General features: G+C 42.5%; 1 protein-coding gene across 2 annotated transcripts; it reads right to left on the reverse strand.

The window, feature by feature from the left end:
• Nucleotides 1-4,676: 4,676 nt before the first annotated feature.
• LOC142391639 (prospero homeobox protein 1-like) lies at nucleotides 4,677-50,210 on the reverse strand. 2 transcript variants are annotated; one of them, XM_075477561.1, is made up of 7 exons: nucleotides 49,826-50,210; nucleotides 46,307-46,718; nucleotides 45,481-46,086; nucleotides 43,985-45,211; nucleotides 38,553-38,660; nucleotides 24,546-24,740; nucleotides 4,677-7,418 (listed from the first exon to the last, which is right to left on the reverse strand). In XM_075477561.1, exons 2-7 carry the CDS (start codon nucleotides 46,655-46,657, stop codon nucleotides 7,233-7,235), a joined length of 2,673 nt encoding a protein of 890 aa, XP_075333676.1. In that variant the 5' UTR covers nucleotides 46,658-46,718; nucleotides 49,826-50,210; the 3' UTR covers nucleotides 4,677-7,232. The 2 variants fall into 2 exon arrangements, with proteins under 2 accessions (XP_075333676.1, XP_075333677.1); XM_075477562.1 differs by lacking the exon at nucleotides 49,826-50,210 and adding an exon at nucleotides 49,207-49,338.
• Nucleotides 50,211-72,089: the final 21,879 nt, after the last annotated feature.

Here is a 72,089-nt window from a genome sequence, read left to right on the forward strand (position 1 = left end):
TCACCGTTCTAGCATGTAATACAACCGGAAGAGCAAATATAAAAGCAGGCTAAGACATTTTTTTAATGTCAGACACTCTTGAGTGACTTGTTTATCTGAAGAAAGTTTTCACGTGAAAATAAAAGAGACGTTGTTTAACGTAACGACCAGCTCAAGTCATAAATGTGGTTTTTGCTTATAAATGTACATTTTATCTAACAGGTGCAGCCTAAAATTAGATAGACATGGGGTAAAAAAAATATATATATCTACTTCCTCTCTCATGGACTTGTTTTCTGCTAATTTCTGCTAGTTTTGTATTTTTGTGTCTCCCTCGTCCCAGGCCATTGTATTTATATATCAACACATCACAGTTCACTTTAGAAGCCATAATCACAGAGACGACTATTACAGCTATTAGAGTTACATTGAGGGAGATTTTCTTCATAATAAACTCTCTTCCTGCTCCATAACGGCGGCTATTACCCAAGATGCATCACTGTCATAGCATCCCTCTGGACAGTAAGTGTGTTTGTGTTTATGATGCGCTGATTGCGAATGAAACAATCATCAGGCCAACACAAACACAGCTGTTTTATTGTTGCACTGCTCAGATGTGCTTTCACAACCAGACGGCATGTGTGTGGGTGTGTACATGAGTGTGTGATCGTATAGAGCAAAGTGTGACCCCACCTCCTGTTCTAATGAAAAGCCTTGGCAGTGTAAGTTAATGCACAGCATACCCTTTGTCTCCTTTGCCATATATCAACGTTATGTTTTTTCAAAAGTTTTTTTTAAGCGTGATTTTGCAGTAGTCTTCCAATGCATCGTTATTAGAACCATCTGTGGGGCCATGTGCTGCATACCAGTAATAACTAAATTAGGCAACTTCACAATATCACACCAACTCTTCATCCTTCCAGCAGTAGCAGTGAATCTGCTGAAAGTTACATATTTCATTTCTAATATGTCAAATGTTCAGGCTGATGGCCATCGTCATCATCACCAACAGCTGAGCCCCTCGAGGTTGTATGATCAACCTCGTCATGTACACGCTGCACTCCTGATACTGTTAATTAGAGATGGGACCAAGTCACACATGTGCAAGTCTCAAGTAAGTCCCAAGTAATTTTTTCTTGGGCAAGTCAAGTCAAGTCAAGTCCTGTAATAGGTCAAGTCAAGTCAAAGTCAAGTCTCCTTATTATTGCAATTTTACCCGCAGAATCTGATCTTAATAAAGTGAAAACACAAAGATATAAGTAACTGTCAGTAAACATCATTGGCCAATGTGTCCAACCTGTCCACCCCGTATCATATCAAGCTAACGTTAGCTAACTACTGACTAGGCTAACAGGATGAAATTAGCTAATTTGACAACCACTGGTCAGAATGGATCTTCAAATGACAAACAAAGTTCGAAGTTGTCGTCTGGCTGTCTGAGATGTTGACGCCGCATGTCTTGCACTGTGCTGTTCGTCTTTTGCTGTCAAAATGGTAATTATGAAAGCCGAAGACAACGACTCTCGGTCCCCCTCCCGCTGACATGTTGATGCATATCTGATATATGAGTTTATTTTCTCCAATAAACACTTAAGGTATGTAGATGCGTCCAATGTAATCTGTGCAGATCGAAGAGCAGACCGAGCAGTCTCCTGCTTCCGAGCAGTAAACACCGTAACAGGTGCGGCTATCGCTAGGTGGCTTGACGCATTGATATCAAGGGAGGCAAAAATAGCGCCAAGCGAAGTGAGGTCTGACTTTTTCATCGAGAACGATTTTGTGATGCAAATGTATTACTCTTTTGAACGCATATTTTTTTGAGAAGCAAGACACTTTATTTTTCAAGCCCCAGCCAACTAGCCGGACTAGCTTCGTGGACGCCAAAAGTCAGCTGGAACTCGGCTCACAGGACGCAGCAGGGGGTAAGAAAATGTTCATAAATGATATTGCTAATATGGGATGTCATACAGCTTCATGTCAAAAGAGGCGAACTATCCCTTTAAGACACCGCATCGGTGTCGAAACTGCCTCTTAGTGTTTCACAGGCAATTCTGCTCTGGTTAATGGGTACATTTTGGACTGATATTTGGGTTTGACATTTAACCAAATACATCTAAGATTCTAGAGGAAAAGTGTTCTGTCCTCTCGAACCCCAGCCGGTCGAGGCGGATGGCCACCCTTCCTGAGTCGGTTTCTGCCAGAGGTTTCTTCCTGTTGAAAGGGAGTTTTTTCTTTCCACAGTCGTCTTGTACACGCTCAGGACGGGGGATTGGATCGAAGAGAAGTTTCCGTGCAATCTGTTGGTTTCCTTAGCCAGTCTACTTTTTTTTTAAATTGGCTTTGTATGTATGAATTGGACTAATTTAGAATTGAATGAATTTGATTGGATTGGATTCTAATTGGCCCGATTTGGATTGCATCTTCAAAGTGTGACGACATTTGTTGTAGTTTGGCGCTATATGAATACATCTTAACTGAATTGAATACCCAACACAAACGAAACCAATAAAAAAACAGACTGAAACAACACAACTTTAATTATGTAGCATTACTTTCAGTCTTTCAGAACATGCTTAGAACTATGTTCACTTGTGTAGAATCGCATGAATATGATATATATAGTGTTTATATTACTTATTACATATAAGCTTTGGATATACATAAGTGGGTCCACCATGTTTCTGCTGTGGCTGGAGCAGAAAAATCAATCACAGGTTTTTTTAGGGTCACAGTAGATTTTCAAACTTGAACTGGAAAGTGAGAGCAAGGTTTTTAAAGCTTTTATTCAGTGATCTGTCAAACTTCATTGATCATTTGCTTGGCTTTTTTTCACTTTGACCTCTTCCACTGGATTGTCACAGGAGGAATCACTTTACAGAACTGCAAACTTCTTCAGTTTCTCTTTTTGCAGGAATTCTGGCAGAAGTGTGATTGGGCCCATGAGAGAAGAGAAAAGTAGAGGCGTATTAAGAGTTGGCTGTGTCGTGGTCCTGCGAAAGTTGTCTGTGGTTCTAGGTGCTTTTCCTCCTCTGAGTCTGGGATGGGATGGGCAGGCTGTGGGAGTTTGGGTTCTGGCTCTCCAGCTGCCCCACCTGTTGCGCATCAGCCTCATCGCTGAGCAGCGCTTAAGGACCAGCTTCTGCATCCAGTCTCCTATGACTCCAGCACCCGTCAAAGACAACCAGCGGCTCCCCTCGAAGCACCCTCATCAATCACAACCAGTAATTCTACACCATCTACAAGCAACATTAGTTCTGGATCAATTCTTGGATTTCTTTTTTTCTATGCATCTATCATGGGTAACTTGCCTCTCTTCTGTTTCGGAGACTCAGACCCAGTGGCTGGACAACTTTCTGTAATGCATTGTTTCCCTGGACAATCTTGTCACATAAATAAACCAGTTACACTGATAAGTCTGTGTTGAGTCTTGCTTAAGACACCGCATTTCGTGGCCTCTTCTGGCCTTTGACAGGCACTTTATCCCATGTCAGTGACCATAGTTGGCATAATGAGATGCCAGTTAGTCTTTGTGCCAACACAAAGGGGACAAGTTATGCGTTTGTTCGTTTTAGAGAGGTATGTAATGTTAGAGGAGGACAGATAGAATAAAATCTTTGAGGCAGGAAGCAACAAGGAGACGGGGGGAGTAATATTAGTGATGGAGAGGGTAAGTAAAGGAGGGATAGAGGAGAAGGATTGTAGGGCAATGAGGGCAGGCCATGTCTTTTTGTCTAAGAGTGTGAGCCTCTACCTATGTCTTTTTGTGTGTGTCTGTCCCAGCGTCTTTGTGCTGGCTAATCTAGGCGTCAGCAGCTTTTTGAGGCTTTTGTGCTGACAATAATCACGCAGCGCTCCTCTTTTTCAATTCATCAGCAACAACAAGGGATCACATGTCCCCTCGACAGAATCCAGAGAGGGAGAGGCAATGGATGGAGTAAAAGTGGCCATCATGTTGCCTAGTTACAGCTTGGCGTGATGGTGAGTTAGTTGATGTGTGTGGGCACACACGGTCAACGCCCCGTGCACCTCTTCTGCACCGGAGAGAAAAGTACAATTGCATACATTTGAAACAACCCGGTCACCTCTATTTATTTATTTTTTTTCTCTTTTTTTTTTTCAAAGAATAATTTATTTCACGTTGCAGTGATGGATAAACAATGAGTAAACCACTGGTCAAATCTGTTTCAAGCATTAATGATCATCATCAGAATAACATTAATAGGAATAATTATTTCTGTTATAAATAACAATATCAGAGTAATTATTACATCTATACAAACTACAAAAGTCAGCATTTTGTTGTTGTCTTTTTCAGTTTTTTTTTCTGCTGTAAAAACCTTAACACACCACATGGCTGGTGATGCTGCCTCTCACGGCCAATAAGTAGCACAGAGAAATATTTAGCTTAGCTGTTATTGATCATTTTTCAGTACTCGAAGGTTCCAAGAATGAAAAGAGTTACGAGTGTTGAAATCCCGTGTACGTTATTGGTGTAAATTAAGCGCAGTTTTTTTATGCTAAAGTGACTTCAGAAAGCCCACGTTACATCGAAAATTAACCAAAACAATGATGTGAAGTCATTTCAAGCCTCTGTGAGACCGAAGAGACAACTGAAGTCTGTAACAAAAAATAAAATGAAAGGCGCAATAATGCCAAAATTGCTCCAGGCGCAGTCAACATTATTTTTTTTGCCAGTATGTTATACACCAGTGCTTTATTTTGAAAATATTACAATCACAATTTGTAAATTAGAAAAAAACAAAACAAATGGGTGTAAAGAAACGGCCAAACACAGCATTTCTAAGGCTGTATCATTGATGTCAGTCCACCAGAGGAAAAGTACGGAAGCCGAGAACGGCCATGGAATTTTTTTAATTATTTTTTATGCCCTGTTATTTCCTGATAACGACTTATTATTAAGTTGTGAAGAAAAAACAAAAAAACAACTTATTATTCCGTTATCTCGATATAAAAAAGATCGTTTTCTCGTGATAACGAATTAATTTATAATGTGTTCGTCTTGATTTCAACATACAAGAGCTGCCACGATCGGCTTCCGTACTTCTGCTAACCGGTAGCCCCTAAACAAACCCAGTCACGTACACAAACTTACGTAAAGTGTAACTTACCGGTAGGCTACAGCTACAGCCAGTGGCTACGGAAGCCGTTCGTGGCCGCTCTTGTAGGTTGAAATTAACGATCACGAGAAAACGATCTTTGTTGTATCGACATAACAGAATAATAAGTCGTTTTTTTTCCACAACTTAGAAATAATGATTCATTATCACGAGATAACAAAAAAAAAATCCATGGCCGCTCTCGGCTTCCGTAGAAAAGTCCTGCTTAACGTGTAACACATTTATACATTTTTCAAATTAGAAAAAGCGAAGGGGTCTTAAATATAGCAGAAAAGTTGTTACAATGGCTTTTAAAGGTCATTGTAAGTATTTTTTTTTTTAAATACAGAAGATACACAACGTGGCAAGGGAGATTAACACATTTTAGAAATTGTGAAGTTCTAAAAAAAAAAAAAACTTGGATATTCTCTGACGCAGAAGTGGTAGATGAACAAAAAAGAACATCTTCTCAGAGATCGTAAAGACATAAACATTTGTGGAATAGTGTAATCCTCTGTACTGGCCAGCTGTTGTACATTACAACATTGCACTGAAGTTCCTGATGTGCTAAGGTTATGCTTCATCCAGTTGTTGATTTAAAAAAAAACATTTTTTTTAAATAGATGCCATAAATGCTGCAAAAATATCCTCAAAGCTGGGATGCTTATGATAATGTATTGCTTCTGGACAACCATCATCAATATTTCCATTATGCTTAATCTGACTGCAATTTAACGTTTTATTTTCAGGGGGCTCCGGGCTAAATACAGAGCAAACAGCATGTGTGGTGTGATGAGATGAGATTGATCTGACCTCGGAAAGTGAAGTTATGGGGTTCTCTGATTAGAAAAAAAAAAGCCAAACATTTTACTGTCGCTTTAATTGTACATTTAATGGATTTTATCTGAGAGAAGATGCAAGTATTTTCTCAAAAACGTAGGATTTTAATCAGGGAAATTCAGTTGAAATGATGAGATCATCATTGTGTGTTGGTAACGGTGGAGCGTCGGGGGGGGGTTGTTGTATGCAACGGAATGAACAGAGGCCGTTTGCAGATTTAAACACTAGTATTTGCCTCAAGTGACCGGTAGTGATCTAAAATTATACAATAAATCTGAGTGGCATGCTAACTCACAACTGAAGATCACTGCTAATTTCGAAAATAAACCTTTCACCGACAACTTTTCTAAGTATACAGATTAGATGGACATGCCACCTTAATATTAGAGAAGTTCGACAAATCTAATGGCGAATATTTGCCTTTGACGCTCTGGATGCAAGAGACTAGATGGGAAGCCAAGGAGGGGTGGGTCAGGAGGAGGATTAGGAGGCACACAGTTAAAACAGACCATCTCGGTACAGTATGAGGAGAGTGAAGTAAAAAATAGGAGGGAAAATGAATGGGAATACACAAGTTTCTCTTTTTTCCAGCTTTCCTGGTTTAGGTCAGTATGAGGGAATGCTACTGTGCTTTCCTATTCAATAGTATAAGTGTGTGTGTGTGTGTGGGGGGGTGTATCTGGGGGGTTTTGAGGGTCCGTAGAAGATAAGATGTAAGCTTATACAAAGGAGAAAAATACAGAAACATCACTTTTTTTTTTTCCCAAAAAATGTCCAGGTAACTTAAAAACATTCACAATAAAAACATTTTATATATTATCTTCTTTATTTCAAGTTCTCTCCCGACCACAAGTCACAGGGGTTGAAGACGCATCCGCCATCCTCCGCGCACTTTCTTCTCCTTGAGAATGTCGAAGAGGAGACAGAAAGCCGGTTTTCGGCAAGGAGGAACCTTTCTGTAAGTGCAAGTAGGTTTCATTCCCCACCGTTTTGCTTTTTAATTCATAAAAGTCCCAACTAATGAATCAATTTGCACATCATCGGACTCTGAGTCGGAGCCCTTTGTCTCGTCGAAGAGGAAAATCATTTCATTGTAAAACTTGTCGAGGGGGCAGTGTTGTCTTTAAAAGATGAAAACTTATCAAGACCTCGTCATATAACACCCTCAAACCCATTTCATTCGACCTCAATCCAGACCTCAGTTTGGTCTGTCTCTGCACCTTTGAAGCCACCTTCACAGTCTCCTTACAGTCCTTGGGGGTTTACCCCCTTCTCCCGTTTCTTTACATGTCCTAGTCAGTCATGGAGGAGCTCTTGGAGACAGTTGGGGGATTTGAAAACCTCAGGAACCTCGCTGTCCAGTTTGCAAATCACCTTGTAGATGGCCTTCTTCCAGGATGGGTCCGCATCCTTTCCAGCAACGATGGCATTGAAGAACTCTCGGAGAGTCACCTGGGCCACCTCCAGAAATCGCTCAGGAACCTGAAGGAGGAGGAAAAAGGGAATGGGCAAAGAGAAAAAAGGTGACATTAATGCTTTGATAGCTGGCAGAGGAACTTTCCTCCTCCCACCTTCCCCTTTTTTGTCCTAAACTTAGCTATTTGTTCAGTATTATGGAGAATTTAGTTGCTTCTGTATGCGCAAACACTTTTGATATCAGAAACCTTTAGTTAGGCTCAAATTAAGCTTGAAACACCAACACAGTTACAGCCACAGTCATAGTTTGTGTGTATTGTCTAATTCTAAAAGCACGGGCAGTCACATCTTCCACTGTGCCGGGAAGCCTTTCCGCCAGATGCTGGAACCTGGCTGCTGCGATAGCCGCAACATGCATTCAGTCAGGTCCAACACAGCACGTTGTGAGAGATGCGTAGGGGTTTTTAATCTGTCGGTATCTGCCACTCCGAGACTGCGTTAGGGTGTTCCCCTGGAGCGAAACAGAGCAACACTTTCCTACCATGAATTACAGCACATGTGTATGAAACTGAATTGTACGACTGTGCAAACGGAAACCCATATTTGGACTTTTTTTTTTTTTTTTTTAAAGATACTGAAGCATGAAATGGAAATGGATCATCTCATTTCTTGGTATTTTACAAACAAATGGCTCATTTAATGAAGGCTGACAGTTTCTTTTTTTTTTTGTGTGTGTGTGTTTTATTTTTCTTCTTTTCAGCTCACCTCATCTAATTTCGGTGTCCATTGAATGACATTGCTCTGCGAGTAAGCCTTACCCAGAAACTCCCAACGTGTAAATTCACATGTGAAATCTTGCAAAAGACGTGAAGTATGGGAAAACAAATGCAATTAACCCTCTACGGTACGACGTTGCCATTTGGCAACAAACCCATTTTAAGCCTTCTACACATAGACAATACATACCCAGTTATGATGCAATGCATTAAAAGAGAGGTGGGGTTCTAAGTGAACCAATAACAGTGTTTAAATCTGTCACATGACTTTCTGGAGGCCATTTTGAACCCCTTTTCTGTAGACATCTTCACAGGGAGGAGCCTCAACATTTGACTCCTCAAAAACAGCCAAAAAAGTGACATTTAGGTAAAAATGGTACAAAAAATACTGGTAAAAATTTCAATAAAAGGTGAGTTAAGTTCATTATTCTGTAGTTTATTGCACTGTACTTGATCATTAAATAATAGAAAATGTTAAAATGTGTATGTTGCCATATGGCAACACCGTACCATTATGAATTGCTAGCCTGTTTGTGGATAAACGTGGATAAAAGGGTCCCGACAAGAGAGCCGACACAGAATATAAACAGAATTAAAACTCCTTAACAGGGATCGGGTGTTTAGATGGTAACTGTCTGCGTGACTGAAAGTGATAAGGAATTAAGTGTACATGTGTGTTTCAGGTGTCCATTTATTACTATTCCTGGAACAGGGTTCTTCAGAACTTCCCTTAAATGCACTTCCCTTTTCTTAACAGCTCCTGGCTGCTTATGTCTATTTGGTGTCACGGTTCCTTATGCGCACACAGAATTAATCGTGACGACAGATGACACACTCTTTGACGACGGCAGGTGAACAGCTGCCTGTAATCTGTCAGACTGTGTTTATGTGTGTAGGCAAGAAGGAAGGGATTGCGGGGATCCAATTGCCCTAATGATACAGTCATAAATATATTGTCATCAAAAGGCTTTGTGTGTGCTTATTAGTGTGTGTGTGTGGGTTTGTGATGCAGCATGTGTGTTCATAGCAATGTTTGACAGTAGAACAATGGCATACGCGCGCATTCCACACGTTTTTCACGCTTTATTCTGCCCTTCTCCCGGGGCAAGATCACCCAAAGACACCAAATAACCTGACTACGATTTTCTACCTTCTTCCTCCCCGTCTCTCTCTCTCTCTCTTTTTTTTTCTTACATACAGAAGCGCAAACATACACTTACGCACACACACATACTGATGACTCTCCCTGACTAAATACATCTACCTTTTACACCCAAACAAACTCACACGCGTGCAGAGGACAGCGGACGGTTGTCTGGGTGTAACCCCCGTCGCACATGGCAGGACACGGCAAGGTTAGCCGCCACCAGAACGGATGAATTGCTCCACTCACGCACGCACACACGTACTCGACACAACCTAAATGATTCCCCGGACTCTCGTATACTCTGTCTATTCTTTCTCTCTTTTTAGCTGGTCCCCGAAGACTGCTGTTATTTCAACGAGGCCCTATGTCATTGTCTTAGAGTAGACACTACTGTACAAACACGGCAGACATCCTCTCTCAAACAACCACGTTTAACTTTCCAGGTGACGACTATAAGCACCAAAGTAAAAAAAAAAACAAAAAAACGGCACTGCGCTCGGCTACTCTTTCAGATCGCTGTGTTCTTATTTGGATTCACAAAGTTCGGATTCAATCGGAACTCTGTCCCGACAGCTTTGAAGGAGTTTCCATATGGTCTCGGCACTTATTGGCTGCTTTTTACCTCACCCTGTGATGCAGGCCAGATGCAGCACTCCATCCCTCTCAAGCAGTACACTGGAAAAAATGCCCCTCCAAAAATAAGTAAAAAAAACAACAAATACAAGACGTTTTTGCTTGAAATAAGCAAAAAAATATGCCAATGGAACTAGTGAAAATCGCCTTGTCAAGATTTCTTGATATAAGATGTGATATTTGGGACTTTTGAGATAAAAGTGATCTTGAAATTAGCTTAAAAACCTCTTCAAATGAAAACAAAAGCTTGTTTCATGTGAAATATGACTCAAAACAAGATGTTTTCAAGACTTTTTCACCTAACAAGATATTCCAGAGGTATTGTATTAAAACAAGTCCCTATATCTTGCTGAAATGGTACTTGTTAGGCAGTTGTGTCTGATATCAAGTGTAATGAGATACTCAATGAGACAAATGTACTTGGTAAGATTTAGATTTTTTCCAGTGTAGCTTAGAGGTGCACTTTGGATCATCGCTCCAATGGAAAAACAAATGATGGTACATCTAAGAAGGGCTAGTGCGCTGGTGCTGAATGTCATATGGTAAAAAGTGTCTTGGATTCCGAATTAAAGGTGGGGTATGAGATCTTGGAAAAACGGTTCCTGCAAGCTATATTTTTGAAAATACACAACCTTGCCTCTCCCTTCAGCCCACCCCTCGAAACCACGCCTTCAAAACACATGAACAAGTCACGAGTCTGTGAACGCGCAGGGGGGAGGGGTGAGGGGGGCTGACGGTTGATTGGCATGTCAGACTCCAATAGAAGTAACTCTCATCATTACTTCTATTGGTCAGACATTTCCTCTTGCTACACCCTCTACAATGGACTAAAATATAATTTTTTTCCCCCAAACATTCTATTTTAGTGGGTGCAATGGGGTTGTGAGGAGGTTTTTAGACAATATGATAAAAATCTCATACCCCACCATTAACTAGCACGAGCGTGACTGCACCATTAAAAACGATGCTTAACAGTAGACGCAATCTGTCTGCATTCTCTACACGAAGAAGCTGAGATGAAACAAGGATACCTCAAATTTGCACTTCAGGGTTTTCATTTTTCCAAATACTTCTCTTCTTAATTTGTCCCCCTCAGTGGTGTTTTTTTTTCTTCCTCTTGTTTTTGCTTCAGTTAACCCTGAAGGTCAAATTCACTTCGTCTTCTCTTCATATTTGACTTGAATTTTTTAATGAACTTCTCTAAAGCGGAGGGAACTCTGTCTCCTTATCCCGCAATTGTTAAGAGAGGCAGTCCTTGCAATGTTCTGTGCTGACCAGTCTCAAAATAATGATGGACATTAGAATAATAGTTATTCTTTTTAAACAGTCCATGCGAAGATAATGTTCACGGCATTAAGTCAATAGGATTTACTGACAGCAGTACTATCTCTGACCTCTTTCAGTTGAATGAAGACAGTGAGACGTTCCAGCAGTTTACTGAAATACTGTTAATAGTATGGAATGATGTGGTTGTTTACGATGTATCTCGATACTAATTCCGCGAGAGATTGCAAAAGAAAACATTACGCCCTGCAGCACCTTGCTTTATCAAGCACAAAAGGATATAACTTCCTGAGAGTCCTGTGTTAATTCAAGTTGAATTGAAATGCACTGTATGACTTTTCAAAGGGAAATTGTACTACTGCAGTGTAAATTACTGAGGAAAAATAATAATAGGAAAAACTGTTGGTAAAATTAAAGCTAAGATCTCCACGAATGGATCGTGGTGTTGTTTGTAGGCTGGCAACGACTAAGCGAGCCGAGATGCATCTTCTCAGTATTTCCAGGATTATGCCATCTGTTGTTAGCAAGCACAATATTTTGCTGTATTTTTGCAAAACATGGCACTGCTGCCATATCTCAGTGAAATGCATAATACTGTATTTTTTTTAACAAATCAGACAGCACAGTGCTCCGAGCTGGTCCATTCTATCAGCGAGTGATTCCACATTCCCAGTGATGATCAAGGGAAGGAATGGTTTAAACTTCTCCCTCCTCACTTCCCACGAGGAATATTTCTTCTTCACCTCGTCTTGATTTGTGGCCTCATTCCATTAATTTCTTTTGGGATTTGGAAAGCTTAATTCGCTGCTCCTACACGTAAAACAACCTTCCCATTGACAGATTTTACAGATTCGCACAATTCATTCCAGCGTCAAAGCCATTGTAGAAAAATGTTCCAAAGGTAATTTCTTTTCCTCGGAAAAAAAAACCCCTCAATTGAAAAACTCAAGATATCACAGAGATTAAGACACAAATATAACTTTTGATCAAATATTTGCAGTTCTTGCACAGGCGGTAGCTAACCTGACAGTTAAACAGTCGCATCATCTGACTGTTTCTGCTCAACTTTATTTTTTTTTAGCAATACTCGTGTGATATTTTATCAGTAGTTAGAAGGAATTGCCTACTTACCGGTACATTGAACAGATTTTTTTTTTTGCCTTTTAACAAAATAGAGAGAAAAAAAACCTCCAAACTAAATTGATCCTAGTCATTAGACCTCAGCCGGTGCCTAAAATATATTCCTGTAATCTTTAAAAGGGTGCAGCACACAGAGAAAGCCCCGTAGTCGAGATCCTGGTTAATGGTTGCTGTGAAACTGCCCACTGGGACGAATAAAAGTTGAAACCTGAGCTTGATCTTGAAGATGAATGTGCCTTTGAGACTTCCCCTGCCTCCTGGCATACACCCCTCATCTTTTTTTGGTGTTCAAATCTTAGAAGTAGATTAAAAATTCCTTTTTTTTAAAAAAATTTAATTTCTTGATCAAGCTTCTTTTTAATATATCTCCTCACAGACATTAACATGAAGATTTTTGGCCTTTTCAACTATTGTTAGTAACCTGAGCCTGTAGCCACTATAACAACTGAAAATACAGGGGATCTGGTGAAACATTATCTTTCTCTAAAACCCATTTCAACTGTCCTTAAACCGATTCTATGTGTTTGTGATTGATAATCCGGAAATGCAAAGAGCTGTGAAATAAAAATCGCCTCGCACAGCCTTTGCACAAGCTCAAAGACCTTGACCTAGAATTGTCCCGGTCAGAATGTCTTTGTGTCACTGTCTTGCTCAGTATGATGATCGGTGTGTTTTTTTTTTTTTTTTTTTAATGTTTCTGGGTGATGTGTTATCACTGCAGCAGGGAGACAACTCAAAGTGCTGAAGTAAGACTACGGAAAGGACACCGCTGACTCGCAAAGAGGTAGGGAAACACAATCAGAAAGGATGAAGCAAAGCAGGAACGATATTGCGTGCCCGGCTGGGTGTCAGCTCAACTGGACAAACAACACAGACTCACACTGACACACACTTGGGTCCAGATGCCCAGATTTGTCTGGCCATCGTAAATCATTCCAATAAAGAGATCTAAATTAGGCAATCATCAATACAGATGGGCCTGGTTTCTCTGCGAGTGTGTATGTGGTGTGTGTGTGTGTGATTAGCTCCTGGCCAGGATCTTGATATGGTATCTAGTTGCCAGGAGAGGGATGGAAGGAGGGAGGAATGGGGAAAGTGGGGGAAGAAAAAGAAGATAAAGAGGAAGAAAGACACTTTGTTTCCAGTAAACATAATTCGCATGATTGCTCCAGTTTGGTGGGTAAATATTGGATGAGGGAAGGCTCAATTACTCTCTCTTCACGCACACAGACCAACACATAGACAAAGACACAGAGAAGGACAAGAGTCTGAAAATCTCTAAATCACTGCCCAACAAAAAGGCCCACTGGGACGCCCTCCCGTCTGTTTTTTCCTTTTTCTCCATCTCATCCACTCGCTTCCTTCATCATCCAGATTGCTCGATGGAGAGAAATTACAAGACCGTTAATCACATATTACAGGCAAAGTCATCCCACTTATTTAAAGATGTTTAAAGTGTAACGTTTTTAGTGCCACAATGGAAGTTGCTTTCAAGATGTGCCACCAGTATCGAGGAACGAGGCTGATACATTGATAACTTGCCCATCGATTTTCAACGATGTGACAATTTATTTACATTTACTTTGGACATTTTATCACTCTTTCTCTCTTGTATTTGTTGTCACCATTACTGTTGGGTACTTTCCTCTCTGTAAGAGACAAACAAAGCCACAATATTCCTGAAAAGGCCTTTCATGCCTTTTTACGTTTTAAGTCCCGAGCCTACCTTTTTTTTCTTTATGGGAAAATGGAAAATGGGAAATAGGTGCAGCATGCTGGGATATGTTGGAAGTACAGTACACAAGGCGAAAGTAAGAGTTTGTACAGTTCTAACGAGCTTACAGGTGGATATTTAGGAAGTAAACTTTTATTTCTCAACATAGTTTTCTAGGCTTCTTGAAAGTTATTCCAAAGCTGCTATTTGGATGCTGGCTGCTTCTTGTTCCGTTTTCTGTCTAGATGATCCCATGCGACTTCAATAATGTTGAGGTCCGGGCTTTGGGGAGGATTCATCCCTCCATAAGACCTGCAGGCACTGATTTCCAGTCCACTTCTTGTGTCATTTGGCATAGCTCAGCCATTTCTCTCTGTTTGTTTCCCTTCCTTAAGAATGGCTTCCTGACAGCCACCCTTCCATGAAGATTATTGCTTCAGTGAGCAGCAGATCAATTGAATGGACAGATTCTTTTTATTCATTACTTAAGGACATCACTTTTAGATACTCTTCGTCTACTGTGGATAGTTTTTTAGGGCCTGACACTTCTTTTGTCCCCTACTTGTCCAGCTTCCTCGGCCAATGTCAACAGCAGCCAAATAAAAGACGGCCGGCATTGAAGAAAAACTTTGAGAGACCTTAAGAGAGCCTATTACTCAAGACCACTTCAGAAGATTATAAGGGAGTCTGGGCCCCTTGGAAGCAAACTATAAAATAAATAAGAGGTGGTTTCAAATGTCACAGCACTGCACTTTAAATCCGACACATTTTCTAGTCGCAAAAGAGAGATTTGAAAAAAACGAAAAAAGTCATTTAGTCATTTTTTAACAAAGCGGGTCACAAGCACAAAAGGGGCAGAGTTGCACTAAAAATATTTTTAAAGGCAAAGGAAATTCACACATAAGTGGGTTACTTCTATCTCGGTGTGCGGCTTCATTTTTAAGACATTCAAAGATGTAACAAAGACTAAAGGTAGCTATTGGAACACTGACAGCGTTGCCCGTCAACTGACGAGCGTCTTTATTTCGGTATTTTTCTCTTGGTGATCATTTAGAGTCTTTTTCTGTGACCGCTACATACATTAGAGCCCTTCAACATCTGGGCATGTGGAGCGCTTTAATCCAAACACCACCGTCACTTAGCTTGCTCTCTCTGAGTCCTTTCTCCTTCGGGGAGAGATGGTGAAGGTATTTTCCTTCAGATATACTCCAGCAGTAAGAGCCTTTATCTTTACTGCGAACGAAGCATTTATTTATTTATTTTTTTTACTCAAATGCACCTGAGCTGTAGAGGCTGTATTACCTGAGTTCTGCCTTTTGAAACTTCCTGTAAAGGGATTCTGATATTTGTACAAGTTCCACAATGCTCCTTGCTTTCCAACCACGCCCCCCCCCCAAAAAAAACCTCACTCCTCCGTCAGGCTCCCTTTCACTTCTCTTTCTCCATCTTCCTTGATCCAAAAGGATTACTGGTTTTTCCTCTTTGTGCTGTCACCATTAGGCTGATATACATCTGGGCTGTGTGTGTGTGTGTGTGTGTGTGTGTGTGTGTGTGCACTTCTTTCCACATGTGTTTCTGCCTGCATACCTGGAGCTTTTTTTTTTCTTCTCTCCGCCTCCTCCAACTGTCTTGCAGAAAAGAGGAAGCCCACACACTGCGCTCTAAAGAAATCACCATGCAAACACCGTATGATTAAGTCTCAAGGTGTACCGACAGAAAGAGACTGTTCCCCCTGTTTTATGTGAGTTGTTTTGCTGATGTTGATATTGGTAATACAGCTTTGCCTCGGAGGTCATGTGTGATACATTAATGGTTACATAATGGTTGCTTTTATGTTGCCCGGCCCCCATTCCGAACCCCCTATCTGGTCTTCGCTGCTCTTTTCAGTTTCAGACACTTGAAACTCCTTTTTTTTTTTTTTTTAATTCTCTCCCCCATTCATTTGCTCTGTGGCCTTGGCTTTTGCTCCGCTGTTGGTCAGCAGAGTATTTTTCTGTTACGGAGACAATGCTGGATGTGCCGTATGTGTGTGTGTACAGCACATCTAAGTGGATGGATCATTTTTGTGCCAACACACAAACATCTGCTTCCTTTTTCCTTCTCTTCTCTATCACTCTCTCTCTCTCTGCTATCAGACATTGCTTTTGTCAAACAAACCTGGCAGGAAATTGCACACACACACACACACCACAGTAGACGGTCCAATGTCTTCATCTTGACTTTGCGTTTTATAGGGACTTCTCAGCAGAAGTGCAAAACACTACCCCGCTCACTCTAAAATCCTCCAAATTCCCCTAATTGTGCCAAATGATTTTACCTGCAGTCCACTGTTAGCCATGTTGATCCTATATTGATTCCATCAAGAAAAATGGAAAAGAATTTATAGATCCGAAGTGGCCAAATACTTCAGGACGTGCGTTTGTTTATATTTTGATGTATGTATATACTATATGTCACCCATCTGTACTTGCAATCTTGACTTTTTTTCACATTGCCGCTCTCTCGGTGCTAAACCTAGTTTCTGAAAAAGCAGAAACCAGCATAGTCTCCCCTGCCAGCATAGTCTCACAAGAGACTGAGAAATAGATAGAACCATTGTCCTCGTCTTCAAACTGTACTTGTGTCACACAAAAAAAAATGCCTGTCAAATGTTAGATGGTTTCGTGTGAGGCAGCGTAAATGTCACATGAGAGGAACCGAGACTGGTGTGTAGCCAAATGTGTGCTGCGTACGTATACAACCTATGTATTTTTAACTCCTAACCCTAACCGGTGGTGGTAAAAAAAAAAACTATTTGGTATCAAACTCTTGGTGTTCTTGCATTTAAAGTCTGTGGTTCCCACCGTCCCCTCCTACCTTCTTATGAACAACTGTTGCCACGGCGATGGTGTAGAACGTGTACATTATGGCGTGGCGAGATAATGTTGAATGGTGGAACGTTTACATCGTGACTTTGTGAGCAGAAAACTGAGTTTCTGGAGGGAAAACAGTGTAATCGTTCTTTTTTGAGTGCTTAGATGTAGGGCTACTGGAGTTCTATACTTGGTTCTTGTAGAGTTCTATACTTGGTTCTTGTAGAGTTCTATACTTGGTTCTTTTGTAGAGTTCTATACTTGGTTCTTTTGTAGAGTTCTATACTTGGTTCTTGTAGGGATGAAATGAATGAAACTGCAACATTTTGTTCTATTAACCAATGCAGCAATTGAGATCAGGTTGCTACTGCATATATAGGCATACCCGCTTACCCTGTCAGCACCTGCTCGTGCTATGTCTACTACCGTTGCCTGTCCTCAGCTTGTTTAATCGTAGGATAACAAACCTTTTAAACTGTGCAACTGCAAATCATTTCAACCTCAAGCCGCTTTACTGTATGTCCCCTCTCTAGCCAGCCTGGGTCCATTGTTTTTTTTTTTTTTTTGCTGCCATACGCCACACATACAGCACATAAGTAAGAGAGACAATAACCTTCTGGTGGGCTGCTCTTTGACACAGTCACCCATATATGCGGCGGGCAGATAACAGCCATTCCAAAGTGAAGCGGGCAATGCAGCACTGGAAAGATCTCCCGACTTTGACAGTTGTCTTTGGCAGCGCAAATACAGCGGGATAAATAATCAGCTGTCTGAGGGCGATGAATGCTTCTCATGCCAACCGCACCAAAAAAATACGAGTTTCAAATGAAAAACGAACAAGTAGAGGTGGAGACTGGAGGCTCCTCCAGGACATCGGCAATATGTTTCCTTTCTCAGCTGGTCTTTTGTCAATCAGTCACTGATCTCACTGTCACCAGGACAATGACAATAAAGTTTCTCTTTGTTCACACTGCATGTGACTAAGAGGAAGGGTCTGCGTCCTGAGATTGCGTCTGTCTGTGCGTGTCTGTGTCTGTTCTCGCTATCTCATCGGTGTGGGTGCCTTAATTCCGCGTGTCTTCGTGTCCCTGCCTGCTGCACTTTGCGTGTCCCTGCTCTCACACACACACACACACACACACACACACACACGTGCTGTGCTTCCTTAGATTTGTGCGAGTGAGTCTGTGCTTCCTTCAGTATGCGCTTATGTGTGCCACTCATAGAGGACAATGGCCCGGGTCATCTGACTGAGAGGCTGCAGACCACTAGTATCACATGATAGAGGCTGAAGGCCACGTCTTTGTTACCCGGCCTATTGTTAAAGCTAAGGAGACAGCTGGGGCAGGGGAAGGGAATCGCTGCATGCACAACACACTCACACTTACAGCAAAAGCCATACACAGGCACACATGAACACACACATTCATACGCCGCCCCCCCTCGTGACTCCAATCAGGCTCGGTGACAAAGATGATGCCTTCGTCTTCTCAACTGGAATACTAAGACACACACATGCACACCCAGACACACACACACTGCAAGCAGATAGCTATAATTATAGTGACAGAAACTGGCAGGTGGCATTGTCTGTAGCATACCGCTCTCAGTCAATCAGAAACAAGAGAAAAAGGAAGACTTTGTTACTTGGTGTTCATTCTTTAAGTCACAGCAGCATCAGCAGCTTTCACCTAGATTATAAGTAGTGTGTGTGTGTGTGTGTGGGTGTGTGTATGTGTGTAAAAAACTGGGCCAGAAATGTTGTCGTTTAACTTTATGAGGAAACTACCGAATGTATCTGCACAAAAAGGTGTTGACTTTTTAGTCAGGAGTCAGGATTAGGAATGGAGAAAAGGCTGATTCTCATTTAAACACGAAGAAACGATAGAGGGCAAGATCTTCTTGATCTTTATCCGTGTGTGTGTGTCAGCAGAGGACGGCTCGCGATATATTGCAGGATGCCAGTGTCAGGTGTCAAAGTCTTAAGCTTTGTACTGCCCTTCCCACCCACCCACCCTCGCCAACGCATACGGAGTCCGGAAAAGAAAATCTGGAACACAGAAACATTCCGTACAGGTTCCAACGAACTGCTCCTTATATACGATCCAACAGGTGAAGGTTTGTATTCGATTGCAGAAGGCGAGTCACGTCTTTCCTTAAAGACACTTGAAACTATTTGTGCTTTCGTTTCAAGGACAAATCTTTCGGTGCCACTCGTTGTTGTTGAAATAGTTTTAAAGGTTTCTCTTGATCCTTTTTTTTTTTAGGAGGAAACATTGAATACTTGGCAAGACTTGGTGTAGTAATGCTACTCCCACATGAAAAACATACGAGCTCTCTCGTCTTGAGCAATAGCTCCCCGCATCTCTCGGAAGGTCTTTAAAAGTTTTCCCTTGGACGTTGGCCCCTTATTTTCAGTACAGCCCTTGTACCTGATACTTTTCAGGGGGACGTGTTTGTTTGTTAGGCACCTTAACACATACTTATTAATCATTGAAGCCATGAAAAGGCATTAAAACTCAAGGTATGAAGCAGAGCCGTCTCTACACATATGAGACAACACAACAAAGAATCCATTTTGAAGGACATCTTTAGGCATTTTGTTACGAGCTGCCTTTCACAAAGAACCATTTCTTCAGCTGTATTTACAAATAAGTGCCAAACATAGCACATTTGGACTTGAATAAAATAATAGTTTTGCAACACCAGGGTTATTCTCATAGAGCCTTTTGATTAAAAAAAAAAAAAAAACGTGATATATCTCAGCACCTGCAATGTGTGCTTGAAAAATGCCAGAAAAGTGCACAGTAGCCGCACATGTTTTCCATTTTTCTGGCAACGTATGAAGAAACGAGGGACGGTCAAGACATTTGCACAGCGCCGTCATAAGATTTAGTAAATGTCCCCACTCAGAATTCAGAAGGAAGCGGAAAAAACTGGAGCTTGAAAAAGAGGATGTAGACAAAAGAGAAAGCAGGACAGGTGCAGTCTGTGAAGTTCAACCCCCCCCCCCCTCAAAAGGCTGATCCACTATGCCGAGTGTGTGTGCACATGTGCGGATGTTTGTGTGTGTGTGTGTGTGTGTGTGCGTGCCTTCCGGGTAGGTTACAACCAGAGAAGGTGAGGAGCGATGAAGAAAACAGAAAGACAAACCTCAGGGACTTGGACTGAAACGGGGCCAATCTTAAATATTTCGACCAATATAGCCAATCATTAACAAAGAGCAGATATGCTTTTTTTTTTTTTTTTTTCATCTGCTTTTTTTCTATATAAAAAAAAAAAAGCAGAGGGGAATCGGAAAGAAACCCCACTTTCGGAATCAATTCCCGGGTGTCGGGTTCGGTCCCCTTTTCAGTGGGCTCGCATAAAGAGGATGTGGAAAAGATGAGTGAATGGATGAATGAGGAGAGCGACAGGATGACAAAGAATCTAAAACAGCGGAGAAAGACACGAGAAGTTGGGCCTTTCATGAAGTGCACGGCTTATGAAACCAGATAGCCCTGAAATGTGAGTGTGTGACCACTCCGTGGCCTCCAGGTGTATGTATGCGCGTGCGTGTGTGTGTGTGTTTGTGCAAAGTCAAAGAGCAGATTTTTGGGAGCAACCACACCCAACGTCAAGAGAAGGTATATCCGCGCTTTCAGAAGAACACAAACGAAGATCTGCGCGTACGTGTGTGTCAACATATGTTTGTGTGTGAATGTGTAAGGCGCAGCTGTGCCGTCATTTGGTGCTGACAGAGCCAGTGAGGATCCTTGAACTGGAAAGATGAGAACGTCCTCTAGAAGGCTTCATAAAAATGTGTCATTGTCCCCTGTCACCCAACACACACACACACACACACACACACACACTTATTAACACACAAAATGACAGCTTTGTCCTTTTTCACTCTCCGGGCCTCTATTGTTTTGTGTCCCCTCCCCACATATACATTTATGTGTGTTTTTGGTGGCTGAGTTCAGAGGAATGTGTGTGTAGCTTTTCCCAATGCTGCTGGCAAACTTAGCCAACATGTCATTCTGTTCACCGTATTAAAAGAAAAAGAAAAAAATCGAGGCAAACAGGAAACATTTCTCTCCCTCTTGGCAGAAGCTTGGAGGCTGACACCTTTTATTGAGTGTCCTGGCAAAGAAAGTGTCCCTCTCGTCTTCTTTTGCCATATTTTTTCGATTTCAATTCTTTTTTTCAAGGTAAGACCATTCCCCCGTTTTCTTTCCCCCTTTCTCCAGCCTCCTCCCTTTCTTTTGCCTCCCTCATTATTGAGTGGGCCGAGTTGCAATTAGCGCAGAATTGTTTCAGAGATGATAGAGGGGATGAGAGAGAGGAGACGGTAAGGAAGGAGAGATGGAGAGAGGGAGGTAAACAAGAAAGAAGAGTTGAAAGAATGCGGCTGGGGAGGTGGGAGGAGGAGGTAATTAATGAAGCTGCTATAATTACCGGAGACTGTTTATGCCAACTTTGGAAGACAACACGCACACATAAAATCCCAACGAATTGCATTCGCTTTTTTTTTTTTTTTACAGCAATTACTGATTAAAATGCTGGCCATGTGTATTTACTAATGACACCTGCTCTTTCTCCTCCCAACTTCTCAGAGACCTTGACCACTTTCATAACCGACTGCTTCAGATCCGATATAACCAGGAAAGCAAAACCTCATGAGACCAAAATCTTAGTGTTAAATTGAGGGCATTTGGGTGTACACGGCCTCTACAATGGCAAGATGATCCAAAACAAATGTCAAAGTTCTACCTGGAGGGCTTTGCAACAAAGCTCAAAGTTCCCTGCCCTAAATATCCTAATAAATGTGAAGAAGTGAAGAAGACGTTTACGAGAAAGAAAGGTGAGAGCAAAGACGAATGAAGGAAGGAGGTGACAGGAGAGTATGTATGCTGTGTATCAACGGAGGATACATTCAGCGGGAATGGGGGATAGGAGGATAGGAAACGAGGAAAGAGCAAAAGGAGGAGGAAGGAGAGGAGGGGGAGAGGTGTGACGGGGGACAAACCAAGGTGGAGCAATGATGATGCTAAATTTGGCAAAAGGAGAAGACTTCGGTGTGTATGTGTGTGCGCGCGTGCGTGTATACGTCAGGAGACTTGCTGAATCGGCCGCGGTTCCAGTTTCACGCCTCTGAGTTTGACGGCGGAGGAGAGAGATGGAGAGAGGAAGGAGAAGGAGAAGGAGAGGTGGGAGAGAGTCCCGAGCCATTAATGTTCCCTCAGGGCAGACAGATGAAAGGAAGGAGAGAGGAGAAGGGGGACAAAGTAAGGGAGGGAAAGGTATACGTACCTTCAATTTATCGAACACACAGCCTTTTTCAGATGTCCTTATCAGGATCTACTGATTACAATTATATGTTGTGGCACAGCAAATTTGCCCTTTGGCTGCGGGTATTTGTTGTGGCTTTTCTACCTTTCAGTAAGTCATTCATTTGTATTCATTATGGGTTTTTTCCCCTAAACTTTTGGAAAGTCGGGCCCCCCCTCCTCGTGTGAGACATTTACTTCACATTGTGGTTTAGAAATCGCGAGATGCAAAGTCCCGGGTTTCCAAGGACTATTAAAATGTGCATTTTTGACCAACTGTGAATGGAATTTGAAGCCTCCGGGGCTTTTTCTTTTCTCGCAAGAAGAACATCTCTCCTGATGGAAGTGCTGCGCTAGCCACAGCAGTATACGCAAAGTGATCAGACCTGAAGGTGCGCTTCAGTGTATAAACTTGACATCTGCTGTGAAGATTATGGTTGTTCAGTTAGACCGTAACTGCCGAGAAAAAGCTGTCTTCGTTGAGTTTTACGAACTGCAACAATTTTTAGAGCGATTGTGGAGTTTTAAATGTGAGACAACTAAGACAGGAAGGTGGAAACGTATACACCCAGTCAGAGGTTACCACCATGAAGGTTCCATGTAATCCTTTGAAAGCTACCGCCTCCCCACCGGGGCAATTGTCTGGGATAAAATATCTTTGTTTTACCCCCTGGTCCCTAGGTCGGACAAATCCAGAGAAGTGCAATGCATTTTAATTCTCTGTTTTGAGTTTAAAGTGTCTATAAGTCGATTATCTCACAAAGCTAAAGTATAGTTACAAGTGTGAAAGCATTCATAGATCAAAGGCTACGGTATGTAAAAGCCCTTCATGGCCCTTCTATTTCTGACCACTGTTTGAGACCCCAAGAATAGCCCTCCTGACAACCTGCTAAAATAAACACATAAATTATTTGCATGTGTGTGTGTGTGTTTTCTTTGTACATGCTTTTCCTTACACACCTGTGAAAAGCTACCTGACTCCTAATATGCAAAATATGCAAAGTGTTTGCTATTCATTCCTCCAACTAGGATACTAGATCATCAGAGTGTGTGTGCGTGTGTGTGTGTGTGTGTGTGTGTGTGTGTGTGTGTGTGCGTACGACTGTGTGGGTGTGTTGTGTCCGCTGATCTTACTCTTTATGCGTTTAAGCTTCAGCATTCATCTCCCCGAGCAAAAAGGACAAGTGTGTGTGTGTGTCAGCGAGAAGGTGCGCGCTAATGGACATCTAAATGCTGCTGATGTTACGTTGCGTGGTTTAAGGGCCCTCGGGTCCCCTCGGACCGATATCGGGCAGGGAAAAGTGAAGGAGAGAATGTGACTTCTGCAAATCGCTTTGACAAGGACACCCGCGCCTCAAGCCGCGTCCTCTTTTTGCCTCATCGAACAGACACACACAAACACAGACCTCAGCAGAATCGCGGGGATGACTGTTGCGCCCCGAACAGCTGACTCCGTAGAGGGCGTTCGCATCGCTGTGTTTTGAACCCAGCTGATTGAGACACCATTCTGAATTAAAGGGATAGTTCGCCTCTTTTGACATGAAGCTGTATGATATCCCATATTAGCAATATCATTTATGAACATTGACTTACCCCCTGCTGCGTCCTGTGAGCCGAGTTCCAGCCTCGTTTTGGCGTTGACGAAGGTAGTCCGGCTAGTTTGCTAGGGTCCCGAAAATAAAGCGTTTTGCTTCTCAAAACAATATGCGTTCAAAAGAGTAATACATTTGTATCACAAAATCGTCCCTCCAGAAAAAGTCAGACCTCACAATCGCTTGGCGCATCAATGCGTTCAGCCACCTGACAATAGCCGCACCGGTTACGGTGTTTACTACTCGGAAGCAGGGGACTGCTCGGTCTGCACTTCGGTCTGCACAGTCTACACAGCCCGTAGTGATACGAAGGGAGAGAGAAATAGCGCCAAGCGATTGTGAGCTCTGACTTTTTCTGGCTAACGATTTTGTGATGCGAATGTATTACTCTTTTGAATGCATATTGTTTTGAGAAGCAAAACGCTTTATTTTCGGGACCCCAGCCAACTAGCCGGACTACCTTCGTCAACGCCAAAACTCGGCTGGAACTCGGCTCACAGGACGCAGCAGGGGGGTAAGTCAATGTTCATAAATGATATTGCTAATATGTCAATATCATGTCAAAAGAGGCAAACTGTCCCTTTAAGGCTTCGTTGAATAAATTAAGACTAAATTTTAAAAAAAAATTGTCGAATCCACAATAATATGCTCGCTCTTAGATTTACTTTTTCATTTTTACTGCGATATTCAAAAGCGACGCCCCGCACGCCCATTTTTGAAAGCCCCACTTTAGCCGAACGTACCTCAAAGTCGTTGGCCTTGTTGTAGTGCATGTTGAGGGCCCTGAAGAGCTCTGCGTCTCGGCCCACCGTCAGCTCCTCGGCAGCGGTCACCCCCTCGTTGATGGACTGCCGGGCGAACTTCTCCATCTGTATGTAGTAGAACTCTCTGAAGTTGCTGAACCACTTGATCAGCTGGGAGGTGATGCACCTGTTGAACTGTGGGAGAAGGCCGCAGATAAATGCACGTTCCTCAGTCGATAATTTGATTTTCATTCTGCTGCAGAATTTAACACCTCTGGCCGTCATCAACTTGATATGGTTGGTGCACGAAGGCCTAAAGTTCCCCACTTGGAGAAACTGAGATTCTTATCTTCTGAAAACACCCGATAGCGTGGTGTTCAGAGGCTAATAACATTCGGGGTTATTAAAGAACATCTCTTTGGAACTAATTTTAATGTCCGTGTAAGACTGCTGAATGGTTGCTGCTGTATTATATGTCATGTCACAATCCGATGTTTACTTTGGTACTTATTTGCATGACAGCATGTCATCCGATTTGCTTTGAACTGCTTACCGAGATCATGGAATAACATCTACGCAGGAATTTGCTTTTTGCTTTGCAGCTTGGATTTTACAGGCAAATCATCTTCTTGTTTCCTTATGGAAAAAAAACAAAACACCATCATCTCTGACTTGTGCCAAACACTCGTAAAAATGATTCTATATATAAGTGTTTGGTTACAAATAAATATAAAGGACAAGAAAGATCAGGAGATCCATAGTGATCTTTAGTGGGGCTTGTGCCTTTCATAGTAAAGTTAAATTGTATTAATTTAGACTGTATTCAATTTCAGGGTGACTGTTGCTAAGGAGGAAGAGCAGTTCTCTGCCAATCAGAAGTCCGGTGGTTCAAATACCGGCTTCTTCCGGATCACACAAATTCGAAAAGAGGTTTAAAGAGGTTTCTTGTGTCATTTGGCCTTTACTTCCTGTTTCCCTTCCTTTAAGACAGGCTTTTAACTCCTTGCATGGAGACCGTTTCTGATGAGGCTTCAGTGGATCAACCGAAGGGCCAGATGCATCACTCAGGTATCAGCATTTGCTGGATTTTTTTTTTTTACAAAAATGGTACCACTTTAAGATATTGTTTGTCTGCTGCAGAAGGTTTTTAGGCCTTCGAATTTTTTTCTTTTTGTCCACTAGTCAATTTTTTTCTCTCTTTCTTCCTTTTGGCACACTGAACTGCCAAGTCAAGATATGCCAAACTGTTTGGCTCTTTGGAAATCACTATTTTTGTGCCTGTCAACCTTTGTCATCTTTGGCATTTCCATTGATTCGACTCAGGAAATGGGAATGGATTAAGAAAAAAGCAACAACAAAAGAGAAAACAACATAAAAAACCTTGGTAAGGTGCAAGGACTGGACTGAAACTAAGTGGAAAGAAAAAAAAATAGTCAATGTCCAATGAAAAACTTTAAAAAGAGACTTTTTGCACAGTAATGTACAAATTTTTGGACTTTCCACTCTTGAAAAACGAAAGCATTGGTCTCAAATCAACTTGCTATCGCCTTACCATTCACAGCTGTACAGAGAGTGGTATATGCTGACTTTTTGGTGAGAGTGTACACAACTTAATTTCTGACTATTCAAACTGGACTTAGCTTAACTTACAGCGAGTGCTGAAAATATTCTATAGGCATTCAATCACTGCAGGTTTTTAGGAATGTCATTGACTCTTTACCCCTCTTCAAATCAAAACTCAAAACCCATCTGTTTCAAGCTGCATTCTCCCTCTAGCCTCTTTTTAACTTGCGTTATTTTATTTATTGTGTTTTTAATGTGTTGTAAAGTGTCCTTGAGTGTTGAGAAAGGCGCCTTTTTAAAAATTAAATGTATTATTGTCTTGATTTGCCAGTACACCGTGTGTGACATCGCTGTGGCCTTTTGGCTTTTTTCAGTTCACACTTGGAAGAAACAAAACATTGTGGTGACCAAAAACTCTGGCTGGCTGTGTAAAAGCGCATTCGTGTCTGTCTGTGTGTGTGTGTGTGTGTGTGTGTTCAGCGAGGTGGAAAAACAGCTTTGACACAGAGATTAAGCTCCGTATTGTTACAAGACATTGTCTCACAGGAACAGGGAGAGAGGTGGGTGAAGACAGACAGACAGACAGACAGGGAAACGGAGAGGGATGATCGGTGCAAGGTAGCAGGGAGAGAAGATCGGAGAGAGGGAAAGAGATATTTTTTCAGGAGCGGTCGGAGGGGGTGACATAATGGAGCATAACTGAGAGGGGGGCGGGGGTATGTGTGTCTGCTGGGGTTGGTTTTACAAAGAGGAGAGAGACGGGAGGGGAAAGTGTTTGTGTGGGTGAGCTGGGGGGATGTTTTGACCCACAAAAGCGTCTGCATGAAAGGAACACGATAACTCAGCATTCGACACACACACACAAGAAAGAAAGACGGAAGCGGCACATCTCTGAAAACAAACAGCGGTTTTACAGAGGTGCAAATATTTTTCATTGTGATGATTTCACATCTTAGTATCCTGCCAAACGTATAGGTAGGACGCTTATATGAGCTGACACCAAGAGAGCTTTTCCGTCTTAAGAAGCCTCTTGGACGTGCATTTTTTTTCGTATCCCAGCTACAACTGATCCGTGCCGGCTTCATCAATGCCTCGGGCCCCTTTTTTTTTTGGCACGGCCGCTTTGGACCTACTGCAGTAAAATTTAAGTACAACTGTCAGCATGGCACAACTTTGAGCTGCACGCAGCTAAATTATGTATGGTTTGATTTATAGCTTGTCTCGCTGCTGTCCATCGCTGACATACCGGTCCAGTTACCGGCAAAGACACATGTAGCTATTTCACATTTCTGGAACTGACATGTTTGTCTTCTTAGGAATGGTTTAGGTCCAGAATACATGACTGACATGCTAGCAGAGTATAAACCCAGTAGAGCTTTGAGATCTACTGACTCAGGTCAGATAGTGGAGCCCAGAGTTCAAACTAGACACGGTGAAGCAGCTTTTAGCTGTTATGCTGCACACAACTGGAACAAACTACCAGCAGAACTGAAATCAGCCCCAACTGTGAGCACTTTTAAATCCAGGTTAAAAACATTTCTCTTTCGGTGTGCTTATGGTTGAGTTTATATTTTTCTTTTTCCCCTCTTCTTTGATTGCTTTTAACTGTGTTTTAATTTTTATTCTATTTTTTTCTATTTAAATTGCTTGTTTTTATGCTGCTTTATGCTGTTCTATTAAATGCCTTGTCTTTATGTAAAGCACATTGAGTTGCCTGTGGTATGAAATCCGCTATATAAATAAAGATGCCTTGCCTTGCCTTAGGAATCCTCAGCCACAGATGTACGCGGTCGTCGGACAAAAGGCCTCAGCGTCTATATTTGCGTTTTACTCAGAGAACTGTGCCCTCGTGCATTACAGTACTAAAGACCCGCTTTTTCCAGCTGCGCAACATCTCCAAACTAAGAACTATCGTCTCTAAAAATAATCTCGAGATGCTGATACATGCAATTATTTCGCCACGTCGAGACTATTGTAACAGCCCGCTCACCCGTCTAAGCAAGAAGGATTTGACTCGTTTGCAGCTTGTACAAAATTCTGCTGCGAGGATCCTGACGCGTAAGACTGATATTGACTGCATGTTGCTGTGATGTATTTTTAAATGTCCGTACTGTACTCACCGATGCCCTTCCCGTGAAGCACTTTGCGACTGCTGTCTGAGAGAGGCGCTACATAAATAAATTGTACTTACTTACTTACATCACAACACTTGATGCATTCTAGACTCACGAGTTTATAGCAAATATCGCACGCATACCGAAGCACTCTCCATCGCCGTTGTCAGTGTGCGTGAATGATGCTGTAAGGAACATACCCATGCGCTTTTTTTTTTCCGAAGATTGCGGCATTCACAGATGTTTTGTCAGCCAGGATTTGTTCTTAGGTAAGAACAATGATGCATTGTCTGTTCTTAGGTAAAAACACAAACACTCCGGAATACTCTTTGAGCGCTGATGATGTTTGAACAAAAACAAGCGTTTTTGTGTTGTCTTGAAATTACATGAATACTTTTGTCAAGACTTTTTTTTAAACACCTTTTCGTCAGTTATTTGGAAACCGTGCCATCAATCAGTGGTTCCACCCTTTTTTATATGAAAGAAGTGGCCTCTCTTCATCCCAGGCCTGCTCACAAATTGGTATTTTTACACAGTTGCTGCAGGACGTTGCAGATCGGGCCCCACAGAGGGAGCAAATCTTTCATGACCATGCACATTTATCTGCAGAGTGTCATGAGTACCTATTTGGACACTTTAGGTGACCAAGAGCTGTTCTCATGGACATTTGCAATCGAGCCATACACAATGATCCTACTCCGTTCCACCACATGTGCTGGTTCTCTTGACCATGGGCATTTCAGCAGGAGCTGGGAGACAGGGTGGGCGTATCGCAGCCGTCTGTCAGCCGCGCTCTCCCACGTGTCATGGATGCAATAAATCAGCTGGCCTCACAATACATAAAGTTTCCACATACAGCATGAATAACAAGTCGCAGTCAAGAGGGGATTCTAATTCTATTCTTCCGTGCGCATTAAAGCACCTTTGCCAGATCCATTCCAATTCCTCACCCACAAGCAATGTCACTCCAAAAAATGTCCTACTCATTTGCAGCTCCTAGAACCACCTAATGATTGTGGTCTCCCGTTTCCCAGGAGGAGCGCACGACTCCTCCTTCGTCTTACGGAACAGCTCCGTGGGCATGCGCCTCGGACAAGGAGCAGCTTGTGGCACATGGCTCATTGGTACATATCTTTTAATAATCTACATTTTCTACAACGCCAGCTTTTTTTTAATTATAATTAGATTGTTTTAGGAGATCGAGGACGTGCCCTGGGCCCCTGGTTAATAACACAGCTGACCAACCTTCAGACTCACCAGGAGGTCTCAATTAATCAGATGCATGCACATCCTCGCTCCACAATCGAGAGCAGCATAGGATATCTAAACAGAATCCCGGATGTGTTTTGTGGGCCTTTTCGGGGCATTTACCTGTGCAAATTAGGGGCAGCTGGCGCGTCCCTCTAATTTAGGAAGAGATTGGTATTCATCAATCTCAATCAATATCCAGTTTCAAGGCACTTTCTGTGAAGGTGGGTGTACACTTTCTTTTGCTTTAATAAATTTTTACACCACATCGCCAGCTGTCACCTTATTACCCGCAATGCTCTGAGATTACAACATATACATTACTTTACTACTACTACTACACAACAGTAACTACTACAACCTTCATGGGAAAACTCTGTATGCCATGACAATACGAAGTGATTGGTTTACGCTATATCCTCCAACTGCAATGGACCGGAATTGGAAAAACACACCGTAGTTCGTTATTTTTGCACCTGGACCTGCCGATTTCTTGCAGTCAGGTGAAACTGATCAATCTCCACATGTTGTTGATCTCGGTTTCGGAGCCTCGATGTTGGATGTTGCAGTTCTTCACGTACGTGTTTCTCTAAAGAGGTTTCCAGTAATACTGAAGGGAGGTGCAGCCAATAATCATTGCAAAGTGATTGGACGCAGAACTGCTGGTTAAAATGCTTTTCTTTCACACTAAAAAGACTAATAGTAGTGTCTCAGTGAGTATTTTGATCAGTGTACGATTAGGCCTTAGTGGAATTTTTACTGGACTATTCTCCTATTGTGGTTACCGATTCTACAAATCTCTCACTCCTATCTCTTTCTCCCTTTTTTTTGCTCAGATGACACCACGTGTCTAAACTGAAAAAAGGTTTCCTCAGTACGATGCCATGATTAAACACCATTAGTTATGAGGTGTATAGTTTATATATATATTAGGGCTGGGACTTTAGCGCGTTAATTTCGATTAATTAACTACACACATATTAGCGCGTTAAAAAAAACAACGCATTTTAATCGCACACTATAATTATTATTATTATTATTATTTATTTATTTTATTTTATTTTTTTAAATACAGACGGATGGAAGCGTCGACAAGAGCGTGGTTGTGTGCAGATTATGCAACAAGGAATTCGCGTATCACCGCAGCGTATCAAGCCTCAAATATCACCTCAACGCTAAACATGTAGCAGCTAGCGTGGAAGTTAACGGGGGCCCAACGCAGCTTAACATCCAAGATTCTATATACTGTGTTTTCATTCATGCTACATTCAGATTTCAAATAGGGATATGTTCTGTGTTTGTTGAAATATTGTTAAAAATGTTAATTTTCTAAAGGATAAAGTATATGCGATTAAAATGCGATTAATTTCGATTAAATAATTTCAAAGCATAAAGCCTGTAGTTAACTCGATTAAAAATTTTAATCGAGTCACAGCCCTAATATAAATATAAATATATATATATAAATGTAATAGTACTGTGCAAAATTCTTTAGCCAGCCCCCATTTCTTTTCATTTTGCTTCAAAGTAATCAGACTTTCTTGTTATCTTTTAAAGTGGTCTTCAGTAGTAGTTCTCCAGACTTTCTGAAGGTCTTTCAATGATTTTCTTTGGACATTCACTGTTTTTTCCCACTCATTCTCTGCTCAGTCCTTGTACTTTATCATTTTCAGAATAGTATTTTTTTCTTCTTTTAAGCCACTTAACACTGACCTATGAATCATTCAAGCATAAAAAGGCACTTCATTCAAGGTTGTGGTCTATGCAAGCAACTTAGCAAAACATAAAATTGTATATTTGTCAGTGGCAGTTTGTCCCAAATAACTATTAGCTAAAAACTTGTCCGAAAGCATATTTCAGCATGGCATGCAGTGTGTCCTTAGAAAATATGAAGAAACTGGAAACATGGAGGCCCAAAGAAGAAGTGGAAGGCCTAAGGAAAACTATCTGCAGCGAATGAAAAGTTTCTGAAAACAAATGTCTTTAAGAACTAGGAAGATATTCAGCAAAGACCTGACACAGGACCAGGGAGATGCATCTGGCCCTTCGGTTCATCCATCTACTGTTTGCCAAAGCCTCATCAGAAATCTCCGTGGAAGGGTGGCTGCCAAGAAGGCATTCTTAAGGAAGGGAAACAGGAAGAAAAAAACTGAGGTATGCCAAATGACACAAGAACTGGACTGAAAATCAGCGACAACAGGTCTGATGGAGGGATGAATCCTCCCCAGAGCCCGGACCTCAACGTTATTGAAGCAGTGTGGGATCATCTTGACAGAGAACGGAACAAAAGGCAGCCAACATCCAGAGAAATGCGTTGGAATGTTCTTTCAGGAAGCCTGGAGAACTATTCCTGAATACCACTTAAAGAAATGACAAGAAAGTTTGTGTATGAGGGTTAAAGCTTTGTTGAAGAATAAAGGTGGCCATACCAATTATTGTCTTTTCAAGCTTGTTAGAATTGTATTAACTCTTTTGTTTGTTTTTCCTTCATACAATTTACATCCTTTATTTTTATTGTTGAAGTTTCAGCAGTGTCTTTCAACAAATTGCTACCTATTTCCTGTTTCTAAAAAGAAATGAGAGATGGCTCATGATATCTGTGCAGTACTGCGTGAGAAAGTAAGATGTGTTTTTCAACTTAATCTGGGTCTTTGAAGAAAAAGGTAGACAGTTAGGATAGAATATAAGCGCACATGCAAGCACCCATCACCTGCTGTCTCATGCATAAAAAGTCTCACCCAGCTCATCACAATCAGCATAAAAACGAGACAAAAGGCTGAGAGACAATGGAAGTGGTGAGGAGGCAAAATGCTGAGTTTAAGGAATGCCATTTAATGTTTACAATGAAAACGGGGGAAAGAGAGAGTGTCAGAAGGTGTCAGGGTGGCCGGACTCCACCTCTCCTTCTCTTGAAGGGCTGGTGTTGGCAAAACTACCCTCCCCCTTCCCCACCACCACACACACACACACCCCCAGGCCACAATGGAAGGGCAAACACTTGCATCCTTTAAGAATCTGCTCACTTCATCTAGAATCCTCATAGCTCAGCAAATTTCGGAGAGGACAATGTGAAAGTGCTAGATTGACGGAAAAAATCTAGGAACTGGAACGCTGAAGGTTTCTATAGATCCTGGAGGAATAACTGGTTGTAACTTTAGTAAATTGTTGTTTTTACTAGACTGATATAATTTGATTTTGTTTGATTATTATGAGGACAAACCTTAGCTTCTTCTAATGTTTTAGAGCTTTATGTTTATCTTGACACAGTTATGGTGCCTAAAGGTACTAAGGTGACTAAGCCCAGTTACTTTTTTTATGTTGACTTTACCATCATCTGTATTGTACGGAGCCCCCCAGCGGACACGAGGGGAAAAAAAGAAAAAAATCGTTTGCGAAGCAGTATTTAGGACAATGTACATCCGGGTCAGTTAGGCCCATGGGAACCGAAAACAAACCGACACAAACATGGAGTGGGAGAAATTGATTGAATTTTATTTTTTAAATTGGCCGAGATACATCGAGATAAAAACGGTGCTCAGCAGCTTTGAAATCGGCGAAAGACGCCTCAAAAGATTCCCATTTCAAAATAACAATTCAATAAATTTCTCCCACTCCATGTTTGTGCCGGTTTGTTTCCGTTGTATGTTATGTACATTGCCCTAAATACGATCTGATATGATCTCGCGAAACTTTGCGAAAAAGATCTCGCAAAGTTTCTCGGGATCGAGAACTCTCAAAAGTCCCTCCTTTTTTTTTTCACCCACCCCCCGGTGTTCCCTAGGGGCGTCCGTAGTATTGAGCTTCGATTATAAAAGCTATAAAAGCTTCTTCACACGATTGATATTCCCCATCCACAGTCCAGAGACAGATTTAAACACTAACACTTAATAATTCTTGATGGTTCAGTTAAATCACCGTCGACAAACTGTAACATGTTCACATCCTGATGTTCCCAAACTGGCCGAGTAACACGCTGTATAACTAATTGACAAGACGGGGTGAGCAGTGGGTTGGACACTAATTGGTTCTTGCTGAGAAAGTTGCGCTGAGAATATTATTTCAGCCTCTCAAGGCAAGAGTCCCCGAGTGATAAATGTCTCGCGACTTCAAGCTCGGTGGAAGCATCTGCGCTGGTGAACGAGAGTGAAATAACCCCACAGCTGGCAGGAAACTTGTGAGTGAGAGCGTGTGTGGGTATGAAGGAGCTCCCTGAGCCAGCAAGCGTCTAATTAATCCTCCTCCAGTCTTAACGAGGTCTTAATTACTCTCACTGACTCTCTCAAGGCGAGACATCAGCAACCTCAGCGTCTCATGCGTGTATGACACGTACGATTGTCTGGTCAGAAGGCAAGAGGTTTCACCACACAATTAAGATTCCTTGTGTACATGTGTATGTGTGTGCTTGCTCATCTGTGCCTAAAACGGTTGTCAGCTCAACCCACTTCCCACACGGAGCGATGAGGCCATTGTATGTAAGAGGCTCATCTTTAAGAACCAGTTTCCCATAGACAAAGTCTATTCAAGTCCAATTAGGGGAAGCCATTCAAGCCCTAATTCCCTTACAGTGAATCTCCCTGATCCTTCCAACACATGCTACTTATTGTTCCCTGCGAAGGAGGGGTGGGGGGCAGTAAGTAAAAGAGAGGGTGAGAGACAGAAAAGGAGAAAAAAAACATTGACCCGGATTTGGAAATATGGTAATGATGAGGGTAATGAATGCAGTGGGACAATGAAAAAGGACACACATAAAGATAGACAGCAACAGGGTGCTCTCTATCTCCAGTCTTAAAACACACACACACACACACACACACACGTATCTAACAATGTATATATATATATATATATATATATATATATATATATAGATATATGTTGGCAAAGCCTTGAAAAGAACAGCTTCACTTCATCGCAAATAGGATTATCCATGATTTGCTTTTTTTTCCCTATCAAGCAAAGTAATATCAACAGAGTTCCTCCCACTCGTAAATATGCTGGATTATGTGGGATTATGACTCAATTAAAACTGAAACGCACCATAAACCATTATTTGCATAAAGCACGAATTAACAAGAGGCTTTAATTTCTTAAAGGATAAGGCTGGAGATGTTCTTAAAGAGCGGCTCCCGCTATCATCATCTGCGCAGCCAAATCCTCATATATTGTAACCCTCTGTTTGCTATTGTTGTCTGAAAAATGCTGAAAACAAATCGGTGAGCCACACTACACCAGTGGCTGGCATGTTCTTGCCTGTCCATTAATGCACACACACACACTGCAGTTGGTTTTAAATCAATCCACATTCTGCCATATTTCTGTTAACATGTACCCATCCACATCTGACGATCCTCCCCATGTTTGAGTTTTTTTCACAAGTTTTGCATTTTAAAATTGTAAACCACTGTGTTTTGGACCTGATTTGTGTTATGTGTCCATCAAGAAAAGTAAAAAAAAAAAAAAAGCTGGTCATCACGATTTTTGTTGTTGTTCGAAGCTCCTCTCTAAAGAGGCGTATTAAGTTACTACAAACAACGTCGCAGCTTAATGAAGTTTTATGTCAGAGACTAGCCAAGAAGATATTCAAAATGGTTGTCGTTCTTCGAGTGTGACAGCCATTAAAGCTTAGAAAATAAATTCCAATACAAACACGTTTTCAATCCAGTAAATCGCCGCTGTTTGCGGTTCTGCCTGCAGTTACGGAGGCTGCGACGCTTGTCCGCCTGCGAGGCAAAGTGGGCGGCCAAAACGCCGCAAACATGTCCTAATCTAAATCCTTGTTTATTGAGATTGGAGAGATTAATTGAATATCAGTTTGGGGATAAACGCGCATATTAGAGACTCATTTTGAAAGCTAATATCAATCTCCAGAAGACAAACTGCATAAACTGAAACTCAGTTTCAGTTGGAGCTGAGTTAGCCGTGGAGCTAACTCATTAGCTCCACGGCGAAGCTAGGCTTGATTTGGTAACACAAATGTTAAACAAAAGACAAGTAACAACTTATTACGTCAGCACATTACAGTATTACACATTTTTGTATTTCCTTTTCTCCACTTTAAAAGGTTCACAATGTCTTGACATGAGATCTTGTAGAATAAGTTTGGGGATGCACATTTGCTGGCAAGTCGATCGCAAGTTAGCAAATAGTTCAATTCGCATTGCTATTGCTGTAGCAATCGTGGCCTTCTTAAGGTGACCTTTATATTCATGGTTTGCAGGTCCTCAAAGACAAAAGTTTAAGTTTAAAATATGTTGCCTGTCTCAGCTTTTTCGCGAGTTCGTCTGTGGCACACACGCAACGCAGTCCTAAAGCTTTTTCCCACCTTATCTGGAGGAGTTTGCCTCGACCAGCTTTAAAGTTCAGACAAATGAGGACACATGGAACAGGTAATTGTCTGCTTGTCTGCATGTTGCTCTCGTGCATGTTCTGTACGTATTCGTGAGAAAACGGAATCACAAACGGGCTGCGGAGTGCCTTGCTGACCTGCAATTAAAACACGATTGCTCCATTCAAGCACCGCTCTAAGGAATTTCTTGTTGTCGAGACATAGTGCGAAGGGAGAATCGTTGGCTCGATTTGTGAACGGGCATCTGATGCTCAGACCTGATTCCAAGGACCAAAACGCACGTTTAAAAATGCCTCGTGTTTTGTAATTTGTATGAAAATCGTGGCGTGTTTAATCGAGTGAATTTTAGAGTTAACAGTATCTCTTGTTTAACAGGTGAAACTTAGAGGTGGCTTCCTGTGAGAAAGAGTTTGAGAAATATTTTCTTTTAAGAACTAAAACATGCTGGTAAAACTTTTGATTGGCCAACAAAATTCTTCAGTGTGCTGTTTTATTCCCACAGTAAAGGGTTCTTTTTAAAAAAAAATTTTTTATCACTTAATGGACTCCTGCTTAATGACAAATTAGACTCGCTCTCTGGCAGCAGGTAGGCTTTGCAACCTTGTGTTTGCCTAGCAACCTGGTGTCCCGGCGACCCTTGTTGCCATGGCAGCCGATGAGGATGTGGCACTGCCATGAGGAAATGGTCACCACAGATATGAGCCAAAGGGCAGCTGGTGTCTGTGTGTGTGTGTTTTGTGGCAGCTCATTTGAATACAGCGTCCTGAATCTGTCGAGGAGCCGTATGCTCCTTTGCAAAACCGTAGCAGCTTGTAAACACAAAACAATCCGAGTCTTTGTTTTAAAGCTGTTGTTCTGTTGTCATCCCTTTCATTTGTTTGCCCCCTCCTCCCTGCATTCCCTCTGTCATTTTATCCAAACACGCAATCGCACGCACACATGTTGTCAGCCTTTTTTTTTTTGTTTGTTTGAAACTTTTTCTTGCTTTTCTGGACATTCATTCGGGTTTTTGTTTGTTTGTTTGGAATTCTTTCTTTCTGCTTGCGCTCGGCGTCAAGTGAAGGGATTTCATCATGATTAACTATCTCTAATTATCTCGTGTCGGTGTTTTCGAGAAAAAAGTTCAGCTTCTCGGCTCATGTTGCTGAGAGTGGCAAACATCGGTGTATGTGCGAGGGATGTGAGTGAAAGGAACACAAAGGTTTAAGTCACGGTGTGTGTGTGTGTGTGTGTTGGGGGAGGGGTCTTACAGTAAGTGAGTGAGAGGGAAAGTGGGCGTTTTCCACCTCCCGCACACCCCTTCCAACCCCAGGACGATTAAGGCCAGAAACTCTAATTATGCTACAAAGACGTGACAGACTGGAGCACCCATCTGCGCTGCAGGGTCTCATCACACACACACTCACGCACACACACACACACACACACACACACACACACACACACACACACACACACACAGAGTAATGAAGTAACAAAACTGAATAATATCCGACAGTGAAATGCATAAAAGTTTTAGATGAGCGCGACACACGTTGGTAATAACAACGACCAATAAAAGCGCTTCCGTAACCAAATGCTTCTCGCTAAAAATGCAGACCTGTTTGTTCCTCAACCCCATCTGCCACTGAAAACACACTGATGGGGTTTCTGAGAACTGATGCTAAAGATGCCATCACTTTGGGTTCTTGTATGTCCTCAGAGTGACCACAATCCAGGTGTATATACACAGATATTGTATTGATATTGTATTGAGAAAATTTGATTTGAAATGCAACCCTGGCCTTTTTTATTTTTTTTAAATATATATATACCGTATATGTAGTTTTTAGCTCATTCCTGCACAGTAAATCATTTGTTGCTAAATAAGTCTCTTTGTGTGCTTTGACATCATCAAACTTTAAAGGGATAGTTCGCCTCTTTTGACATGAAGCTGTATGACATCCCATATTAGCAATATCATTTATGAACGTTGACTTACCCCCTCTGCGTCCTGTGAGCCAAGTTCCAGCCTCGTTTTGGCGTTGATGAAGGTAGTCCGGCTAGTTTGCTGGGGCTTAAAAAATAAAGTGTCTTGCTTCTCAAAACAATATGCGTTCAAAAGAGTAATACATTTGCATCACATAATTGTCCATCCAGCAAAAGTCAGACCTCACAATCGCTTGGCGCTGTTTCTCTCTACCTTTATATCAATACGTTTAGCCACCTAGCGATAGCCGCACCTGTTATGGTGTTTCCTGCTCGGAAGCAGGGGAGTGCTGGATCTGCACTTTGGTCTGCACAGTTTACACAGCCCGCAGTGATACGAAGGGAGAGAGAAATAGCGCCAAGCGATTGTGAGGTCTGACTTTCTGGACGGACGATTTTGTGATGCAAATGTATCACTCTTTTGAAAGCATATTGTTTTGAGAAGCAAAACGCTTTATTTCTTAAGCCCCAGCCAACTTGCCGGACTACCTTCGTCAACGCCAAAACTCAGCTGGAACTCGGCTTACAGGACGCAGCAGGGGGTAAGTCAATGTTCATAAATGATATTGCTAATATGGGATGTCATACAGCTTCATGTCAAAAGAGACGAACTATCCCTTTAAGCTGTATCTTTTTCTTCCATCTAAACCTTCCAACCGTATGAAATGAGACAAGGAGGACGTGACAACACACGGGAAAAATGTGCAAGAGAACAGTGATGACGTGTTCAAAGAGGAAGGAGAACACAAATGAAGGAACGGGTCTTACCTTGACGTCAGAGAAGTACATTTTGAGCATGTTGGACGAAGGGTAGCGAGTGTAGAAGAACATCAGCTTGGCTTTCTTCAGGTGGTTTGGTGACAAGCCCTCCTGAATCTGAGTAATTGATGCGTTAAGGAGCCAACAATAGGCCGTGTTACTGTAACACAGGAAGGTTTTTTTTTCTCGCCTCATTTGCAACATTGGTCAAAAAATCGTTTTGCAGACAAAACTCACTGTTGTGTCAATGCACTTCCACAACAATCGTATTGATTAAAAAGGCTTCAACGGCAGCGCCTGCAGCTGATGTTTGGCACTCGAGTGCTACAATTGGACTACGTTGCATTAGAAAAGTCGGTGTCCATACCTCTTACGGACGGGTTTGTGACCTAAATTCACCTCTTCGTTGCTGTGCCGGAAAGTTTCTCCTCTGTTTAGAGACGGTTTCTCGTGACAAGCATTCCGCCGGTTATTTAAATCAGACGCTTAAGTTTATTGCACCTCGCGCCATCTTCCAAGGGAACGCAGTGCTTAATATAAGTGATGCCACTGTATAAATACTTTTGTGTGTTTGTCATGTGCTGTGGTACGAATGTGGGATCTAAAGTCTGGCAAATTGCGGATATGCCCAGCGGTTAAAAAGCTCTCATTCACAACTAGAGAAGCATTTTAAAACAACCGGAGTGATTCATCTCAGACATGGAAGGGGTCCTGGCAGCATGCCACTTAGGGGCCATGCATTTATTGAGACGGCAGAAAAATCTAGAGACCGAATTTGTCACACCCAGTCTTCTAGTTTGTGTGGCACTTTTCCCTCAAAGCAAACACAAGCACCTGCTGGCTTTTGATCAAATCCCTCAATCCCTCCTGCTCCGCAGCGCCTGTCCCACTATCTCCACTATGAAAATAATAATTGTGGAGGCCTCGAATGTAGGGGTGCTAAGAGCGCTCGTGTCCAGCAGTGTGTGTGTGTGTGTGTGTGTGTGTGTGACAACAGCTGTGCCCCACCACGTTGCCATTTCCCCACCACATTAACAGCCCTATAATCTATCAGAGAAGATGAGGCAATCAATGAAGCCCCCTGCAAGGTCAATTAGCACACAGTGAAAACACACACACACACAGACACGCACACACGCATAAAGAAAACCCCAGGGGCCATGTATGGCTGGAAAGAGGGAAAGAGTAGCATCAGCAATCGGGTGTAAGGAAAAGGAGACGCTTGAGGACAGAGTGGAGGAGATATTTAAAAGGCTAGTTTGGCTTTGTCTCGACAATAACCGCAATCGTGTTTTTCTTTTGACGTCTGAATGAGTTATCCAGTTCCACTCAAGTCGAAAGGGCAATACAACCTTATAATTTACCCTCGTCGGGAAATTCAACCTAATGCACATGTCGAGTAGGTATTTCGTTTGGGCTTAAACGGTTCCGACATTTTAACGTCAGTTATTCTTTCACCGTTGCTCTAAAGATATAAGAATTTATATATATATATATATATCTACTGTATATATTCAACCTTGACATAATCCAACAATGGGTACAAATCCCCATGATAAAAAAAACAAAACGAAACAAAACACTACCGTTGAGCCAAAAGCGAGTCCTATTGTCATCCATCATTCATTTAGCAGCACATACGTCAGGTCGCTGGACAACAACACCATCACTTAGTTAACATTCATACCAACCTGTCACTGCATGTGTGTGTGTGTGTGTGTGTGTGTGTGTGTGTTTAGGTCAGATATTATATTGTGTTCTGTTTTTTTTCCTTTGTGAACACAAACAACATGACTCAGAGTAAACACACCATATAATATGAATAAAAAGCTAATCATGTGTTTCTGTGTAATGGTACCTAAAGTGAGTCAGCGAATTAATGCAACTTTTGCCCCATCTTCCTTTCTTCCTATTTGCTTGTGTTTTTTCCCCGAATGCATATCTGTCAAATAGTCTGTGAGTGTGTTGGGCAAGGCTCACTGTATCAGCTGTAACTTGACCATCTTCCCAGGTGTGTGTGTGTGTGTGTGTCTGAATGGGAGGGGTGGATTGGGAGAAAAAGAGGGGGTGGAGGGATAAATTCATAAATGAATGGAGGACATCTGCTCAGCTCAATACAAAGGATTAAAGATACACAGACCCGAGTGTGTTTCTCTGTGTTTGAAATAGCGTTTCAGGTGAACTATGATCGTGAAAAACAACTTCAAAATAACGGCAAAAGCATTTTTTTGAAGCCTTAAAGCCACCAGAAACCAACAAATCAACCATATTCCCGCCGTGTAAACCATCCACGCTGTGCTTCTTAAACTAGAGATTAAAAAGACGTTTTGTTTTTTTTTCCCTTAAAATAATGCGGTACAGCTCATTTGTTCGGCGTAGGGAGCGCCACATAATCGACATCGAACTGGCACATATTTACAACCACTCTTTGGATTGAGTTTGTCACAGAAATCATATCAGGATAAACACTAGTAATTAATAAACGGTAAAACAAAAGTCACCAATGGCAGCTAATGCTTTGCTCTAAGGAAGTGTCTTTTTATACAAATGGATCTAATAAATCCATGCCTCGGTCATAATTTGGTTCCAAATCAAAGATGAATGTTAGGACGAGCAGTGGAATACGCCACCTGCTACCGACTGCAGCTGAAGACTAAATGCAACTAAGCTGTGTCCTGTTGCGTGTCATGGCAAAAATGCCAAGAACACTTCGTAAGTTTGCAGAAGCTTAAAGGGATAGTTCGCCTCTTTTGACATGAAGCTGTATGACATCCCATATTAGCAATATCATTTATGAACATTGACTTACCCCCTGCTGCGTCCTGTGAGCCGAGTTCCAGCCGAGTTTTGGCGTTGACCAAAGTAGTCCGACTAGTTGGCTGGGGTGTAAAAAATAAAGCGTTTGCTTCTCAAAACAATATGCGTTCAAAAGAGTAATACATTTGCATCACAAAATCGTCCCTCCAGAAAAAGTCAGACCTCACAATCGCTTGGCGCTATTTTCTCTCCCTTCGTATCACTGACAAAGACGTGACGCCTGCCGACAGCCGCGCCTGTTTCACGGTGTTTACTGCTCGGAAGCAGGGGACTGCTCGGTCTGCACTTCGGTCTGCACGGTTTACACCTTGAAACAGACGCGGCTGTCGGCAGCACGCAGTGATACGAAGGGAGAGAACATAGCGCCAAGAAATTGTGAGGTCTGACTTTTTCCTGGATAACGATTTTGTGATGCAAATGTATTACTCTTTTGAACGCATATTGTTTTGAGAGGCAAAGCGCTTTCTTTTCGGGACCCCAGCCAACGAGCCGGACTACCTTCGTCAACACCAAAACGAACTCGGCTCACAGGACGCAGCGGGGGGTAAGTCAATGTTCATAAATGATATTGCTAATATGGGATGTCATACAGCTTCACGTCAAAAGAGGCGAACTATCCCTTTAAAAAAAGTAGTGGACGCCACAAAAAAAAAAAAAAAAAAAAAAATCACATTTCAGATTCCAACAAAATTGAAGCAAAAGCAGTTTACGCTGTAGCTCGGAAGGGTCGGGACCACTCAGCTTCCACACATGCGTAGATCTAAAAAAGAAAAAAAGAAAAGAAAAAAAAAAAAGGCGTTTTCGATCGACCAAAGTCCAAGTCAGCTGCTTCCCTTTATTTTTCCTATTGCTTTCATCCACTATCATATATAACTGTTCTCACATAATATGATATGTTATGTTGTGATATAAATGTTTGCGCGATTGTGAATCAGGTGAATTAAAAGCTTTTTATTAAAAATAATGATGTATCAAAACAATGTATTATTATCTTTTTACCCACTAAATCAAACGAAAGGTCCGCAGGGTTTTGAAGGGTGGTCAATATCTTTGAAATACTAATGTCCAGTTTCAAAGATCCACCCCCCACCCCCGTATCAAATGAATGGGAGAGCATTTAGGAATGAAACGGCTCAACCGTATAAAGAGATGTGTCAAATATTTCTTGTCTTTTAATTAAAGGAACACCTAAATTAGCTTTGAAGGTGACACTGATCAAAATCCTCGTCCCCCTGTTTGTCGGGTTCAAAGTCTTATTTCTCTTTTCACTTTGTTGTTCAAACGTTGCATGTTTGTGCACACCCCTGTTTGTACACGTGTGAGTCAAAGTGGAGTGGCCAGCAGAAGCCCTCTCCATATGAAAGGTTAGGAACGAAAAGATAAACAGCTACCTGAAAACACCTGTCGACGCGCACACGCCATGAAAGGGAGTGTGTTTTTTTTTTGCCCGTGCGTGCGAGCGCGCGGCGAAAAGGAAGCAAAGCACACACAGCTGCCGAGCAACTGAGAGCGAAGGCCAACAAATGAAAGTGAGTAGGAGTGTTTCGTAATGGGGGGGGGGGGGAAGCTAAAAATGATAGAGGAAACTGTGTACATTTCAGATATTACACTTCTCTTTATGTTTGCCAATAACACTAATACACTTTTAGAAAGCTGCCAACAATGAATCCAAACATTCGCCTGCTCCTCTCCTGCTCTCTTTGAAATATGATTAGCTTTGAGCTCCTGTGGATGAGGTTTTACCTCACACACACACACACACACGCACGCACCCCTGACAAAGTGAAATATGATTTGCTTTGAGCGTTTATGTACAAAGTCTTTGCGATGAAAGAGAACCTAGCAGCGCGCGAGAGCGTCTCAGACGGTGGGAACAGTGCGTTTGTGTGTTAAAGAGGGAGCTCACGAGCCTTTCTCAGCACCTTTAAACACCACAACCTGCTGCACAGACTTAAAAGAGAGAGAGAGAGAGAGCAGCGCGCGCGACCTGTTTAATCTTCCCACTCTTGCAAGACCCGGCGCGCCCCTTTTCATCTTCCCCTCTTAGAGAGGAAACAAGAGCCTAAGAGCAGGAACCAATTCATGAAGATTAATTGATTTTGAAGACTTGGTGTCACTCTGCCTCCTGCTGCCACTGCCTCCAACACGGTTCAGTGTTCGACTGTGTGAAAAATGTGACTCTCGTGGATCATGGAAAGCAAATAATATGAAACATTATGGCACGGACACTTTGTTCATTCCTTCAAAGTGTTTAGCTTTCCCATGGTAATATGTAAAACTTATCATGACTCTGAATGTGGAAAAAAATAGCACGTTTTATTCACTAATATTAGGTATATCTTTCTGATATTAACTCTTGTTGAACTTCATATAGTTTTAGTATGTTGTCTAATCATCATTTCCAGTTTATTTTAGCTTTTCAACATGCAAAGAGCGGCAGGTTTGGACTAAAGTGATCAAAATCAGCGTGCGGTTCGAGCACGGCATCATTCCGATGGTAATCCGAAAACCGAGAGTCTAATTTTTTTTCCAAAGATTGCCTTGTTTCTGAAGCACTTGCACATTTATGAAAGCATACACACTCTCACACAAACAGAGAGCAAAGCTTACGCTGAAAAGGATACAGTGCTGCCTGAGTAGGGCGATATTTCAGCCATGTCTTGCAGGTCCCCACACTCAGACTTGATGAGGGATAGTGACAGGCCCTCTGGCCCGTGCTGGCTCGGAGAGCTCTGCCTGTGGTTATAGTGACCCATATGGCCTCCTGCAAGGGACGCCATTTTGGTTCTGATGCTGACACTTTCCCGGGTTATGTCCATGGAGTCAGGAGAGGACTGGTGGTGGTCCTTGGGACCTGGATGGTAGCCAGGTCCACTGCCGTGTGACCCCAGGGGGCTCTGAAAGGGGTAACCCATTAGGGGAAGAGGGAACGGGTGACGAAACGATGGAGGGCTAAAACCAAGCGAAGCTGTGAGGGGAGACGGGTGGAGGGAATGATGGTGAGGAGGTGGAGGGGCAGGAAGAGAGGGGTTGGTATTCTCTCCGCTACCTCCTCCGCTCTTGCGTACCACCAGTGGCAGTGCCTCTGTTTGATCGATGGGTGTCGGTACACCGCTCAGTCTGCTACTCAAGCCACTGAACGAATCCAGGGGGCTTGGAACGATTACATCGCCGAAGCAATGCAGCCTCTGGTTGGAGGAGTGGTAGTTGGGGGTGGGACTGCCATCCCCATTCAGACTGAGTGCCAACGTGCCACCACCAAAGCGCGAGTCGGGGGTAAGGGGGGGCATGGGGCCGAAAGGTGGTGGGCAGGACGAGGATGAATTGGAGGAAGAGGAGGGTGCGGCTGGTGTGCTGCTGTGGCAGCCATGATGGCGACTGGTGATCTGCTTGGGCGAGGAGAAGCCTTTGACGACGGTGTCAACGACCTGCGATACGGCACAGTTCAGCTCCTGCTTCAGAGTCTCTGCCAACCGCCTTCCTCCTGCCCCTCCTTCTGCCGCCGCCGCTCTCCTTTTCATCACTCTTTCTCTACTCCTCTCCTCTCCCTCCCTGCTGTCCACATCCTCCTCCATTTCTCCATCTATCAAGGCTTGTTCACGGAGGAGGGCTCGGGCGCGGTCCAGGAACAGACCTGGGTCCAGCTCAGACAGGTCATCGCGGCCATGCCGCCCTCTGTCTCGGTGCCTCTCTTCCAGACCATCAGAGCGGATGCTGTCCTCTGACAAGTTCCCATCTTCCTCTCTTTCTCCGCCTCGGTCGGCCTCTCCGTTCTCAATGTTTTCTTCCTCTTCCTCTGTTTCAGAGTCATAAATCTGGTAGAACTTTTCCTGAAGTTGGCGCAGTTGTTTCTGAACAAAGGAGAAAGACTGTTAAAGACGAATTCTCCTGACACATAAGGATTAGTTACAGAAATCCTATTTACAATATCATAGGAACACATTAAAGAAAGCTGAAAAAAGACTTATTGGTGATGTTTACGTCATGATGGACAACACCACCAATGCTTTTCTATATCAGCACGATACTGAGGTTTATTTAAGCATTTTCTATTTTATTACCATTCTTTTGGCTTCTAAACACATGTTTCAAACTCACTAGAGAGTCGCCTGCCACCTACCTGCATGTCTTCAAGTTGTAGTTTGAGTTGCCTCCTCTCTTCCTGTCTCTGCTCCTGCCTGGAACACACCAGCTGGGTGAAACTGTGTTGCTGCTGTGGTAGACGCTGCTTTCTCTTGTTCTCTCGGTAAACCTCTCCAACACCAACCATGCCGCCCCGTGAACCCGGAGAGCTCAGAAGGGAAGAAGGGCAGTCGCTGCGGCTGCTGGTGTTGTGACTGCTGCCGTCTCCTCTGTGGTCATTGCTGTTGCTGCTGCTGCTCTCATTCTCGCGGTGGCTTTCTTGGTGGTCGCCAGCGTTGGGCCGAACCAGTGGAGAGTGACTCATGCCACGGATGATGTTTTCCACACGGGCTCGCTTGGCGCGGAGATGCTCGTCCGACAGTCGGTCCAGGTCAAAGGAGGAGAGAGGGAGGGGCTGTGAAAGGGCATGGGAATTGTGGTTTGAAGGAGGTGGTGGGCGCCCAAAGGAAGAGGAGGTCGTTGGAGGGGGCAGAGGAGGCCCAGGAGAAAGGCAGTCAGATGGGCTGTCCCGGTCACGGGAGGAGTTGCTACAGGCATCCTCCGCATGGATCTCAGAACCTCCACTGGACAAAGCTCCACTCCCCTTTGAAAGACAAAAGCACAGAATTAATAAGCAAATACTTAATCAGATCCATAAAATCAATAGAACAATGAATGAGGACTGAAGAGTCCTGGCCTGTTTGGTTGGTTTATCCGTGAAATGGCTTCTCTGTATTGACTGTTAGAATGGATCATTGAGAGTGAAAGAAGCGGAGTATTACCTGACTCAAATTTCACCACTGTATGTGTGTGTTGACGCGTACCTGGAAGCCTGAGTCGCTGCCCCCATTTTTTCCCATGTTTTTCTTCAAAAGCTGGGAGATGATTGTAGCACCAGGGAAAGGCATTATGGCATCCTCATAGGAGTTGGCCCTCTTAAGCAGCTTCCTCAGAACGTTTGACTTCTCTCCATCACCGTTCGTCCCTCCGTGGCTGTGGCCGACCAGTGAACAGTCTCCATCCTGATCGGGGCCGTGTGATTGGTTCATTCTGTCGAGCAGGGTCTCCCTGGCGCGGGTGAATATCGCACTGCCCACAGTCCTTTTCACCCCGATGTCGACTCGTCTGCGCTTGGTCTGTCTGGTTAGGAGGGTGGTGCTGTCATGATCAGGCATCACGCAGGGCAGCTAAAAATGCATGACCAGGGGTCCTCACACGCAGGATGAGAGGAGTTACCTGGACAGAGGCACAATTAATACGAGTCAATACGAATTGTGAGTAGTTTTGAAATTAAGAGTGGTCTGTACAAAAATAAAAGCTTTGGATTGGAAGATTAAAAAAAAAAAAGAAAGATTACTGGCTTTCAATTTCAATAAACCACCACAGATTATGTGCAATTTTCTTACTTCAGTATCAGAGTAGACAGTAATCGACAGGGGAAAAAAATAAAAAAATAACCACTGATTAGCCAGCCCAAAGACAAGTCAAATCAAAATGCCCGAGCAGTCACTTGTGACGATTGTAAATTGAGCAAAGTACCACCCCCTCTCCAAAAAAAAGGAAGAGACCAAGGGAACATCTGTGTGAAACAGCATAATCTTAAAAATGGTTCAAGGAAACATCCCCACAGAGAAGTAGCACCTGCCTGTTATAACCAAAATAATTCCCTCTGTGTCCCTTAACGGGTAACCTTGATTTCTGCATCTTGTGAGGAGCTGTGAAGAATTGACAGCTTCTCTCTTTCTCTCTCATCGTCAGAGGCATTTCATTCCACTCTGAAGACAAAGGGGCAGAGTTCTCCTTTTGCTTATTGTGTTTAGTCTTCACTTTTACTGCTTTGTTATTTGACAAATGAACTCCTGCCTTAAACCCGTGAAAGCACCAAATCTGGATTTCGTTTCAATTCCATTTCGGCAAAACAAAAGTTAGTCTTGCCAAAGTTCTCCAAGAGCTACATGTTTGAACCTTTTCTTTATCTGCTGTCATTATTGTCTTCTCCTGTAGAAAGGCCAGTTTTCTTTGTTCCTCTTTTTTTTTTTTTGAAAGAAACCCAAACTCATCATCTGCAACTGCAAGACCTGCACTGAAACATTTCCAAGTGTGGGTATAAAACATTTAGAGGGAACTCTTTGGAAAACTTTGGTGTCTTTCGGTGAACAAATGGTTCAAGAGGCCGCTTCAGCATTGCATTCCTCATTCATTTCTTTAAATGTAATCGTCAAGCAATTGAACGTAAAGACTAAATCAAAACCGTTCAAAAAGCCTTGCTTAAAATACACCCTTGCCTTTTTCACTCAGTTAAATGTGGCACATAAATACCTGCTCGCTCGTCCTTACGCGCGCACACACACACACACACACACACACACACACACACACACACACACACAAAATGGAATTGCTTTCTACATTGCGTGTTTGCATCTGTTTTGCAAGGGATTTCAAGGTCTAGACTAGGGAAATAATTTGCGAATGAAACATTTTTCAGTAAAACAACAGTTTCGTAGCACTGTGACCAGAGTCGAACATCTTTGGTCCAGGTTAAAAAAAAAAGAAGCCAGACAGCAAACATGTAAAGAGACTGAATCCAGGATGCCAGTATGGTACATTTACAGAACTCAACAAAGCAGATCACTGTTGTGTTTCTGCATAGCCGTCACTCAATGGTATACTTTTGGTTACTTTGAATATGATACAGAGTGTCACTGTTGTAATTCTAGGTGTTTCGAAGGGGAACACTCAGCCTCTCAGTGCAGTGCTGGCCAGTGACCCAGATGCACACACCAACACAATATCCATGCATGCATACTCACATTTCTGCCTATTTGCATTATCTGTTACTCAACATTGCTCAGGGTAGAGGTCTAGCGCTCCCTCAAGCAAAGATAGTTTAGGTTTCAGAGGTCCAAAGAGCTTATACTGTTTGGGCTATTTTGAAATATTTGTCATGGTGAAATTGAGCGTGTAAGCAGCATAAAAGCAAGCAAACATCTTCCGTCTGCACAAAATAAAGCACAAAACGGCAAAGGGGTCAGCATTTTCTCCCCCCCAACCCCGACTCGATCTTCTTCAAAAAAAATCCCACACAGACAATATTCAAAAAGCACGAGCTCAATGCAGGTCAAGCTGATCTGAGCCCCGATTAAAGGTGAGCGTTGAAAAGGGATGTGAGAATGCGCGCGCGTGTTTTTTTTTTTTTTTTTCTTGTAACTAAACTGAAACTTTTGTTGAACTGAAATGAGAAGTAACTGGTTAAAACAGAAAATGAGTTAGCTTTGGCATTTGAAATGAGTGCAATTTAGAGGTGACTCGGGGCTGAGGCACCTAAATTAAAAGGAGAATAATCTGGATTTTCAGCCACACAGCGACCCACTTTGTAAAATAAATTCCAAAATAGAAAGCAGCGTAAGGTAAAGTAAGTTTTGGAAACATCTTCTTCTTCTTCTTTTTTTTTTTTTTTTTTTTTTGCAGTTAATTTATTTGCCCTACTTTTCACTTTCTCGGAATGAAAACACCACAGGCTGAAAAGTAAAGGTCGACCGTTCCCTTCTGGCTGTGTGAGCGGTCCGGGCTGTCCAGACTGACCCTAAACAGCTCTCTGGGCGGCTGATATAGAGGCGTTTGTCATCTTCCAAACAACAATTTGCCCACGATAATGACACGGCACTGACAGCCCCACGCAGCAACAGGAGGAACGCGTTGTCACGAAGCACTCTGGACGCACCGTTCAAATCTATTTATGTCCAGTTTACGTGGATTTCCTCAAGTAGAAGAGCGAGTCAAACGGGATAAACCCTCTCCTGATCGGGTCTGTCATCCGCTGTCAGAGTCCTCCATTTGCTTTATCTGCCAAACCAAACGGGATTTTAAAGCCCCCCCCCCCCCCCCCCCTTTGCTGCACTGAATGAGTTGTGTTCATTATCTGATTTCAAAACTGCCACGAAATCCGAAAGTTATCAGGTGCGCGTAAAAGCGCAAGATGAACTAAACGCTGTCAGAACTGGCGACTTAAGTAGACTTAAGCGAGGCAGTGGAGGAAATTATAAACTTTTTTATATCCCCGTCAGCCTCCAAAAGAGTTCAAGGCAGCCAGCGGAGGTAGAAATCGAGCCATGGAGTCAAAAACAGAGCAGAGCTTTTTAGGAAAACGCATCCAAGATTAAACCGAACCATCTGGATCCGTGACGAGGATGGACGGAGTCCATGAACTGGAGACAGTGGAAGTTGAGTTGGACCTTATACACACACACACACACACACACACACACACGATGCAATCGGACAAATATTCACCACCTCCCCCGAGTGGCAACAGTAACCGTCACATAAGAGTTTGTACTTACTTTTCTCTCGAGCGTTTCCAAAAGCCGCTCCGTCGAAGAAAGGGCGAACACTAGAGACAGATCCGCACTCGCCTTTGAGATCAATGCCGTAATTTACTACGGCAAAGTGGAGACGTATGCAGAGCGTGCGCGCGCGCGCGCGGGCGCCAGTGTGTGTGTGTGTGTGTGTGCGGGAGGGAGGGAGAGGGAGATACAGAGAGAGCTAAGCTCATAGAGAAAGTGTGTGTGGTATGTGTGCGAGAGAGTAATAGGAGAGACAGCGAGCTTGGCAGAGAGTCTGCTCTTGTGCGCCGCTCTCCTCCCGGGATGGGAAGTGTTTAGTATCGAGCGCGCCCGGTCCGTCCCGCACTCTCCGTTCGTCGCGAATCCCCTCTTTCCCCTCTGAGCCGACTGCAAGACTCTCGGCATAAAGAAACAAGAAGAGACGAGCATGAAGGATACGCGAAGACGCTGCGTCACCGGCTCCGGAGTGAGGTAACGGCTCCACCTGACCAATAAGGAGGAGGAACCGGGGACGGTGGATTTTTATTTATAAGGAGCCAACAGAAAGCGGTGCCCCCCAGCTAGAGCGGACGGGCAAAGGCAGGAGAGAGTCGCGGAGGGTAAACGGAGAGCCAGTTTTAGTTGTAAAAAAAAAAAAAAAATCTTTGCAGAATAAGTTTATTGCTTAACTGACTCCAGGGATGCGTTACGGCCCCGTTTCCTGTTCGTTTTGAGTAATGACAACGGGGGAGTTTTCCCCGAGTTTGTGGTGCAAATATATGAACGGCTTCAAAGAGTAAATATTTGAATAAGTTAAATCTCCTGACTTGCATCGAAGGACCCGCTGTGGGTTGTCCCGGTTGATTTAACTGACAGCTTTATGATGATTTTGAATAAACACTGGCTTTATATTAATTTGCTCCTTATCATTAGTCGTCACTGATTTATTTTGTATGTTCAACCGTAAAAAAAACAAACAAACAAACAAACAAACAGCAAGCTTTCGTACCCGTGTCCAACTGCAAGTGTGCGTGCGTAAATGGAGACAGTGCGTGTTAGCAGACTTCTTATCGGTTAGAGAAAGTTTTCCACCCGCGTGAAAATGACTCCAATTTTATTCAGACGCCGGAGGTCAGACGATCCCTGAAAGTCAGAGAGTCATGTGTTGTTGTTGCTCAAGGACGCTTAAGCAGAGATGAGTGCAGATTGCTATCCGTCCCACTACAGATGTAAAAGGACCATCATTTAAAAAGAAACAACAACAAAAAAAAGCGCCTCTACTAGTTTTTGCGTTGGAGCGAACTTTAAAGCAGTCAATCCGAGGTTCTAGTGAAAAACTGTTTAAGATTAGGCAGTGGATTTTGCACCAAATCTAAGATCATTCCCTCCCCAACCTTTCTATTAAGGGTCTCAATCGTTTGATGAGAGGAATTAAATAATGCCGAAAAAAAGGTTTACAGAAGCGCTTGTTGGCCCACTGCTATGCTGAGTAAATGTCACGTTCCTACACTATCAAGGCTCACTGATAACTCACTGAACAAGCTGTCCGGGCTGTTTGAATAGGATTAAACAAAAAAAAACTACACACACACACACACACAGAAATAAATAATCCAGTCTCGCATCGCTCAAAGACAGCCAGCGTCAATTTGTTTTACACAAAATGGGAATTCCGCGCGGCGAATGGAACTTTCACGGAACAGCTGGAACAAAGATACGAGGCGAATTAGAAAATAGGATAATACCACCATTGCCGGCACGATTTTTTTTGTTTTGTTTTTAAGAATAAAAATGGCAATGGAAACTGAATGAGGAACTCATAAGGCTGGGGTAAATAATGGAGAGTTGCTCGCTTTCCATGCGGAGGTATGCCGGTATGCGAGGGGACCATTAGTAATGTGTTGATTCCAACTTAATGAGAAGATGCAATTTTTCTTTCTTTCTCAAATCCCCGTATTCATCTTGTTCTAAATTAGGTCATTCAAAATGGATGAGAAATTCCAATATTTTGTCATTTCTTTGTGTCACCGAGCCTCTTAACATCAACGATAAGCGTTCCATTCATTTGGCATTTGGCCCTTTTGGTCGGTTTAAATATATTGAACGCACAAATGTTAAATTCTACATTTGCAAATATTTCCACCCTTGACGCGGAGGTGCGTTCAATCTTAGAAGTTGGCAGACAGGCCCTGTTTTTTTTATTTTTTTTTATTCGAGGTTATTTAAATGAGGCGTTCACACACCCCATTTTACTCCATATAAAAGCTTTGACATGTTTGTGCGATGACACCGCGCGCGATGTAGTTTAGTTACTTATAGATAAGCGCTGATAGTTTGTCTTTTTCCTTCTGCGCCGGAGCGCACAGCATGCGCACAGTTATACATGACCGTAAAAAACAAATCGCCAAAAAAAAAAAAAAAAGAGCTCTTAGCATTTAGAAAAATACGCAGCCTATATGTTGTATATGTATGCGAGCTAAAAGAGGAAAAGGGAATCATCTCGGAATATAGGAGGAGGCATTGGGGATTTCGCTCATGATTCAGTTTTTGCTGCTGACCATAATGACGGTGTGACAAAAATGAAATGGTTTTAATTCACAGAGGGGGAGCAGAGCCGTGGCGCAGATCAGAATTCCATAGCAATGTCTTTCAAGACCACTGTATGTCTTCAAAGCCACGTGACACAGTTTGGACTCAATCTCAAAAGAAAGGCTTGATTAGGCTATACATGTGTCCCCCAATCGTGTGCTTTCATTTTAAATCTGAACTCTGCAGCTGTTGAAACCAACGAAAAATAAAAGCATTAATGTTTAACTTTTTGAGCTCATTGTATTTACTTACCTGATGGGGCGATGACCCCGTCCAGGGTTGCATATCATGTGTGTGTGAGACGGAGAGAGAGAGCAGGAGAGACTGCCATACGCACACACACACACACACACATACACGATAATTGAGTTAGAGAAAAACAGAGAGAAACCAAGGTGGAACTGTTAGGATAGACAGTGTGCAATTGTGAGTGTGTGCGTGTGTTTCTGTCACGGCCAGTCACCCTGAACGGTCCTGCAAGTTTACTCAGTGCAGCTGAACACCGACATAACGTGACCTTACAACCCAAATATCAACAGAGAGACTTTTAATCAACTGCCTGCTGCTCGTTTTTTTTTTTTTTTTTTTTTTTGTAGGGTTTAACCAAAGAGACGGTCCAAACAAGTTGTGATCAAACTGCACGGCACACTTCACCTTTGGCACTCTGTTTCCTCACAAAGGAGGGGGACAAAAAAAGGGAAGAATAATGACTGAAATAAAAACTTCCTTTTTGGGATGCAATACTGGGTTTAATGAAGTGTCAGATGCAAATGTGTCCACATGTGACTCGTGCTGTCTTAGGCAGCACCCTTTTCTGATTCGACAGAACAACAAACCTTTTTTTTTTTTTTTCAAACAACAGACAAGGAGCAGATGAGAGTAAATGAGGCAGTTTCAAGGGGCGTCATAAAATACCTTCTCTGTATTAGAGGCTGAGCCACAGAATTAAGAGCGTTGTAATCTGAGGGGAAAAAAAGCCAGAGAACATCAGCAGCTTCTGTCTGTTGGGATAGAATTCCTTCGCCACAGGTGCAGAACACCTGATATTTCTTTTGTGGTGCAAAAACAGGAACCGGCATTATCTTGCAAGTGTTGAACAGTTTCAGTCCAGTTCCACTTTTCTGTTTCAACCATAGACTGAAGAGGACACGCATGTGCTGTATCAGATCTGCTATCTCACCAATGGTCTGATCGAAAAGGAGCTTGTTGAAATCTCTGCATACCGTACTCAAGAAACGGGGTTCAGTGCTATGTTATCTCCTTCAGCACATTTCATTCCATAATTCCTTGCTGCAGCGACATTCATAGTAATGCAGTCACATTGAGACAGGTGAGCGTGAGCCATTTTCCCACAAGGTGAAGGAAAAGCGCGTAGGGAAAAGACAACAGGAGGTCGGCTCTTGGTCACCAGAAACTTTTTGGTCAGAGGGGGTTTTCTGTGCACCTCAAAGCCATTACTGATCCCCATATCAGGAGAGGCTGCTGTGGTTTCAGCTAATTTCACTAAAAACTCTCTTTCGTATAATGCTTCAGTGGCATCAAAAGTTCACTTTGCTAAAAGGCTGCGATAGGGACTTCTTACTCGTGGACAGGCAACACACCGAGACGCGGGTTTTGCAAGAGCGAGTAAAATCTCCAGATCACCATCATCATCCTGCTGAAAAAAAATACACAAAGAGGGAATAATGAAAATAGAAGGGCTGAGAGAGAGAATAATGGTAGGCCAGCGACTGATGGAGGTCTGAAGGTAAAGACACATGGACTCAGGTTTCTCATTCTATCTTTCTCTCTATCCCTTTTCTCCCCCTTTTTTTCTTTCTCCTCTCTGCTCTGTCTCCATCAAGATGCCATTATTCAGGACATTAGCGAGGACGAGCTAAAAGCTCTCACTGTCGAAGAGGGTCCCAGGGTCCTCTCTGAGAGCCCTGATGCAAACACACACTCACGCATGTACACATACACGGACTTTGACTACAGAAGTACTGTATAGAATGGGTGAAGAGGTAAGATGTAGAAAAAGAAAGGTCTGCTTGTTGCAGACATTACCAGTTATTCGGGCTCCTCGGCTCTCCTCTGTTCCAAAAAAAAAAAACGCGGACATTAGCTGACACGTGAAAAGATTGAAAAAAGTGCAGCAGGCGACGTGTTGTACTGAGCGTGCACCTTGACCTCACGGGTTTATTTATATTGGTGAACTTTGATACATATGATCTACTTTACTTGCCGGTTCTCTTTATCCCGAAAAACTCTCATAATGCACAGAATAATGTGAAAGTACTGAGAATTGCTGCAAATCTTTTTAGCTGTTTGGGAACGGCTCTTGATATATTTAGTGTTCTTTCGCGGCCGGCCACAGGCTACTTAAAGCAGAATGTCACATTTACGGCTGCATTTATAATTCTTGGGATCTGGTCTGTAATTTAGCGTGATGGCATTTAAGAATCAAAATGCTAGACTCATTTAGTCGCTTCTCACCTATAGTCCCGTACCTCACCTTGTGCTGCAGAAACACTAAGACATGAGTTACGTCAACAGTCTCGCCACTTCAGATGCTGAAATAGTCCCATTGGTCCACGGCGCAATTAAAGGTAGGGTCTGTGATGTTTTCTGGAACATTTTTTATCATGTTTTCTGAAAACCTCCTCACGACCCCATTGCACCCACTAAAATAGAATGTTTGGGAAAAAAACGAAATCTTTTAGTCCATTGTAGAGGGTGTAGCAAGAGGAAATGTCTGACCAATAGAAGTACTGATGAGAGTTACTTCTATTGGATTCTGACATGCCAATCAACCGTCAGCCCCCCTCACCCCTCCCCCCTGCGAGTTCACAGACTCGTGACTCGTTCATGTGTTTTGAAGGCGTGGTTTCGAGGGGTGGGCTGAAGGGAGAGGCAAGGTTGTGTATTTTAAAAAATATAGCTTGCAGGAACCGTTTTTCCAAGATCTCATACCCCACCTTTAAAACATAGTAGAACGGCTAAGAAAGAAAAAAAAGAAAAAATTACTTTTGTTTTGCCAAAGTTTTGCATTACGTGTGGCACTACTGTGGCATTAATAACGTTAACTAGTTTTTACATCCCAAAACACAAAACTTGGATGCTTTGTCACTCAAAACGTCTGAGTTAGAGCCTTTTGTAATATTCTCTAAAGCGCCATCCCTTTTCGCCTTTGGCCTAACTTGCTATAATGTCTGCTTACATAATAAGATGGAATAATTATTTAATTCTTTAGTTCATAAGTGGGAAAAAACCCTGCAATATCTTTGAACCCACACCCAAAAGCCTCTAAATAAGGCATTATCTGTCTTTATTTAATACGAATGAATGAATGAACGCGTACTATTGCACTGTTAGCTCAGAGCTGCCGTGTTGTTGTTATCCGGGGCTATCGGGGGGCTTGTCGGGGGCTTTCTACACACACGTCTAGTGGGATTGTGCGGCGATGTCGTCATCCCAGTAGATGCGTGGGTAGAAAGCTCCCATAAGCCCCCCGATAGCCCCGGATAACAACAACACGGCAGCTCTGAACTAACAGTGCAATAGTTCACATTCATTCATTCATTCGTATTAAAGTATTGGTGAAATAAAGACAGATAATGCCTTACTTAGAGGCTGTATTGTCCCTGTTCACTCTCGTTACATGGATATGTGCGGATATATGCGGATCTCGAGTCACCAAACTGTTATCGGTGAGTAGATGAACGTATTTTATGCCAGAAATAAGGTCCAGGTTGAAAAAGAACGAACTTCCCCTTTAAACATTGCCATATCACAATTTCAGACCTTTTCTTCTTACATTACTATGTTCTTGGGCTGTGGACATGTGTTGTTCTGACACATTCTGTTGAAACTACCGTTCAGCTGGTCAACACAGGTTGTCTCAGTGCTTCAAAATAAAAGCATGTAAGTTGAATTTCACTTACAGTTATACAGTAGTAGACTCAATGATTACAATACTTTTCTCAAGAAGAAAAATTCAGATTGATTACAGGTCCACCTGTTACATCGCAGACCAACACAATTCATGAGAATCCTAACTGACTTGGACATTAATCCGTTGCTTAGCACATCTGAACCAGGTGGATGACTGACACGGTTTGGGTGGTCAAAAGTATGAAAATATCCTACGAAAGTCAACCAAAATGAACCTTAATTCAGGTCAGATATTGTCAAACTGCAATGTGGATGATGGATTTACAGTACTTCTCTAGTTCTCTAGTTCATCTTCTCAGATATCATTATTACCCTATGATTTGGATATGATTTTTGGCTGAGCGGTTGGGATCAACTGGAGTAAATGTACTAAGGTGGTTGTAAATTTTATTCGATGAGTTTAAGTTCATGGAGATGTAACGGTGGTGACAGTTATTAAACGATAGTTAAAGGTACATTAGAATCTGAGGCAGTTTTAAAATTTGGAATTGAATGACTGTAGCTGCGACCGTTGGAGTTTGAATCAACTCTTTGACGCGCCTTTGAGACATTTTTTTTTTGTCTTGTTCGTTTAATACTCTTTGTCCCGTTTTACAGCTTTATCTGCTCTGTTTCCCGGAGGACGATTTCCAAGTTTCATTGTCTTGAACGACGACGGTAAAAAAATACAGACTCTGATTTACGAGAAACGGTCAAATTCTGCCACGTTGTCACATTGCAACCAGACCGGTGCCGTCTCTGCTGTAGAAACCGTACGAAATGTGACGCAAATCTCTGAATTTCTGAAAGTTTCTTTCGACTGATGATTTCCAAACTCGGCTCCTTCCAAACTCCAAATTTTTCTAACCCCCTCCCTTCAGGGAAATAGAGGATTTTCATCATTTATCCTCCCGCTAACCCCTTCCCTTTTCTCTGCCATCACAATTACTTTAGTACAAAACCATCAAAATTATTCATCTGCTCATTTTTTCAATTTACTATCATGTATTTCAGTGGCTGTAATTCATGTGTGTTCTTTCTTTTTATCAGACCTATGGAGGTCCACTCTGCTCATGTATTTATTCATGCTTTTCTGCCTCTGATGGGCAACATGGATGAAGTTGAATAGAGGCAGTGTGTATGTGTGCGCTCTTGTGTGTGTTTATGCACGCAGCTTTGCTGTAGACCTTCTCTATTGTGCTGATTTTAAGAGAAGGTCTTAATCTAACCACTGCCATTACCACTACTGAGACCTCAAGCCTCCACCTCCCCTCTTGCCCTGATGTTGTGCCCAGCCACGATGGCCCTGTAGTGGGGATGCTGGCAAGCCAGATCAGGGTCTTGGGTCTTGTGCTTGGCCGGGATCCCTGGTCCTCAGCCTCCAGCACCAATGCCCCCTGCAGCCCCACAACGAAGCCCCCATCCTGGCCTAACTTGGCCTGAAAGCCACCTTCCTGGCTCAGGGCCTGGGTGGATCGAGGGATGGAAACGGGGAAGAAAGCCTGTAGCTGGATGTGCAGTGGAGTGAGGAGAGGTGGAGAAGCTAACAATGCTATCAGAGAGCTGGCGTCCGTCTCTCGAAAGAGCACACAAACACATGCTGCCCTGTTTGTCTTTATTTATCACAACTCTTCACACACTGATGACAACAAAGGGGCAAAAGCAAAGTAAGAGGTTAGAGGAGAAAGGGGAAAAGAGAGAAAAGTAGCAGAGAAAAAGAGAGACATGGATGCTCAAAACGATGGATAAGGGGAAACAAATGATCGAGGCAAAGACACAAAAGGGAGGCAAGCAGGGTCACACAAACCAAAATAAGAAGAGGAGATGGAAGAATTAGTTTGGAAAAGAAGAGTTTAGGAGAACTGTGTGAACAAAAGAGGAAAAAAAGGAAGCCGCATTTCTCAGCAGTCCGTTGGCTGAAGCCTCTGTGACATTGTCAGGCCTCCTGGATCCCCATGGAAACAAATATCAACATGTGTGCCTGAAATGCTTTCATTAACGCCTTGTGACTGAGCCAAAAAAGCATGATGAGGGACGAGGAGATGCTGAGTGAAAAAAACAAACAAACCACAAACACAAACAACGCAAACAAACAAAGGATAAAAAGACTGGGGAAAAAGAGGAAAAACAAACTTAGTAAAAGCAGCTTTTTCTCTCTTTTTTCACATATACTCAGTGACCCGTATCATGTTTTCAAGTGGCCATCACTTTGCGGATCAAACTAAACACAGTAATACTGTTTCCATGTTTGCGTGAGGTATTATGATGATAGCCTTTTGTACATTAGAATAAGCCTTGGACGGGGGGCCGTAGCTTAAACAGTTTGACTTTGTTGACTTTTTTTTTTTTTTGCCCCTTTCGTTGATTAAAACTCACGAGATAAAAATTAATTCAGTTTTGTAGATTTTGGTGTCAATCACTTGCGATGCTTTTGACGATACATCAAATCAGTTGGAAACCCTATGGAGACATAAGAGTGTGATTATTTCCTATTATGTTTGATGTAAGAGTAGAATTAAAGACAATGGTGGGGAAGTATAAAATGTTCTGGAATAAAGCCGGACGGAGTCGAGCAAAGAGAAAGACGGACGTGTGCGTGTGATACACACACACACACACTCTGAACTCTGGCGGCACGAGAATCGATTACAGCTTTGTCTTCTTCTTTGCTTTAATTGAAATTGAATTGCAGAGGTTTAGCTCCCACCCCTTTTACTGAGCGTGGAGGAGAACGCCTCAGGCCCAAAAGAAGTTGTTTCGAGTAAGTCACGGCGAGTAATGGGGTTTGTTAGGTTATTAAACACAGACACACGCACACAACAGGAGTCATGCGTGCACGTATTAAATACACACAGAAGCTGAAATAACAAAGATAATTAAATGGTAAAGATTGGTCTAGTGTAAGTAAATACACCCCGACGCCAACAATCGCCTAATTGCCAACATCATGTCGACCACAAATGTTTGTATTTAAATCTCTGATATCACTTTTTTCTTTTTCTTTTTTTTTTTTTTTAGTATTAATTTCAGTAGTCACACGTTCAATGTTTTGGTTTGTTCGCTTTCTAAATGATGGGATATGATTTACGCAGTAACACTCGAGCGTTATATCACAATAAATGACAGCACCGAAAGAGAGGTAGTTATTATGGCACCAGGTGTTTTTTTTTCTTTGGCCGTGACAGTGGAGCTGTGCGCATGGAAAAAAAACAAGCTCCCATTCATTTTCTTCTCATTTAAACCTCCTTCCAGCTAACGCAGGAAACTGTGTCAGTGTGATGAACAAAGTCTGAAGAACCTGTTACGTCTCAGAAATCCATTTTTTTCTCCCGTTGCTTGTGTGTAACAAGAGTTACCCCCCCCCCCCCCCCGAGTCAAATGCCATTTCAGGTGGCGTGTGCAAAAGATTTGATCTGATCCTACATCCGCGTGTGAATCTTTTCTGCATCTGATTAGACAACCTCACACGTCCAGCTGTGCTCCGTTTGCAGCCTGCGTTGAATTTTTTTAAGACGGTGAATGATTTCGAAAGATTTTGGTCAAATCTGTACCCAACCTGTTTTACCTGCTATTGTTTGCTGAGTAGGCAGATACATATGGCACATAATACTAGGCTGGCCCGACTCTCAGTGCAGCATATCTAAGTGCACTGAATGGTATTTGGTACAGCTTTTCATGTTGCTCCCTTATTATCCAGGTGAGACATACGACATTCTGGCTGGCGATTTAATGTGAAGTCACATGTTATTCCTGTCATACGGTATCGCCTATATGACACATTACTTTAAAAGTAAGGGGCTCCGAAAGTAGGAGGACCACTTGTAACTCACAGGTCTTAAGTGAGGACATATGAATGTCACACCAAAGATACGTTGTGTATTTCTACAGCACATTTTTGTGATATTTAACGCCAATTAGCTTTCAGTTTCTACCCCGAAAATTTTCCGTCCATTCAATCATGTAAAATTACTCAAAAATCCTTTTTTTTTGGATTATTCCCGAAATGTTTGATGACACCAAGGCGAGTTTGAATTGTCAGGGATATTTGAATCTTGAACTCGCTTTTCTTTTTTTCTTTTTTTTTATCTTTCCAGGACAGAGTTTGTTTAATTCATAACCCACCCATTCATAACCATAATGCACTCATTTAATTCGTCCTATTTCATGAGAGAGAACCAGCGTTAACTTTTAATCTCTGAATTTTTCAATTTTCTTTCTGTGTTACCAAGCAAAAATATTCAAATCGCTGTATGTCGTGGTTTCGAGTATTTCACGTTCTAACTTATTGTGTCATTCTGTGCTATTTTGTCCCACTGAGACAAAAACAGTGACCATGATTGGAAATTGTGTTCGACATCAAATCAGACATTCGACCTACACTGTTGCTTTAAACTAGGCACTGTATTGATACTCTATATCATCAAAAAATCTGGGTTTAGGTGTTGGGATTTTGGAAATCTTGCCAGTTTTAGCAGACCGTGGAGACATAGAGTGCTTAATGATTAGGGAGGAATACTAGATACGTATAAGCCACGAAGCAGAAGCTGAAATAAGCAGGCAGAGTACGATGGATAGAGTTCTGGGGGGGGAAAAAGAGGGACAAAGGAGAGAACAGAATAAATGTAGGATAAAGGACGTTAGAAAGAGCTAGAGATAGAGAAAAAAAAGGCTGATAAAGTGACCGAAAACTTTAGGAAAAAAATAAAAATCAGAGCTCGGAAGAAGAATAAAGAGCAAACGAATGACAGGCAGAGACCTGCGCCTCGCTGCGATTTCCCAGTAAGAGTTAGCCCTTCATCCGCTGGTGAACCCAGCTCTCCAGTAGAACAAAGCCAACTCGTACCACACTCGTTGAGAGTGTATTTTTCATCTCCCCTTTTTTGTCCACATGTAAGAGAGCTCCCTCCCTCCCTCCCTCTTTTTATTCTTTTTCTCTGACACAGTGGGATAACCTCACAACCTACCACTTCACACAGGCACAGATAATACACACACAAACAGACACACACACACACACAGAGAGTCATTGCCAGATACTGATGGACTGTCAGAAACTCACTCAGACAAATACACACTTATTTGTCCGTCTTACCACCGCGATACCCACGTTTTCTCTCTTGTGGCAGCTCCCCCGGGTGATGTTTAGACTTAAACTTTTACAAACAGAAACCACAACCTCAACCCTACACCACCGTAGAGCATATGCACCCCCCCCAAACCCCCCCCAGCCTCGCACGCATCTCGGTCCACTTCTCTCCCCGGTGCAGGTTGAGAGGTGGTGTGATGACTCCGCCACCTGCTGTCTGATAGCATATAAACAAACTAAACACTTATTTCCTCCTGAGCCGTACCCCGTAATCACAGCACCAGTAAAAATTCACACTCCATTTACCTTCAGTGCAGGTGACTGCCTGGGCACTGCATGAGTATGTGTTTGTGTGTGCATGTGTGTGCAGGGTTTAAAGAATGTTTGGGACTATGAAGGAAGCGAAATTGTTAACTGAGGAAAAAGCTAAGGATAGAGTGAAACAGATGAGTACGTATGAAATAGGATGGTTAAAAACACAAGTGGAACAAGTAACAAGTACAGGGCCAAAAGAGTGTGAATTGAGCTTTTTTCGTGGCGACTTTTCAGGGTTTCGACTGTCTCCAGCAGCGATAATTGGTTATCGTGATAGTTTAGACAGTGGAGAGCTTCGTGGGTTTCAGGTTTGCCGTTTCAATGTTGCCGCTTTTGTTTGGAGAAACCTCGATTAACACGTCTCAAGAAACCGGTGTAACCGAAAGACCGCCGAGACGAACCAGGGTCTCAAATCTCAGGTTTCTGTCGATTGTTCTCTAAAGCGAAATAATTTAAAGACGTATTTTAAGAAAAAAAACAAAAAAACAGCCCCCCTCCATCAACTCCTCGTACAGATTTTTTTTTTGTGGCAATATCAACGTGGTAAAACATTCTCGTCACACGGCAAGTTGCTGAATGCGGACATTGTGGTGAAAAGTGCATGTCGCAAAACCCCGTGACTTCATATTTACAAACTCGTGTTTGAGACTCGGCTTATTAACCTGACACGGCAACATCTTGTGCTGTAGATCTTCATTGCCTGAGATTCCACTGTGCCGAGTTAAAAAAAAACAAAAAACTTTACGATCTCTCTCCGTGTTTGTCACATTTATGGTGAAGATTAGCGATTACTTTTGGAATGTTCTTCCCCAGCTTTCTTTTCCAGGGAAGCAAGGACTGCTCGGTTTTTCACAACCATAACTGGCTGCTGGCAACGTTACACAGCTTCATTTATTCACTCCTCGCTCCTAGCCAGTTAACACAAATGAGGCCGGTGCGTGTTTTCTGCATTTCAAAAGTTTGCGTTCACTCGGTGGAAACCCCGGCTACGGACACGGGCCCAGCGACTCATCGAGACCATTTCAGCCTCCTGACGCCCACTTGTTTGCTGCTGAAGAATTGTCCTGCGAGTTTCAGGTTGTTTTGTTGATAAATCTTGAGCTCATACATATTTGTATTTTATAGAAACATAAAATGGCTCACGTTGTCTCGTCTTTCTTGCGCTTTTTAAATTTTTTTTTAGCTTGCTGCGCTCAAATCGGCGCTGTCGTGTTTTGCCAGATGCATCGTGAAGGCCCTGCAGAGGAGTCGCTATTCTACGGTTAAAAGCTAACGCACTCAGATAAGCAAGATGTTGCTGTATTACAGAGTCATCATAAAGATGGCTTGACCTGCTCCTCACCCCTCCATCTTGTTTGTGTACTGGTTTATTTGTTGGAAACAACAACAACAACAGCAACCAGCCTCTATAATTATTCCTCAGTGCTGCCTCACTCACTGTAATTATACACCCATAACAGTGTGTTTGTGTGTTTCATGCATGTATGCATGTGTGACAGTGAGATGCTGAGCACATGTGTTCGTGTTTATCCGCGTATGTGGTTTCATTTTGGTGCGGCAAGGCATGTCAGCGACAATTACACACTCGTACGAGTGAGAAAGAGAGACAGAGAGACACAGAAAAAGAAGCAGATGAAGAGAAAAGGGGGATGAAGGGGCAACAAGCTGAGGTCTTTGTTGCTAAATGGCAGTGATTCCCCATCAGGCCGCCCATTTAGTTTAAGCAAGCTGCTCATTTGCTTCTGTGTATGTGTTTAAACGCAAAATGAGAGAGCGAGCACTTGAAATTAAGACGAAACAATGTAACAGACACAGGAAGAGAGAGAACGGGACAATGAAATAAAAACTGTGAATGTGTGTGTGTGTGTGTGCCTATTGCTCCCATCTCCTTCCTGTAAGTACCACGAAGAACTGGCAGAACACCCAGACTGTCTGTTTTATTGAGTGCATAAATATGTTTTTTTTTGTTTTTTTTTTAATTTTGTGGAGAAGCCCCAGTCGTGCACATTTTCCTTTTTTTCTTTTTAATTTTTATTTTGGGGGGGAGGGGGGTTGTTTGTCACATTTTCAAACCGTCGTGTAACTTACTCTCGTTCGAGGTAAAAAAAAAGTTTCAACTCCCCTTTTGGCCTCCACCTTTGGAAATGCTTTTCGGCGGTTTTTTTTTCCTGTTATTTTTTTTTACGCTTTAATCATCATGTGTCTGTGAAACCGTCTCATTTGAAATCAGACTCAGTCAGAGATTCCGAATGATTATCATTTCAAACATCTGATGGAGATGACCACCAATCTTTTCCTTTTATCCCTTTTCCAGCTGTTTGGTTGTTGATGTTTTTAAACCACATAATGCAAAATGACTGTTTGTTGTAATGTCATGTAATTTCATGTCTGTGTGAGTTCTCTTGTCTCATCTCCACTGCCAAAAAGTTCTCCTAATTTGCCACAATACATCATGCAGTTAGTTCCTTGCCTTTCCTCAGGTAAGTTCTGCTGAGGTGTTTTCCCGCCCCCCCAGGGCTAAATCTGTTCTATTATTTATGTCCGAACACAGTCTCTAAGGATCCGTCATCCATTATTAATACCTGACAATCTCTTTCTTTCTCTCCAAGGATTTCCTTGTTCGACCATCATCCCTTCTTAGACCTTGCCATCCCAGCTTTCATCTGATCGACCGTCTGGAGAAAAGCTAATAACAGGTGTGTCTTCCCCCTCCTCTTCATGTCTCACCCCCCCCACCCCCCTACTATCTTCAATCTGTCTGTGATTTCTTCTGGGTCACCAGTGCATCTTACAAGGTGTTAATGTTTGTGTGTGTTAGCTTGTGTAACAGCATGTGCGGGCCACCTGCCTAAGGTGCCAACCTGCTAAATATGTACTGTAAGACATGTCTTACTTCTTGAGACTATTAATTTGCATATGCACACACTACACCAACTGATATATATATATATCACGTGTAATGTGTGTTTACCCACACCTGCCCACTGTATGTTGTGACAAATCTTGGCTGATTCAATCCTCTGAACTAGGAAGGAATGAAACTTTGCTGGCAGCTGAACATACACAGAGAGGCCTGTTATGTTTGAACGGAACACTGGTTTGTATACCGTCCTGTACCAGCAAGTCAGAAATCCCAAGTGATTTTGATCTGTTCCAAGTGGCTGTACACTAGGGCCGGCACGGTATATGTATTCGTACCGAACCGTCACGGTACGGGGGTCACGGTTCGGTACGCGCATTTCCACGCAGAATACACACGGTACGGAAGTTTTCTGAACGCGGAACTGTTATTTTGCAAGAGTTTCCTTCAGGACCCATTTAAACACTGCCACATGCAAGCTCTGATTGGTCCGAAGAGATATACGCTTTCGGACAGAGTAGTTATAAGAACGCAGTTATCAGAACTGTCCTACTCGAATTTCGTTCTGATAACTGTCCTTCCCCAGCGGAGCTGTTTCAGTCTGCATTCGCACATGAGTCGGGACCTGATAGGGACTGATGCGCCGCACGCAGCCGTCTGCGTCAGTGACGTGTTAGCCGTTAGCCGTTTAGCGCTACATTCAAAAACAAAACAAAACCGGTAAAAGTAGAAAAAACACCACCAAGAAGCTAATATGGAGAGCGGGGAGGCCACCGTGTTCATGGTCTGCATGATGGTAATATTAATCATGGACAATCGCATCAGGCGTCTAATATCGAGGCTGGAAGAGCTCACAGAGAGTCAGGATCAAGCGCAGGTGATACTTCTTCGTTTCATGAAGGAAGAAAGGAGAGCGGCAAAGGAGACCAGTGTAAGTTTAACTTATTAAACACGCGCCGGTTCTGTCTGTGTGGTATGAGGAAACATTTCAGCCGTGATAGCATGACATGGGGCGTAGCTACCGACCACCACACACCTCCATCAGGTGTGTTCTATAGAAACCATGAAAAGACCCGACCAATTACGTCCCCCAAATGTATTACAACAACCCCTGGATAGAATACATGCAGAGCAAAAAAAATTACAGAAGCAATTGGAATTTACATCGCATCTGCTATGCGCCCATATTCCACTGTAGAAGAGGCAGGATTCAGATATCTATTACATGTGCTTGAACCTCGCTACACGCCTCCTTCAGCACTGTACCGAAAATGTACCGAACCGTAGGGTCCGTACCGAGGTACGTACCGAACCGTGAGTTTTTTGTACCGTTCCACCCCTACTGTACACAAAGTAAAGACGTGATTCTGTTAGGAAGCTGGGGTTTGGGTTTTCTGTTTTCTCCACCAGGGGAGTTCTGCAGCCTACCTGGAGGACGGTCTTGAGATTATTGCTCACACCTGAGTCTCATCTATAATCATCAGCAGCAGGATAAGAGGAGCAGGCTGCCAGTCCTTCAGCGCCTGAGTTTTAGCCAAACATGGTACTCTGAGCCGTTCCTTGTGGTTTCCTGGTTAAACTAGATTTTTCTTTCGAAGCTAAACTTTGCAGACTTAACCCCGCTGTGTTTTCTCATCAAGGTTACCTCCTTGTTGTCTCCTGATCCCAGTCTTCACATACTCCTCGTGTCTTCATTAACTTCCACTGGATTCTTAGACCCATTTACACGGCTGGCGTAACCTGCTCCTCCCTGTGAAACAAACCTGCGTACCCTGTCCGTCCTCCAAATCACACCCACTACAAACTCTCTCTGGAACTCACCTGAAACCTCCCTTGGACCCAAGCCCCTAGCTTCCACTCACCTCTCCCTGGCGGACTTCCATATCACCACCTGTAAGTCAAACATTCACAAAATCTTCCTGGCTAAACTTTCTGGAACTCACCTTTTCACTTCCCACTGCAGAACCCTAATAACTCCAACCTCCTCACCAGCAGCCCTGGACAAAGAGACTCTTCATACCATCTTATACCTCCCGAGAGAATCCTTTCGTTTGGTACAACTAAAATCCTAAAACCATGACAGATTCTAGTGCCAGAAAATCTGAGGGAGGAGGATCTGATCTGTCACCCATCAAGCCCCTTCGGAAAGCAAGAGCGCCGCAGCTTTCACCTTGTGGCTGAGAAATAATGCCGCTGTCCTTCGTTGTGGTTTTGAAGTCCAACAAAAAAGAAGACACGGAGATCCCTCTTGTTAAGATACAAAGTCACAGAAGCTGAAAAAGCTTTGAAAAACTCCAGCATTCACAGGGGTTTAAAATCACACAACCTCACTTTGCCGCACGTAGGTAGATTTAGCGGCATCTTCTTGCCGCAGCTGCGGACCTCGCTGTGCGGTCAGTTCGAAGCTATAATTCGGATTACAGTTTGTCGCTATGCAAATGGAAATATTGCATATTCAACACAAAAGGTAACAGCGGCACAAGCTCGCACTGTAGATGAATCCAAACATCACAGAAGTTTATTGCTTGTGTATAAAATGTTTCCGTGGAGACATCAATGACTTTGAGATAACTGGTGTCTGAACTTGCTATGAATCACGATAAATGTTTATTTAGAAAAGGCCCGAAGAGGCAGCGCTTCAAAATCATGATGGAAATGCTGCTGAGTTTCTGTGGAGAGCATCCCGTCACAGGACATTACTTCCTGGTTTGGGAACAGCTGTGTACAGGACCTAAAAAGTCCTAAAGAGGGTCATTCGCTGCTGCAGGGTAACTCTCCCATCACTGCAGGACATTTACACCAAGAGACTCTGGACCAGAGCGAACAGGATTGCGAAGCACTCGAACCACCTCAGCAAATAGCCTGTTTCATCTGTTGAAATCGGGCAAATGGCTCTGAAGCATCATGGCCAAGACTGAGAGACCAAGGAGGAGTTGTTATCCTCGCAAAAGCCACGTGATGTTTACATTCCAGAATCATCCGATGTCCGTCTACATATGGTTCATTTTGGATACACTTTACCGCTTGTTGTTACTTGTGTAACTATGCATGCGAGAGAAAAAAAAAACCTGAGTCTAATAAAGATGTTTAATACGAATAAACTCGCAGAGACAAGATGCAGTGCAAAGCCAGAGGAGCTCAGAACACAGCGGTAGGACTTCGTGTGTGTGTGTGTGTGTGTGTAAGTAAGAGAAAAAGAGAGAGAATGTGTGTGTGTGTGTGTAAGTAAGAGAAAAAGAGAAAGTGTGTGTGTGTAAGTAAGAGAAAAAGAGAGTGTGTGTGTGTGTGTGTAAGTAAGAGAAAAAGAGAGAATGTGTGTGTGTGTGGAAGTAAGAGAAAAAGAGAGAGAGAGAATGTGTGTGTGTAAGTAAGAGAAAAGGAGAGAGAAAGTCTGTGTGTGTGTGTGTGTGTCAAGCAGGAACAGACGGTGCTGTGGCCTTTTGCTGGCACAAGAGTGTACTCAGGTGCAAGGATGTGCGTATGTGTGTGTTGACAGTTATTTTTCTCCTCAGGTGCATCAAGGAAGGGAGTCTTGGGTGTTGTCTTTTGGCAGGAGCCTGCGCGTGTGTGCGTGTACGTGTGCACGCTCCTGGATTTTTATTCCGATAGATAGTCCGTAATTACTTTGTATGACGACTACTGCCAGCCACTGAAGAATCAGACAGACATCTTACACCATACGCTCTCTGACACACACACAATTTTATATCTGTGAATTACAGACTCTCCACTGACAATTTTACAAACTGCCTTGAGATTTTTTCCTTGCAGCCTTTCACCCACTGTCTTTGTTAATTGTTCAACGTCACTGACGTTCCATTTCAAGATATTCTGGTTCTTGCTTCATTCTGTCGTTTCCAGCCTCGGGGGGCCACCGTTGTTTTTTGTTACGACAGCCTTTTTTATAAACTTTCACTTGCATACACTGCCGTGTGTTTAAAGGAGAACTGCGGTATTTTCAACATTAAGCCTCTTTTCTGAGTCGTCTGCAATGTTTTAGAACCCCCCTCACCGCTTTTTTGATGTTTACTGCCGTCTCCGGTATTTGCCTAATTTTGATTCTTCTCAACCTGCTTCAGAACGTCAAGTCATATGCATGTCCAAAAAGGTCCGTAAAAGCACCATAAACGTCCGTTTTCAAAATCATCAACTCACCGGAGTGGTTACTGGTGTGCACTGGTAATCCATATCAAATTTCGTGGCGAAAAGTTGCTTCTGTCGTGTTTTATTTGGCAGCTCGTTCATGCTCGCACTATTTTCTTAGCAGTGGCGGAGTAATATCAACGAACATCCAGTACAAAATGTCACATAAAACACGACAGAAGCAACTTTTCGCAACGAAATTTGATCATCTCCTGCTTCTTAAAGGGGAAGTTCTCTACTGGGAAGTCATCCCAGTGGAGGCGTGTATAGAAAGCTTCCTATAAGCCCCCCGATAGCCCCGGATAACAACAACACGGCAGCTCTGAGCTAACAGTGCAATAGTACGCATTTATTCATTCATTCGTCTTAAAGTATTGGTGAAATAAAGACAGATATGGATATACGAAGATCTCAAGTGATCTAAATATCTTCCAAAAAACTTTACCTTTAACAGGTTCTTGTAATAAAACACAATTATTGAACTTTAATTAGTATTCAACCTGCTTTTAAATCCTTGTGAACTCTCTCTATATATATCACATATTCAACAAATAACAATTAGACTTAATTAAGATGATGAAAACTCCCACCTAATCCATCAACAGTGTTCACGGCTCCCCCTCTGCAAGTGTATGTGTGCTCGTCACGCTTCACAAATCAGAAAGATAACTATATAATGACAGCACAATCAGCATGTCCTTAAGATGCACAGACACACATCCACCCACATACATTCATATTCACAAACAAACATGTCCTTAAGACAAGCAAAGCTTATCAATAGAAGTTAATTAAATCCTTCTGTGTATTAATGAAAGACTTTTATCGTGTTGTAAGTGTGTGCGTGCGCGTTCTCTGCTTGTTTGCTTTCTTTAATGAAAAGATTTCACCTTGCAACAACACGGGTTGTAGGAAGCGTTTGCTCGAGCGGGTACGCGTTTGCACAGTATGTCGCGTTATGCAACTTCAGAGCAAATGGAAATTGAACAATAGGAAAGCAGTTTTTAGATTTAGCTGAACAGAACTTAAAGCAACAAAGAGCGAAGATTTCAAAGGATTGACCTAAATCATAAAACTCGTACCAAATTTATAGTGTACATCATAAAGTGTTTCAGTGTGACGCGAAAAATTCTATCACCACTCTTTTGCTTTAGTTATAAATACAGCCCGGAAAATTTTCATTGATAACTTTATGAGGATGTGTGGGCCTCCTGCAGTATGTTTTTGCTTTATTTCATCTATGTTTTCCGCTTCTTGATGTGGTATTGAACCCATGGGTGGGTTAATCAAGTTGCAAATTTTACAATTACATCAAAAAACGGCTTGGCCCTGAGTAAGTTATTCCATCATTTTCATATCTTGATTCATTTGCGCTTGAGCTCCTTTTATCCTCTGCCCAAAGAAAATTGTAAAGCCTCTGTAAATTCTACGCCAGTGCTCTTAAAAAAATACTTTTTATGGTTCAGATTTGACAAACAAAATTGATATACAGACCCAACATTCAAGACCGTTTTATCCTAGAAGTTTGAGCATTCCATCTCAGCTGTAGGGGTGCCGCAAATGTGAAAGTTTAGGTCTCATAATTGGTGACTTTGTACCAAACTGCGTTCGTGTTATGTAAGGTCATGAATCAGTTCATCCATGAAACTGAATATAATATGATCGACTTCAGTTTATGTGGGGTTATTATAATCTGAATTTCTTAATTACCCCCTTCTCTAAAAATCCGATTTTTCACCTTTCCACATGGTCACATGGTAATTTTTATGACATATCACAAGCAAAATCATAATCTACATAGTTTGGAGCGGTCATGGCTCAGTGGTTACAGTGGGTTGTCCAATAACCGGGAAGGTTGGCAGTTCGATCCCCACTCTCACCACTCAAAGATTGGTGAAACTGACAGCTGGAGGGATGTCAGTCCACCTCCTTGTCAACTGCTCCCTGGGTGCTGTGATTGGCTGCCCACTAATCCAGTGTATGGCATCTATCTCTATGAATGTGTGACCCTGTGCATGTGTGTGTTCAACAGGAAACCTGAATGGGTTAAAATGGAGGACAAACACAAGTACACAGAGGTGGGTAGAGTAGCCAGAAATTGTACTCAAGTAAAAGTACTGTTATTTCAGAATAATATGACTCAAGTAAAAGTAAAAAGTAGTCATCCAAATAATTACTTGAGTCAGAGTAAAAAAGTGCTTGGTGAAAGAACTACTCAAGTACTGAGTAAATGTTGAGTAAAGTCTGATTTATTTGTTAACACAAGCATTCAATCAGACAGACAAAAATACAAAATAATCATCTTTAGGCAAATTAGAGTTCATCCAATTGATAAAATAAATTAAAATGAATTAATTAATTACAAAATAGCTTAAATTAAAATAATCCATGTTAATTCAAGTACTTCAATAAAAAATAAAAGAGACTTAGGAAATGTTTAAAACATATGTAACCCATACGTAACCTAAAAAACAAACATTCCCCTTTCCATAAGGGAAAACGAATTTAGGAAACTTCCCGCTACATGTTTCCTCAAGTTAGATGTTGAGTTTCTGAATGCTGAAGTGTTTGTTTGTTTTGGTTGGCACAAAAGACACATAATGTAGCTGCTGTTTCACACTCTTTGTAAGGTAAACATGCTTTCAGTATGAGGCCTCGTCTGTGTTTTAATTTCCGACCGTTGATTCCGACATTTTTCATCTATTTCTTTTTTTGTTTGCTACGACTATAAATTGTAAAGCTAACCCGCCACTGAGATTAAGTATGGTCACGTGACGAGACTGCATATCTACGTTTGATTGGTGAAACACAGTCACGTGGTAGAGTCTTTGGCGGAAATCTCTCTCTCTGTCAAAATAAAACATTAAAATGAGGCGTACGGGGGGGATAAAAATAATGCGTAGAATACCAAAGAGGTAAAAAGAAAAGTAACCAGCTCATTGTAGCCTAACGTAGCGGAGTAAGAGGACAGTTTCTTCTTCACAAATCTACTCAAGTAAAAGTAAAAAGTATAGTGATTTAAAACTACTCCTAGAAGTACAATTTTTTCAAAAACTTACTCAAGTAAATGTAACGGAGTAAATATAACTCGTTACTACCCACCTCTGCAAGTACATGACAATAAAATTTAATCTTAATCTTGTTTTGAGGAACTAACTTGGGTGTGGAAAGCGTGAGTGGAAAGCCAATGATTCTGATCCCAGAGTGAGAGTTAGCAGCCCTGATCATTGTTTTAATGCTGCTTGTTTTTTTACAATGAGTTTTGCAGAGTCAGAGGAGACTGAGGAAATGCTAAGAGACTGGAAATGTAGGTGGAGCTCATTAGCCTATTCACAGATACCAATGTCAACGCCCCATGCAAAGTTAAGGCCAAAAGA

Source organism: Odontesthes bonariensis, chromosome 11 (genome assembly GCF_027942865.1).
Source record: "Odontesthes bonariensis isolate fOdoBon6 chromosome 11, fOdoBon6.hap1, whole genome shotgun sequence".
Classification (NCBI taxonomy): domain Eukaryota; kingdom Metazoa; phylum Chordata; class Actinopteri; order Atheriniformes; family Atherinopsidae; genus Odontesthes; species Odontesthes bonariensis.

Excerpts from the sequence above, each read along its gene's own strand:
- LOC142391639 (XM_075477561.1), bottom strand. The coding sequence starts at position 46,657 with ATGCCTGATCATGACAGCACCACCCTCCTAACCAGACAGACCAAGCGC. Across the intron at positions 46,087-46,306 it reads GCAGCGACTCAGGCTTCCAG|GGGAGTGGAGCTTTGTCCAG; the intron begins GTACGCGTCAAC and ends TGTCTTTCAAAG. Across the intron at positions 38,661-43,984 it reads CGCCCTACTCAGGCAGCACT|ATTCAGGAGGGCTTGTCACC; the intron begins GTATCCTTTTCA and ends TCAATTACTCAG.